Here is a 72089-nt window from a genome sequence, read left to right on the forward strand (position 1 = left end):
ATTCCTCCCCATTTCCAACATTTTCCTATACCTACAAGTTTTCTGTAAATTTATCCTTTACTTTGTATGATGAAATTTATGCACTGTATTCAATTTTTGTAATATATTTATATGTTTTTGTTGGAAATGAAAAATGAATGAATGAATGAATGAATGAATGAAAGATTTGTTTTGAACTTGAATATCGGGTATATTTTGCTTGTTTATTGTTTAAATGAAATATTAAATCCCCCTACTAATAAAAGTAAACACAAAAACAGAAGTCAATTCCGTCCATGAAATCACAATGTATAGCCTTAAAGACCTATTAAACACTGGTGTCAGGCAGAATTTAGTATTGCATTGAATCATACTTCACGAGACACTATGTAGTGCTTGATTATTATTTTCCATATCTCATGTACGTTCTCGAGAAACATTCATTATCTGACTTGTTATATCGATCTTGATGATATATGCATCGTGTCGATGTACACAGCAGTGATGGATACAAAATTTATTCTACAGCCTAAATGGGTGATACTTTTAAACATCCTGCAATTTGTGGTTTTAAATCATAGATATTGATAGCGGCACCGTCAAGTCCAGTGAGACAATGTGTAGCTGTATGATACGTGAAAGAAAAAAAAAACACTTAGATAATTATGTCATGGGTCGTCATAATATTGTAGAGTCTCTGTTCTTTTACCAGAACAAACACTTAAACAATGCCTTGGGCATGTCTGTCGAACCCGATTCTTGTTTTGTTTTTTGTTTTTTCATTTCATAACTTCATAGAAGAAAAACCTGCAATTTAGGCCTAAAGGTAATTTATACTCCAAGGATAGTTTGCAGACTAACGCAAACATAATACATGATGAAATGCTCTGAGTTCATCCATTATTGAGCATAATCAGGTATACAATCATAATATATCATATAGTTACTGTCCGTGCTTTGCAAAGATAGGCAGTGGACAGTGGATATATCTTATTCAATAGGCATCAATACTTCATCCACTCTTTTGTCCTTGGAATTCTATATTTCCCAGAATTTGAGCTAATTGTACATATTTTTATCAGGGCATGTCCATGTATGTCTAATTAACTCAGTGTCAGAGCAAACTCTATCATACGTTGTAGATAAGATGATCCATTGTATGAGTCATGATAATGTTATTTGGGGGATACAAACAAGTATAAGAGAGGGATATTCCGCCTCAGACATGAGGGAGATTTGCATTTCAGAACTGAAACCCACCAATCTTGTGCCTTTGCACTTTTCAGTGGATTAGGAATATTTTGGAAATTTTAAAACTGAAAATATATAGTATAATGACAGATTACAGGGGATATGTTGTCGTGCGTGTATACGTGCGTCGATCTTCCCTGCGAATTATAATAGTCTATAACTCTCAGCGGCATTGACAAAAATAAAAAATACACAGCAGTGGACTGCAGTGGTTACAGTATCACGATACTGGCCATGCATTTTGCTCCACACGTATATGATAACAAGAAACTTGATTAACAATAGAAAACATTAAACAAACAAACTTACAGGTAATTCTTTCGTTCTCATTTATTTATCAATTTTATTTGAAAATCCAATATCTCATGAGTCTCATTATACAGAAAAGGGGTTTGGGAATATTTCGGGGGGGGGGGGGTATAAACCCCGCTGCATATACGGCCGTGATGACAGGAGCAAAAACAAAAGATACAAATGAAGTGCAGAGGAAAGACGAAGTCGCGCACTTATCTTCAAATCCTTGCAATTAGGCAAAATACAACAGATCAGCAACATGAACTTCCTTCGAGCAGCGGAAGCTTTTCAGATTGGATAGCCATGACGGCCGGGACCCAATGACTGTCAGTACCAGACAGTCATGCATGATATGCTGTAAGAAAATAATGATTACCACAGTTACTCGACATCTTTGTTTGTCAGTCTATATGTTTATCGATATAATTACGTTATATTTCATATTTGTTTGATTGGTTTGCACTTTTGTCAAGACACAGGGGCGGATCCAGGAATTCTGTAGTAGAGGGGGCGCCTTTACAAAATTAAAGGGGGCGCACGCACCCCTCCCCCAATTTTTTCTTTTTATTTCTTTTGTTTCAACAACAACAACAAAAATAAAGGGGAGGGGGCGCGCCCGGTGCGCTCCCCCTTGATCCACCGCTGAGACAGACATCGATGGTAATACAGTATACACTCTATCACTAAATCATTATAAACAGTCAAGTCTGCGTATTACCAGCCCGGAAACACACAAAGCTAAATAATATATTCATGATGCTCTGTAGAGAAAATAGCATCATACTGACAAATTGGTGACAAATGTCATTTTACCGCAAATTATCTATATCAATAATTCAACAGACTTAACGTGTCTCTACACATATCAGTGCAGGAATGACTGCAGATTTTTATGCTATACAGGCCTATTGTCAAATATCTGAAAGTAATTAATGAGCCCCCACGACATAACTGAGGCCTTTATGCAAAAACAAAACAAAACGAAACAAAATCCAAGACAAGCAAACAAACAAACTATTAATAAACAATCAAACTATTATAAACAATGAAAAATTATGTGTTTTGAGTTTAATGATCTGTACCCTCGATTAAGAATTTGGTATAAGCTGGATGAGGTGTATACTGTGATGAAGTCTCATGGCCTGACAATTATTCTTCTAAATTTCTTGCATTATACAAAATGCTCACTATATTGTTCTTCTAGATGAATTAAAGACAGACGAAGTTATTTATTGATCCGACCCCATTGTCTTAGACATCGACCTTTCTTTCTTTTCTTACATCATGTTATTGTCTTTATACTTCCTCTCACTCTCTCTCACTCTCTCTCTCTCCTTTCTTTTCTGCATATAACAGCGATGTAATTTCCAGCATTAATATATATACTTAAAATGCTTTGCAAATTAACTTACATGATATGTTTACTGTATACACCGTATGCTCCCCCCCCCCCAAAAAAAATAAAAAAATACAACGGGACCCTCCGCAATGATATCTTTAAAAATAGTGAATCAATCCAAGTACAAATTCAGGGTATGAAACTATAACTCATTGCCCACATCTTACAGAAAACCCCATTCGATTTACTTCAGTAGTCAAAGAGAAATGAGGAATTTTGTAGAGGATGTCAAGAATCTCTTCCCTCTAAGTTCTGTCTATATTGTTTTCACACACAAAAGCATCGACAGCGCTGATCGAAGTGCTAAACTTGGAAGAATCAGACTCACCACATGCTTTATACAACATTCCACATTTCTCTGTGACCACTTAACCAAACAGAATGGGGTTTTCTGCAAAATAAAGCTATATAAGATGTTATATTTTAAAACCCTGAAGTAGCATTTAGACAGTTTAATCATATTGGGTGTTATCAATGCGAAACTTTGATTGTAATTTTTTTTTTTTTTTTTGGGGGGGGGGGGGGACACACTGTATAATGTTGATGCACATATTTTTCTGTAAAAATTCATATTTGTGTTTCTGTTAGATATGGAAAAATAAACGAATGAATGAATGAATGAATACTCTTTGCTCGACAATATCCGATAGCTTGCTAACGATGTCGTGAATAGGAATAAATAATTTCATAACAATCAATTAAACAATAAAAGCATTGTTTGCCAAGGGCATTATCTGCTTTTCAGAGTTGCAAATCCATTCTAGCATAAAAAATGTACGAACGAGCGCTGGTTCGGAAAGACAGTAATCTTTAGAATTCTATAACTTTCTTTTTTTTTTTGGGGGGGGGGGAGATGTGGGGTCCGATCTTGATCTTAATCTTCCTGCTTGGCTGAACATGTCTTATCAGAGTTAACTTGACCACGGAGTGAGTTTTCCCTTAAAAAAAACATAAGAAAAAATTGGAAACTTGGTTGAATTAACTTATCATAACTATTATAAATCTTGTTTCTTAATTGAAAATCTTTTCTTTTGCTTCTTACCACCCCTTTCACTTGCTGACCCTCTGCTGATTATAGTGCCTCTATACAGGTAGAAAGGGACTCAAGTTTCGCAGTTTCCTTATACAATTGTCAATTCCTCAGACAAGGGAAAGAATTTCGACACGTCAGTCAAGGCTCTTAATCGACTCTTTCAGCAAAAAAAAAAAGTAAAGTTCCGAAAACATACTGGTATTGCCTAAGTTGCATGGGCATTTATTATAGACCTAGTGTCTTTTTAAAAAGAATTGAAATTTATGGAAGAAGTGCAAGTGCAAACTTAAAGCATAATTGCTTCTCCAGGACTATCATTGGCGCGGAGGTGTATAAATTTTATGTAGTTCTTGTGGATACTGTGTTAGTTGTATCACTTTGAAGAAAAAATATATATAATATTGCCAGACACTGATCCAACTCTTCCCGGAATTGTAGACTACGCACATTCATTTCCGCTAGCGGGTTCAACAAACTTTTCGAACTTTCCCTTTCAATACCGTCTTGAAACAATGCTGGTTAATTATAGGCATTTTCACTCACATTTCCCTGCGTCCTTTGATGGCATTTTGTGAAGAAATGCAATAATAGTGCAATATTGTATATCCTGTATCTAAACAACGTCATGAAAAGACACACTTTGATGAACAAAACGTGAAAATGGAGAAGAAAAAAGGTCATACTAGTACCCATGAGTGAAATCATGCATATTCATCTGTTGTGGCGTAGTACGGAGTACGCCCTCTGTTTATGACGTTCTCGAAGAGCTGAGTGTGGTAGTGATGGATGGATGCGATGAGGTGATTCTCTTGCCATCAGAAGATGACTAAACATGCGTGCCAACTGCCGCGCACCCGCATCCCATACCACATGTGATAGCGTGGCCTTAGATGCGCATTGTCAATATTCACCACACACTAAAAACAGGCAAAGCGTAGTAAGCATACGCGATCGACGACGCGGTACGATGCGGCTGTGTTGGGAACGGTGAAACGAAAATAGGATCTGAACAACGAGCAGTGTCAAACGAATCACATTACTCCTATTAACTCATTTGTGAGGGACGTCTGTTTGGGCAACTGCTACAAGTAATCTACAACCAAACAACTGGGCTGTGCAAGAAATTCGAGCAAGACTGAAAGAAGAAGAGACACATTTTTACCGGTACATTTTTATTTTGCACCCGCCTTTTATTTTCACTCACCATTGCTTTTCACATGGCTAAAACTGTCGTTTTAAACCATTTCTAATCTAATCACTCGGAACGGACGAAAGTAAATATTATCTCACCATTTTCTAACGGTTTCTAATTTCATTTTCCCATTTTCAGTAAGTATGTTCTACTGTGGATAATACGTAAACAATGTGCGGCTTAACGTAAATCTCAGTGTTATAACACTTTAGATTGTTGGCTGTTTGATACAATTGACCGTGGTGGTAGGCCTGCTGATGAATCGGTGTGTGTGCATGCATGAGGGGCTTCACGACATCGTTTATGGTTGCAATGCCAATGGCCCAATGCAATGCCAATGGATAATGCAATATGCAGGTGACCCACATGTCACATATCGGGCATGTCGGTGTGTGTCGGAGGATGCTGAATGGGATTTATGCAAGACTTCTCAAGTATCATAATCTAACAGGGTTAGAATCTACATGTTGTAGTCTAGATCTGTATCTGGCAGTGCAGCATGCGGTGCAGTACGGAGCGAACCCAAGTAATTTTACCCACCACATTTTTTTTTTTCCCCACGGACCATCTTTTTGATGTCAAATGAGATCACCTGAACTTGGCTTGTGTTGTACTTGAAGTTGTAGACAGAGTTAGCCCATGGTGGCCGTAATTCATTGCCCATTTTTATCAGAACACAGCTACAAAGCTGTTGAAAATTTCTATGTTCCAACACAAGAGCACGGTCCACGGAGCAAAACTAGCTGCAAATCCTGATCATCGCTGCACAATTCAAAATAAACTGTTGGAAAGACTTCCATATGTTACCCCGGCATAATCGTGATATAGTCCCCACCGCTGCGTGTCCATACTAAATAAACCCTATCTAACCCTATACCCTAACCCTAAACGCACGGGTGCACGCGCACTGTGGTGGGGATCTAGGTGGGGACTATATCACGATAATGCCTGTTACCCCCACTGAAATTGCGTGAAAACAGCTCTAGGTTGACATTCTAAGAAAGGGCGATAATTTTGATGGGGTTTGAGTAAAAAATGGGGCATTGTATTTTTTTTTTTTTGGGGGGGGGGTTATTTCTAAAAGAAAAAAATATATTTAAAAAAAGTTTTCTCTCTCACATCCCCTTCCTTCTGTCTCTCTCTCTCTTTCCCTTTCTCCTTCTTTCTGTCTCTCCTTATGACAATCACCATCTCCAGTGGACTTCCTGCAATGTACCTGTAGAGACAAACATGACATAGAGTAACTGCGGCAGTAAGCGGCCGTGCAGCCGTTCGCGGCAGGTACAACGTACACGGTAATATACCGCTAAACACATCATTGCACTGTTACATGCACACTACACATATACTTACACACTAGCAATCAACAAAAACCAACCGATAAAATGGGCACGATCTCTGACGAAAGTGAAATTTTCTCACCTAAATGACAACATATCGCATCCAAAATAAAATTTTCGGTACTTCTTAACATAACAGTTAAGAAATAATGGTCCAAGAAACTTGATTTTTTGTCGTTTTCCCGATGCTCATGGATTTTGAAAACGTATCCTCACATAAAATAGAACTTTCGCGAGCCGATGTGGGCCGCCATTTTTGTTCGGAAAGTGGATGTTACCATCGAAAAATTCAGAAAAACACGAGAAAGACATGAACAACATCGCCAGAATTGCGATCTTCTTTGCGGCCAATGCATATGCGCCCGCTATTTTCACATGCTTTCGTTATGGGAATTGGCGCTTACGCAATGTTCGCGAGACGTGAAGGCGTTCAGCTAAAGATCGCGGAGCACGCGCGTATTGCATAGGGATTGCACATCGTGCCGCAAGCAGAAATACTACGTCGCATATCGCCCTTATCGGCGAAAATTGTGCCGGGTTTTGCCCTGGTGAATCATGAAAACTGCGTTGGTCAATGGTAAATTTCTTTGATGAAAACAATTGCGTTTATGAATAATCTTGTCTATGATATATGAAATGGTTGGAAATAATTTGCCTGATTTGTTTACAAGTTGGAAAAACCCTTAACAATGTTTAAACTGCCGCAAACGGAATATTTTACTCTAGTTGATAAAGGCAACATTTTGACAAAACATTGTCGGGTCCGGGACTCAAACTCACTGTCGTGAGTATCATGAGTATCTGAGCCCAGTGCGCTCACTATCGTGCTGCACGATGAGTTGCAAGGCAGAGGTAATTCATGAGTATTAATATACAATGCATCAATTAGTTATGCTCGCCGTAGATGGGGCTATTTACAGTGTACATACTTTCCTCCGAGTCGTCTGCCTTGTATTGTTTTGCGTAATACTGTGCAGTCTCGGCAAATGAAGTTTCACCCCAGCACAGACTGACCTCAGACGTCTTCTAGTTTTTACTGTTTTTCAGGCAATTGAAACGTTATACAATGTGCATAAAATGAAAACCATAGAAGGAGTCTAGGTCACAGGGAATCGCGTAACCCAGGGGTCCGCATCACCCTAGGACACAGGGGTCGGCGTCACCCTAGGGACAGCAGGGTCTGCGTCACCCCAAGACACTGGGTCAACGTTACCCTAACACTAACCCTGACCCTAACCCTAGGACACCGGGTCCACGTCACCCTAGGACACCAGAGTCTGCGTCACCCTAGGACACTGGGTCCCGCGTCACCCTCGGACACCGGGGTCCGCGTCACCCTAGGACACCGGGGTCCGCGTCACCCTAGGACACCGGGGTCCGCGTCACCCTAGGACACCGGGGTCCGCGTCACCCTAGGACACCGGGACCGCGTAACCCTAGGACTGCGGGATCAACGTTACCCTAGCATTAACCCTGACCCTAACCCTAATTATAAGCTGTAATGTTAACATAACCATCGAAATAGAATTTTTACATCCTGACCGTAGACCTGTACATGCATCTTGACTACTGGCATTCTTCGTGTTGATTTGCATTTTGGTCACGGCCAAGTTGTCTAATAATTTTGGTGAGTAAATAAGGGCGAGTTACAATGTACCTTCAATCAAGCGATGCACGTGCAAACGCGTACACAGAGCAAAGTACGGTGTCCATCCATCGCATCAGTCTTTGAACTGTACATTTCGCTCCCAATTATAATCTAGTAACATCAGAATTCATATTTTTTTACAACTAGATAGCAGGAGCTTAATTTGGAAGGAAATGACGTGGCACTATCGCTTAAACTTCACAACAAACGATTGGCTGTAAAGTACGCACAAAAATTAAAATTAAACACTAGGAGCGTAATGTTAGTCCCACCTACGTGAAATAGAGTCGATGAGTATTTTCACTATTATTACATTTTTATAGGTTTTAAGTAATTTCTGCCACTATTTCTACCTGTAGACATAGATGTACATTGTATTAAAATGTATTTTATGACTAAATATGTTTTCTTCTTTTTTTTTTCAATTTTAGTGGGGGGTACATATTCATGGAAGTCTAGCCAAACTGTCTTCCCGCTTTGGGTTGAACGATCAATGCAAGGTTGTGCGCATACGTGACCAAAAGTGCTCTGGAGTTGTACAGCGATCGCTTCTGCGAGTGTGCGACTGATCTATAGAGATCAAGGTCACATGCTGCTTGGTGCCTTGAGTGTACCGCAGCATGGCTAATAACAGCCTGGCCTTTTGAAATGCAGCGATAACCTTCCGGGTCATTTCAGCCTTTACTACGGCCATGCCAGGGGTAATCATTGGGAGAAAAGTGACCTACAAATTGTACAGTGAGCAGACAACGCAATAGATCTTCATTTTCGGCAGGTTGTATATATTGTGTTACTACAAGTCATTATCAATAACACCAATCTGAATGATCACAATTAGATTATAGTACACATCGGTCTGAGGTTCTTAACATAATGTGGTTAAAGGTAAAACATGGTTCTTGTTAGCCTGCAGAACTGTCAAATTTTGCTACAAAATGTACACTAAATGCCTAAGAAATGTGTAGAATAATGCTGTAATAACAAGATATACAGTGGGTAACAACGAAAATGCGTAATATTAGGCCAAGTAAAAAAAGAAACCAGTTTCTCGTCCTCGCGCGCATCGATTTTGGCCGCCGCATCGATTTTTTTACTATTTACTATTTTCAAAATGGCGCTGAAAATACAAAGAAATTCATAATTCTCATCCCAGCCCGCTCCCCGCCCGCATCGATTTTCAGTTGCCGCATCAACTTTTTTTATATTTACTATTTTTTCGGCCGCCGAAAAAAAGAAATCGACAATTCACCTACCTACCAATCGTGATGTCTCATTTCTAATTACGCCTTGCGTCCTCTACTTAGCTGTAGTACAGCTGTAGCTTAGTGCGTATGTAATAATGCATGCATTTCACACTGCGAGCTCGGCAAGAAGGAATGACCCACAAAGCAGTCGAACTGTACCAGTTGGATGGGCGCGGGCACCCGGGCGGGCCTGGGCTAGCTGTGATGTACGGTGCACTCGGTACGTCGTGAACGTGATAGCGGCAACATTTTTGCGATCAATCGCTGATATTCCACGCATATTTCGCGCATTGTTCGTATTTTTCCCCGTTTCTCATATTTCAAGCGGATGAATTGTACTGTAAAAATGCTTGTGAGGATTGTATCGAGTTTGTATACATTTTCATGTCATTGTGACTATGTGCATGTGTGTGCAGTGTTGTGCAGGGGGGGGTGGGGGTGGATCCCCCCCCTCCGTCCTTATGTATGTATGTAATATATATGTGCTTACATGTAGGGCCTACATAGTAGGGTACCCAAGGGGGGGGGGGGGGGTCACCGTGCACCCCCCCCAGGACTCCTCAAAACTTACTTGACTTTGTTTTGTTCAAGTCTCACGCAACTTTCGAGACCAAATTTTCAACATCCGCGTATACTTTTGTGAAGTCACGCCCGTTATTGTAAGGGAATGTCCCCCAAAACGGGCACAATTTTGTGATTTTGTGTACATTTCCTATGGAAAACAGGTGCTCTGTCATGAAGGTCATGAAAACCTGATTATTTTTACAATTAATCACTTTCATTGATTAGTTTTGTGCTAATTATGGTAGAAAAGTGGTCAGTGACAATTTCCATAGAAAAACAAAGAAAAAACAAAAGTTGAAAAAGTTGAAAAACAAAGAAATACATAAGAAATCATGAAAAACAATAGAATACATTAAATTTCACCTAGAACAGCCACTTTTCATTCCTGTTAACATCTTGATTATGTTTTGGTATGTCATGAGGATCCTAAAAATGTAAGTTTCGAGGAGTCCCGGGGGGGGGGGGGGGGGGGGGGATGCACGGTGACCCCCCCTTAGGTACCCAAGTAAAATGAATGCACTTTTCCAGCAAATGTAGAATTATCAAATGGGTGTACAATTGTATCTACAAAATAAATAACTTTTCCACGGATTCTGGTTTGTCTCGTATTTCTGCGGGATACTTTTCTTTACGATGTAAATTCACGGACACGGCCGTGAGTCGTATCATCTGTAGTGTGGTATACAATCATTCATCATCCAAATGATGAGTGATTATCAAATGTCTTTTTGGAACATTAAGAAACATCTTTAAATGTTTAATGCTATAATGCCATATCAGTATCATTTTGACATCCATCTGCAATTGTACAAGCCAGTTTCCAGTTGCATGTGCTACAATTGTACTGTGAAGAAATGCAGATACATACCAGCTGTGTGGACACAAAAAGTCACAAACACCAATGATGAATAAAGCAGTGTTTTGAATATCATGGAATTTATTTCAGTCGTACATTCTTTGCTGAAAGACATGTTTTATACCTGTTTCATTTAATAGCACAATACATCAGAATTGCAAGTACACTGGTATCAGAAATGCCATTACAACACTAAATACCAGTATTAAGATGGTCATTTTCCCTTGACATCTGTAGTGGAAAGAAAAAGCAAATGTATTTCTGCATGCATGAAGTTTCATTTCAAGTATGGTACATAATCTATTTGTTTGAAAATGCACAGAGTGCAGGCAAGACATACGCTTGAGACCTGGTCTCTCATAACACAGCTACCAGAGTGATATTTCATTTCATAAATTGGATATAGAAATAGTAAAGCCCTCTCTCGTTACCTTTCTCAGAATTACCGGACGAGAAACTCATATTACTTTCATTTTGACAATCCTCGAAAAAATAGTAAGATATCAAATAGTAAGGACCTCCCTCATCGCCCTGCTCAAAAAACCCGGACGAGAAACTACTATCTTTTTTTACTTGGCCTTAACCAAAAAGGTTCACCAGAGTCGCAATCTTGGCGCACTCACCCAATCGGAGTCAGGCTAACTCAGACTCAGGGACAACTCGGCCTCGCTTTGACGGCGGGGCCGATTTGTTCTTCTGAATTGTACAGTTGCACTTTGGTATGGGAGGGCTTCACGTTCTGGCTGGTCACAGCTAGGGTCTGAGTTGGTATAACGCATGCATCAAAGAGGTTAGAACTAGAATAGAACCTCTTTGATGTGCATACAAAATGCATGTGTGCCTATGTATAAAATATGGCGATTCTGAACTGCGGTAAATTGTCTGAAATAGGACTGAGTTGTTCCCGAGTCCAAGTTAGCCTGGATCCTCCATGGAATAAAAGTCGGTATACCGACTATTATCATTTTATACTTTTAATTTCAAAATACTCCAAAACTACTCATCATCCTGGGAAATCGCATCAGCCAGGTAAGTTTCTTGGTAGACCCTTACGATATATTGCAAGCAAATAAAAAATGGTGCAAGACGGGTTCTCAGGCCCTTACCAGAACTATGCTTTGCCTTTACATTGTAATTCAACATCCATGTCATCGTACTAAGTAGACTGATGTTTTGACAGCGATTGGTACACCCCGTCATGTCGCAACTTGCTGTACAGCAACAGGGCTGTGTGTACTTATACAGCATTGTATATTTAGCGAGTCTACAATTTTTTGTAAATTTTTATGAATTAGGACTTCTTAATGATTTCGTGGGTGGTTAAATTCGTGATCGTGGAGAACTGTACTGAATGGAGAAAGTGTGCATCACATTCATATCGGGATCAGAGTCATTATTTTCACGTATCTGTAATTTCGCAAATAGCACATGACTCACGAAATTTGCAAAAATAAAAACCTTGCGAAGTATTTGGCGCACACAGTAGTTACTGCAGAGTGAGTTACACATGTATTAGAATCTAGAGAATTCTGTTGTCTCCATAACTGGCATTTCGATGACATTCAATTCTTCTGAAGACTGCGAATATGAAAGATATCATACAGGGATGTCACGTGTTATGACACCTAAAAAGGCACTAGAGTGGACTCCCTCTATAATGAAGTTCTTGGGACTGGCAATTTTCTTTCGTTATGTAGAAATTTTTGCTATAAAGAAACCAAACAAACAAACAATAAAAAAAACAGAGAGAGGAAAATGTTGCTGCCTGAAATTTTATTTTGATGTGACCGATATTTCGTTGTAACTGTGTTCGTTTTAACATGAGTGCACTATACTCGATAAACGTATACCTTGGTAATGCTCATCTATAGGAAGTTTGCTCTTCAGATAAATGTATGTAGTTTTCCGTGCAGCAGAAGTGGTATGCATCTCATGTGAGTGTGCATGTAGCATCCTTATGTGTTCATGAGGGAAGGGGTGTGGTTTCTGCCAAGAATTTAATGTCATTGATGTTATGGGGGGCTGGGGGCTGAGGGGATGGGGGGATGGGGTGGGGAAATGGAGGAGTATGAAGCTGTGAAGTCATAGTGAACCTGCTCTTGGAAGAGGTACAAATGTACGTGCTAAAGACTGTGTCTTCGTCTCTGTAGGATTCCTATAGAGTGTCTAGATGACTTTCTGGCCAGTTTCCAACACATTCCACTTCATGCTTCATAGTGTAGTATTGATCATTCAGCCTCTTATACCTGTCAAAATTGATCATTCCAATTGCCAATCAATGTGCAGAATGTACTTTGCTACTGCTTAAATACATGTAATGAAGTTGCTTCCGTTTGTTTCACCTTGTGCTTCTGCAAAGGTCATTGTCTCATTACGTTGATTGACTAACCATGAATCCCTTTTGGTGATTTGCTTTCTGGTGACCTACACCATTTGTATCAACCAATGTCTACAATATCATGGCAGCATTTGAGATTAAATTTCTCTTGAAAGACACCAATAGCGTGGCTTTATAAAGAAGTGTATGCACGTTATGTATAGGTGGCTCTTTAGACATAACACAGTCTACATTGTAATTACCAGGTAAGATCATGCCAGAGCTGTCCTTACACTTTGTAGGTAGAGAAGAGTAACAACTTTTTCTTGTTCCTCAAGGATTTTTCCTGAAATATTGGTATTTTCAGAAATAAAGTTGCCTAGAGTACACACAGACATATTGTAGTAATGCCTGGGATAATGTGCAAAACTCTTCCTTCTTCCTTTGTGAAGTGTCAACATGAGAGGTATGGCTTTATGACCTTTTTTCCTACGTGCCAAAAAGCATGATTTCCCTACGAAACCGGGATTACCTTGAATCCAAATGTACTTATATGGTTTGTTTGCTTTCCAATGTCACTTTGTGAGCTTTCCCATTGATGACTTGCTGCAGGTTTCCAAGTAAACACATGAAAAGAAATGCACATGACTCTCACAATTTCTTCACCAGTGCTTACAAGTGTGTGGATATCCTACTTCCATGCATGCAGCAAGAAAAACACACCCTTGTCAGAGAATTTGTCATGCTCGTTGGTAGCACTGGCACATACATTTGTAGACTTGTCTATATGGTCCAAGGTACAAGTGCCAACTGGCAAAAATGGGTTTTTCAATTTGCAGAGGGACCATGCATCCAGACTGAGGAAGAAGTATTGCGCTTTCTACATCGTGTTTGCACATGCAGCCCACAATGTAGGCAAATTCGTCTTCAGAGAGTCTCTGTGACATTTCCATCTAGGCCATTGTCTATGACAGTACCCCCCCAAAGGTACATGTACACTGTTGCTCGGGGTGATACTACTGTACACCCACAAAGTCTCATTGTCTGCCCCTGTGCTCTCGTACTGGGCCTCATACTTGACATTGCGACCTGTCCAGATTTACGCAAACTCAAGGATGTGCATATTTGTTTTGACTGATCATTTCTTGCTTGCTGTGTACTATTCAAATTTATGAAGGACTAGTAGGGAGCACCAGCACTTACTGCCCCATCCTCTTTTTTTCTTTTCTTGCATATTTTTTTCCCTCCCAAACTGGATTTCCATTGTTTGCTGATGCAGTGTGATGCTTGTATATCACCGTCAAAGTCAAACAAAGGTCAGATGTATACTCACGACACCACACAAGGCCTGCTGAGCCTCGTCTGGAGGTGACTCTCATATGACTGTCAAAAATTCAGATGGGTATGTACCCACCCTGTGCCCTTGTGCCTAGCGGGGATAAGGGGCTCTGACTCATGAATGATGCTCAATGACATTTTGAAACCACACTGGATGTCATAGGAAACTCGCGTCCTTCCTGCCTTGTTATTGGGGGGGGGGGGGGGGGGGATGGAGGGGGTTGTGAGGGAATTCATACAAATCAACATTCAACAGCTTGACGATAGGTACATATGTAGGTCAGAAGTCAAGTTTTTCGAGAACTGAATTTTGGTGGTGTTATCAGGATAATTTTTTTTTTTTTTTTTTGGGGGGGGGGAGGGTATATAGAGTGCAGGCAACCTCTAAAAAAGTCAAGTTTGTACCGTTAGGTATTGGCTATCGTGTCAGTGGAATGAATATTGTTTGAATCTGGACTCAAGGAAAAGGTTAGGTTACTAGTTAAGTGGATGTGAGTATCTCACTTCCCGTTTGTTACAAATTCCTGAAGTTGAGCAGAGTGAATGGGTGTTATCATTTCCCATGACACTGAACAATGAATGGAAAAATGAAATATATCAAAATACAAACATGCATTATAACAGAGAGCTAATAGTCTGGTTACAAAGTATTTAAGCTGCCTAACTGGATAGAACAAGTTATTTGACTTTGTGTGAAAAGTTGTCCCCCCCCCCCCCCCCCCCCACACACACACACACAAAATTAACAGACTTTGCATACCCTTTTTTAATGCCTTTTTCTTTCCTGGCGGATTGCCAGTGAAGGGTGTTAACTCTGAACACCACTTCAAATTGAGCATAACATATGATTATCGTCACTGAGTGCTCTTTCATTGTCAAGTACTGCTACAATTGTACTTGCCCATATTCCAGATCAACCACCCAAGCTTTAATATCATGCAATTCGTATTCTGAGCTCAAGAATTTACCACAGAATTATGTAGGATGAAAAGTTACGAGCATGGAGCAGTAAAATCAAGTTAACTATCACTGCCTTCCCGGCTGGATAAGAAATTAAAAGGACCACAAAAGTACCAATGGAAGTGAGTGTGTGGGTGAAACTACCATCATTTCAACACACCTCTGAATGTGACTTTCAGTTCGGCAATTATTATTTGTGAGTAGTGGCATGTCTTTGTGCTGTACTTGCATGCACAGTGTCCTAGAAAATATAATGTAGGTCTGATCAGGGACCTTGGCTATGTTTTGGAGAATGTAGACCACACAAACAATCTGGTAATTGTGGCGTGGTTTGGTTTGATTGGGATTGTATGAAAACCTCAGGTCACTGACAGCATGATAATCGATATGACTGCATTGTGACATCCAAGGTCTCTGCACTGTTGCCAGACAGACAGACAGACACACACTCACACAAACACACTCAGAAACACAATAGTTATGTTCAGAAGGTGATCCTCAACTTCGAGCATAAGCTAAATTCGAGGATAAGCTGTACTATGGGGCGCCAAGTGTCGCATGGTCTATTTCATTACGAAATCAATCATGACTGACTTTGTAACGAAATTAACCGTGCAACACTTGGCACCCCATAGAGCTCATCCTTCCGGTTAAGGACCACTGTCCTTATGTTATTGATAATTAGATTGATTAAAAATCCAAGTGCATCTGCCACAATTACAATGTACAAGCACACATTGATCCTTCCTTGGTAATGAACTGTCTCAAGGAAACTAAATGCTTGTACCTCTTTTTATTTTACTCTGTGTACTTCCAAAATGTATTCCTGATGTTTGCCTTGTTACAATTTGAGTGCTACCCCAGCATTCCCCCTTAAAGACTCAGTAGTGTTGGGATACCATGGAGTGGGAAGGTTGGCCCGGCTTGAATATACAATGTATTTGAGAATCCCCGTAAGGAATTTTGTGTATTGTAAAATGTGATATTTTGGCGGCATGAAATTTTCATGAATTGGAGCGGACGGCCTTTTTCACGGCATGAAATTTTCGCAAAGTGCCTCTGACATTCAATGCATAAAGGTTGTAGTGTAGACAAGAGCCTTCGCGGGCATTTTAGTTTTGGCTCTCACAAAATTCTCGAAATAGAAAATGCATGTGAACATTCCTCGTTTTGGATGTAGCTTTATATCTGATCTCTGTGTAAGTAGGCCTACACACACAGCTGAAGGATCTTGACTTGAGTCAGACGTTCCTGATGAGCGTACGCTTTAATTCACATTATATTCGCTGAGTGGTGCTATTTATGGTTTTTGATTGTGCCTTGGTTGGCAGCAAATGAGGCGGGCCACCCATGAATTCTTTTGCTATTGGGTCTAAACAGGACAGAAACATGATATATACTTCCGTCAATTGGAGCCGACGGCCTTTTTTGCGGCATGAAATTTTCGCGAATGGCCACTGGCATTCAATGCATACAGTGTAGACGAGAACTTTGGCGTGCATTTTAATTTCGCGAATCTTGCCCTCGCGAAATTCACGAAATTAAAATACACGCGAACATTCCTCATTTTACAGTATACAGTTGTAGCTGCCACCCTAAGTCATATACAGTTGTAGGCTATATATGGCCCCTACTTCATGTCCTCAGTAAAATTACCTGAAGAGTTATTTAAAGTACACAAGAAAGTCAGTTTCCTTCACTGTATTCCTACGGAAGACGGTTTCTGTAAATAGTCGCACATTCCTAGTATGAGCATTGTGCCCTTGATTCTGCCAAGGTGCTCCAGAATCCTGCAAACAGTTGGTGTGATGTGTGTACAGTGAGTCACTTGGGATGGATATTTTCTGCACATCCTATGTGGGTCTCTTGCTGTCTTGCACAAGGATGTTCTCACATCAAGAGCCCCATTTGCATTGATGCCCCACACTCATGCACTGCACTGCAGCTTTTGCTTTGTGACTGTCAAGAATTTGAGTGGGGAGAACAAGCAGCTTCTGTATACTATGCCATATATTTTAATTTTTTTTTCCACCAGTCAGATGCTCTTTGCAAATATGATAGCATGAAAATATTTACTGTCATCCCGACATGAATGTGAAGTGCATAAATTGCACATTTCTCTGTTCTCTGTTCATTACTGTACTCCAGTCACAAATTCAACCACTCGGCAAATTGTCGGGAAGTCCCGATGTGCAATTTGATGTCATTTCGTCAGCTAGAGATGTGGCAATGTATGGCACCCAGTCATGCATTCCCTCAAGAGAAGTCCCTCAAGAGAAATTAGATAAGAAAATGGGAGCATACATTGTATTAAAATACCAAGGCATGGATGGAGTGGGTACATTATTATTTCAATTATGTGAGTGATCAGTTCCAATTACAGTTAAACTCTTCTTGCTGTGTTTGAAAGATTTTATGCTTTCCATGCATGCTATGCTATTATTGCGACCTAAGATATCAAAACAAATTGTATAGTGTTATGCTTGACTTGTACATGTATTAGCTCTGAAGGGAGTGATGAGTGTGTATGTTTATGAAAGCTTTTGACAACGTACATATTGTACGTACATTGTCTACGTGGCCTTCTTAACTGTACACACTTGATCGAAATACCTTTGTTCTTCTATGACCCCAACAACTTTTCGAATTGATTATATTGTTTAAAGGAGTTCATGCTTGATGAGTCCTTTGTAATGTTACAGTTCCATCTGCACTATTCATTATTGGCTCCTTTATGGTTTTCCACACAATTACAATCCAGATAGACGTATGCCTGGACATGCTAATTAGTCACACAAATTTGAGCTCTCCATCACAGTTATTTATTCGGGCCACGGGGGAAAGTAGGCTGGTGCCATTTCAAATGTAGACAATGATTGTGTGCAAGTTGCAAATACAGCATTGTTCAGCAGGCATTGTTAACGCAGTTGTTCAATATGTGCCAGTACCACCAATTGGGGGGGGGGGGGGGGGGGGGGGGTGTAAGGGATTAGATTGACCAGTTGGGTCAGATGCGCATAGCTGGTAGGTCGTACAGCTGAACATAGCACAAGGTGACTTTCAAGTTTATCTTTACTACAGCTCTCCCCCAATGGGGGACAGATTTAGGAGACCACTATGAAACAGGATATGACTGAGGTGTGGGGAAGTTTCTTGCGAAAAACTCCGGAACCACTATGACAGAGGTGATGATAGGATCGGAAGGGGGGGGGGGGAGGGGGAATTGAATGATTTAGCAACATTCCCATTTTCATTGAGAAGTGTTGATAAACAACATTAACAAATTGTGGTGTTTAAGCTGCCATTTGCAATGGGATGAAAAATCGCAGTATCGTTGCTACCACACAAGTGCACGACTGTAGCAGATTGGTTTCGCAGTCTGCGATATGCAGCCTACAACCATGGTGGCAGCAGTAACCTGGCCTGTGAGCTGCACATTTGGAGTTAGCCTGCGTTGGTATCGGAGCAGAAGTCGTGTCACAAAAACAGTGATTTCTCTGTGACGAACATACTCATTCCAAATCATCACAGCAAACTTCACGCTAAGGTAAAAAAAAATCACACCCCAGTGTGGTTTTTCTGCCAATTTTTCAGATGGCTTGTTGCAGTGTTGTTGGGCAACTTTTACGTAAAGGTCGCATTTTAAAATATTTTGATGCTGCAAATTCTAGTCAAGAGTGCGTATGGCCCTAATGCCCAGGAACTTTGCAATGCCACTTTACATCAACCTCTGACTATTTATAGTACCATAGATCAGAGCACCTGTCTAGATGCAGCACTTGGCTAGTGTTCCCATGAGGTCTTCGAGGTATAATATGTACCGGTACTGATTTTAACCCAGTGGGATTGCCATATTTGTGCTTCTAGTCCCATTCTGTTCAAAGAACGCATGCCTATTGAATGCTAGACTGCTCTCAGGTATGAAAGATTAGATTATTATTTGGCAGTTTTGATGTCGAATTGATAGATTGCGACTAATGGCTATGTCAGCGAGTAAGGAATACCGTCATACCACATTTCTTAACAAATTTCATTTGTGTAAATTTGCAAAAGGTGAATTTTCGAAGGTCTACTCGTTTGCACACTTCAAGCTGCAGTACATTGTCTGATGGATAATATGCAATTAATACTGTTAAGACCTGTGCACTCTGTACAGGTAAAAGAAAACACTGATAGGTTTATGGTGCTGCCTTCATTGATCCATCTTGTACAGAGCCAGGCAGCACTCTCTCCAGATCAACGGAATATGGCTCTTTCTCAGTGGGTTTTATTCAAACTTGATTTTGATGGAAGTGAATGGTTCCAAGTTTTATATAAGGTGATTCTGTTTCTTGTGTTCATTCAAACTTCTTCCATTTGATGGGAGTGCACCTTCCCTTGACTAAAGCTGAGTTTGTTTGTTTTTTTAATTATTTCTTACAAATCTTTCAAAAGATTATACAGTCTTGTTCAATACTTTAAGCAAATGTCTGCACTGCTCCCTACGATTGTACAATTGTAATTTATCACTTAGTAATCATAAGACTTTGCAGGCAAGGAACAATTCTGTTTGTGTGTGTATGAGGTTATCTGTTCAAAACAGTCTGGATGAAATGAAATATTTTGATGCCAAAAATTTGAAACAGTTGATTGGTTTCTTCATAACATGAATGCTTTGCCTTCAAAGATATAGACTACAACACATCAGGTACATATTGTAAGAAACATTCTTTGGATATCTTGTTGAGTGTAGGATTCTGTGTAAACAAAACATTGTGTCTTCAAAAGCTAAGCAAACATTTACTCTTAAGATAGCAGGAGAAGGGGGGGGTGGTAACAATGTTCTTCGCCTGTGAGTAACACACACTGGGAAGATGAATCAATTAAAAGGTAAAACTTTACACACTGGGAAGATGAATTAATTAAAAGGTAAAACTCAATATGCTTCAATTGGTAAAATATTGCCTTGTGTACATTATGTATTTTTGCTGATGATCAGCAAAGTTACCACAGAAAATAATTTGTTGTACTTTATGACACTTGGCAGTCGTTAGCTGAAAATGGCTCTGACGGTAATATTGAAATTTCAGCCACTCATAACCTCAATATTGCCCTTACTTACTGCTGTGCGAATAAAAGGCTATTGATCTGCCACCTCAAATCCAATCTGAGACCAAGTCTTGCTTCTGCCCTTGCTGCTGACTCTGCCAGGGCCTGCTAGCATCTTGACATGTGTGTACGGCAAGATGACCAGCTGTAGAAGGTGGCAATGACTCGCCAACAATGAGCGAGATTTTTGCATGATGCAGTGGTCATACATTTTTCTGTGTCCCCTCTTTTTGCAGTATTTGCATGTGTGTTGAACCCTCTTTCTATGCTATCTGTGCCTGTTTAAAAGAGTTGGTGTACAACATTGTATACATGTGTAGTTTTGGTTGAGGTGGGAGATTTAATTAGAAACCGCTTACAAAATATTAAAGAGCATACAATTTTTAGAGGAATTCAAAGTTTATTTGATAAAAATCTGTTTCAAAATGGCTGAGATACAATTGTGATATCCAAAAACAAAGTGAAACAAAGTACAAGTAGTCCTAATCTCTTATTAGACCTTTTTGATTTTGGATATCTCTGCCATTTCAAAAACAATTTTCATCAAACAAACTCTGAATTCCTCTTAGAATTGTATGCACCTTCATATTTCATGATAGATTTCTCCTCATCTCACAAAAAAGTTGGAAACCTGAAGACCCAACGGAACCAAAACTATACCATCCCTTAACAGCACAGTGTATCTTGGAATACCAAGCATTCCATTAAATATTGTAGCTCAGTTGTCAAACTTGACTGACTTAGCAACATGCGTATGTTTGAAATAGATGAAAAAATGTTCAAGCATAAAGAAATTTTGAAAGACGTGCCAATTCTATCAAGAAATCCATCAACAGTAGTGCTTGCTACTAACAGGGAGGTGCTACTAACCTGTTTCCAAACAGGGCTTTTCTAATTTCATTACATGCAAAGAAAGTTTAGTTCTGGTAATGTCATTCAGTCACAAATTTTCATTGCTATGAAGCGCTTGTCACTAATTTTCCGGCAGCAATTTTTCTTTTGAAAGTTTGTCATTTGTGTAGTTGAATTCAGTATCTGATACTGGTAGTAGTCCTGGTAGCAGGTAGCCACATGGTCCTGGTAGCAGGACCATGTGGCTCAGATATTTTCCTTTTTTTAAAAACTTGACACATTGTTGAACGGTGCTTCTAATAATCAACACTTCCTACGTTGAACAGGCTTGCTTCCTTCTGTTGAGATTGTCATTCTGCCCCATAGGATCACCCTGGCATTAGGCTTGATGATTTAGTTGTACTGTACATGTATGTCAACCACCTCTGTGGCCCGTTGCATAAAAGTTACTTTTGTGGTAGCTTTGCCATCCAATGGTAACTACCATGGCAACAATACTCAACAGCCAATCAAAATCAAGAATTCCATGGAAGTTACCATTGGATGGCAAAGTTACCACAATAGTAACTTTAATGCAACGGTCCACTGGTGGACCACTGCTTCAATAATCAATACTATTGACCCGTTATGCACTGTACCAATAATTGCCAGTGGTAATGACAGAAAATTTCCATGGTGTGAGTATCTGGATCAGTTGGGGGTGGGGGGGGGGGGGGGGGTGGGGGACATGTTTATAACATTAGCGAGAGGCTTTTAAAAGAGAACTTGAAGTGAAAATGGTGATTGATGAATGGTTATCTTTACCCTCTATACTTCTGTGTTCATATCAATATATTGACTTGTCTTTGCTCATGGTTACCAATCCACTTTTTAATATGGTAATTTTACACTTTCTGTTTTCCTTTTTCTTGCCACAGGTAACCTTACTACGGTTCAAGTTGTCAAATTGTCTACCGTTGAGACTCCAAGAAACAAAAAGTTGACCTGCCCGTAGAGAGAGAGAGAGAGACAGAGACATTTCACACTGCAAAATGGCAGAAAATGGCGATAGCGAGCCGCTCCACGTCTCGCTCATCATACGTGCAATCCAGGCCATAGCCTGGGTCTACGACATGGCCACGTACATCCCGTGGCAGATTGCCACCTACAGCGCGTGGCAGTACCAGAACCGACTCAAGGCACTACCAATAGACGGCGACAGGCGCAAGGCGTGGCGCATCATCGGGACCAACGGGCTCAAGATCCGGCGGCGCGAGGACTGCGCGACCCTCGCGGAGGACTTTGAGAGGAACTGCCAAGAGTACAGTGACCTGGAGGCGATAGGAACTCGTCAGATTCTCTCCGAGGAGGATGAGGTGCAGCCAAATGGCAAAGTCTTCAAAAAGGTACTTGATGTTTTATTCTTTTGAGGATGTGTAATGGTCTAGCTATCTTTTCAATTATACATCTGAACTTGATACCTGGAATATATGTTAGTAGCAGCATTGAATTACAGCAGTTGCGTGTGCATAAACCTAAGAGAATTTTCAGGGGCAATATTTGTCATTGATACTAACAGATGATGGTGACCTTTTAGATATTTTTAAGTCCTATTGTAGTCAGTGGCACATTTTGCTGCTTCTGTGTTTCACATTATTCTGGCATGTTCCTCCCTGGTGTGTGCAGTTGCTTGTTGAAAGTTGTGATCAGGGATTCTCAGAATTTGAGCTTCTATTCCTCAAATGCCACACCTGTTTAGTCTTTTTCATCACGTGTGTCTGCAATGTAGTGGCATTAAAATGTCATATTTGTATAAGGTTAGAATTGTGGCCTTTGTGCCATTGTGGCATTGAACACTGCATGTCAAGCCAGAAGGTTACGAAGCACGAATACCTGCTGGTAACAACTGCCGGTACTAAGTCGTCTCATAGAGTGTATAGTTTCGTATTATGGATATGACAATGTATGTAGGAACCAGTTTAAGCTAGGCATCATAGGGTAAAGGGTGTTTATTTATCAACACAAATATGAAACAGAAGCATGTCAGACTGTTGAGAGCAAAGTATGTTGCACAATGAAAAAAAAAACAAGAAGAAAAGAGCAGTGAAGTAACATGCCTTTCAGCATTGCATGAAGATAAAGAATTCATCTGGAGAAGTCACTATCTTTCTGAGTAGAGTGATTCTCATAACTTGAAGGCACCGGTAATGTGTATTTCTTATGATGTATACATGACGGCTTATTGTTGCCCCTCCCCCCCCCCCCCCCATAAAAAAATAATGTAGACAGTGCCACAAGGTTATGACTAACTTCATAGTGGTATGCATCGCATACTGTACACACCCCAAGAGACCGTGCAGTGGCAGCAAGAGACATGTTTTGTCCTCTGTTCATGTTCGTTATTCTCCTGTTATCAATGACAATGGACATGCAGGCCTGTTTGCAGACAAATGATGTCAGGTTATGTCTCCTACATGTATTTTCATTCTTAAAGCTCTTGAAATTGCTGCCGATAAAGGAATATTGAATATCTTTTCTTACATGTATCAAACATAGTCTAGACGTGTGATGCACATAAACATGTGAGTTTTGTTGCCAAAACAAACAACACCTTTGATCTGTAGGCTTGTTTACAAGTGAAGAGCATTGTACAATTGTGTATTATCTAGAAAAATGGAGGTTGCAAAATCCAGTACAATGAGTTTATGACATACCTAACATGATCGGTTTCGTGTTGGGGAAGGTTTTATGTGCTTGTGAGTATCAAATTGGTTTCGTGTCAGTGAAAGTTTTCTGTGATTGCTGAGTATCAGTTGTTAAGCTACATGCAAGGTGCACATGAATTGACTTTAATTAAAGATTGTTGATGTAGGTGAAACTCTGTCCCCTTGAGTCTCATTATTCTGCAGGAGACTCACTGAAAACTATGCATATTTCGTCATGTCCAGACAAAGGAATATAAAAGTCTCAATTAGTTGGGAAAGAGTATTGCATAGATGGAGATGCTTGCATCATACAAATGTTTCCCTGATTGTTCTCTGGAACCTGCCTGATATGGCATCAACCTGTTGGGATGAGTTGATTTTACTGTAATGCACATTTCCCATAGACACCTGGGTGAGTGTACAATGTACTTGAGACTAGTCTTCAAAAGGATTAATGTGGGAAGGGTTGCAGCCCTGTTTGTATCACTACCCGCAAGGTGCATATGAATTTACATCAGTTTTAAATCTTAAATATGTTTTCATTTTTTTCTCCCTCCTTCACCCTCCCACCCCCTCCCCTTTCCTGCATCGTCTCTAGTTGATCATGGGGGACTATCAATGGAGAACATACGCAGAGTTCTTCAGCGACGTGGACAACTTTGGCAAGGGCCTCATGAGCCTCGGCCTCCAGCCCAGACAAAACATTCTCATCTTCGCCGAGACGAGGGCAGAGTTCCAGATAGGTCTACAAGCCTGCTTCAGATACAACTTTCCAGGTGATACATTTGCTCCTCTGCAGTTTGATGTTTGTATTATATTACAACTGTTAGAATTAAGTGTATTTTGTTCTCCCTCCACCCCCCCCCCTTCTCTCCCCAACTGAAAGAAGCCATTAGAACTTAGGAGAAAATGGGTATCAGAGGAGCTCATGTGCAATGCAAATTTGATGATGAGCCAAGATCATTTGATAATTCTAGGTGATAATCTAGGTGATAATTCCAGCAATTTTCATTGAGCTCATGGCAAACTTGATATGTTATCTTGGCATGGCATGCTCTGTTATCAAGCACGATCCCACACATCAGACTCAAATCTCTCCCACTTAATCCATAAAGAGAGACACATTTTGCCCATAGGCATATCTTCAAATGTAACTTTGTGGATGAGACCAATTGATGAATTGTCAGATTCTTCTTGTTTTTTTCACATTTTTATTTTTGTCAAAGCACTTAAATGTGAATGTACATGCCAGCATTGTCAAACTGGGACAACAGAACAATTTGCACCTACCACCCAGCACCATGACTTTTCCATGCCATCATTTGTGTAACAGATGCCTCTGGAGAAAAACAAAACAGAATGAAACAGAATCCACATATTGGAAAGACAGATAACGATGCCAGAGGCATTGATTATCGGTTCCCGCTCACTTTGATTCCGCAAACCTTGAGAATAGATTTCTTGATATCAACACTGCGAGTTGCTTTTCTCACTTTAATGTCTTGTCACTTCGGCACCTGTCGTACATATCTTCTGCTTTTGTGCTCACATTCTTCATCACTTTTAGAAAAAGCTACCATTACTCCTAGACTCAACTAAACAAATGTCCATGGCATCACAACCTTCTTGCTACTGTTGCTCTTTGCCTTTTTCTTCTCCTTTTTCTGTTTCATCATTATTCCTTTGTCTTTCCCCTTTCCTCTGTGTATTTTCCTTTGCGTCATTCCCCTACTCCTTTATTCTTTTCTTCATTCATCTTCTCTATTTCATCCTCCTGTTGCAGGCACTTCTTTTTCTTCTTTATTTACTTCCTCTTCTCTTTCTTTCCTTCTCTTCCTCCTTTTCCTGCTCCTTCTGCGCTTGCTCCTTCTACTCTATGTCCTCTTCCCCTTCCCCCTCCTCCTCCTACTCCTCCTCTTTACTTCTTCTCCTCCTCCTCTTCCTCCTCTTCCACCTCCTCTCCTCCTCCTCTTCCTCCTCCTCCTCTTCTTCCTCCCCCTCCTCCTCCTCCCCCTCCTCCTCCCCTGCTCCTCCTCTTCCACCTCCTCCTTCTCCTCCTCCTCCTCTTCCTCCTCTTCCTCCTCCTCCTCCACCACCTCCTCCTCCCCCTCCTCCTCCACCTCCTCCTTCTCCTCCTCCTTCTCCTCCTCTTCCTCCTCCTTCTCCTCCTCCTCTTCCTCCTCCTCCTCCTCCTCCTCCCCTCCTCCTCCACCTCCTCCTCCTCCTCCTCCTCTTCCCCCTCTTCCTCCTCTTCCTCCTCCTCCCCTCCTCCTCCTCCTTCTTCTCCTCCTCCTCCTTCTTCTCCTCCTCCCCCTTCTTCTTCTCCTCCTCCTCCTCCTCTTCCTCCTCCTCCTCTTCTTCCTCATCCTCATCCACCTCCTCCTCCACCACCTCCTCCTCCTCCTCTCCTCCTCCTCCTCCTCTCCTCCTCCTCCTCCTCCTCCTCTTCCTCCCCTTCCTCGTCCTCCTCCCCTCCTCCTCCCCCCTCCTCCTCCTCCTCCTCCTCCTCCTCCTCCTCCTCCGACTCTTGCTTCATGGTGTGTAATGCTCTTCAATCTCTTACTGTACTTTCCTCCACAGTGGTTACACTCTACGCCACTCTCGGAGAAGCAGCCATCACGTACGGAATCAACCAAACAAACGTGAAATATGTCATCACGACGACGTCACTCTTACCAAAGCTGAAGGTAAGGAAGAGCAGACCATTCGACAAAAGATGGGAGGAGTCAAGCTGTCAATCACGTTGAGATGATTGCAGATGGCAGTCAAAATACCATTCATTCCACATTTGTATTTTGTTTCTTATTCTTAAATTGTTTGTTTTCTGGACATCTACTCCTACTGCTACCACACTTTATTGTCCTTGAGCTGAAGGAAGTCTCGGTGTGTGTCATTGTTAATAGCTGGGCCTCTTTGCAGATCTGCAAATAAGACCAAGTCTTTTTAAGGTCCCTGGAGCAAGTCCGCTGGCTGTAACGGTTGTGCCTCTAGGCAGGGCACTTAAACCACTTTCAGTAGTCATTTGGAGGGGACTAAAACCCAAAATAGTCCTGCGGTAGTGTACTCATAAACATGGAAGTTCATTCTCAGTGGCTATGTAACATACATAAATCTACAAGCAGCAACAGCTTGACTTTGACAACATACACGTTCATCTCTTTTTCAGCCGTAACAGGGAGGCTTCAGTGTGCCTGGCAATAGTTACTTTATGCACTGACCAAGCAATGCACCTGACTGACTGCGAAACCTGTTAAATCAACTTTTCTTCTTAATGTTAGAAGCCTTCTGTCACTGACCAGCATTAGTTACAATGTTTTTAAAACCGACGTGGTCAATATACTGTCTGTTGGGTGGATGTCATGTCAGTCCACGATGTCACATCATCTAGCCATAAGACTTTAGGACAGGGTTTGTTATTGTTTCTTTAAACCATGCCAAAAATAATGCATCTGCAGTAATCATGTTTATCTAAACTTTGGTCATTGGTCAAGTTAATGAAGAATTGTTTTCCCATTTTTACGGAGGTTTCTTTTGTTTTATCAAACAAAAAAATATTGTAACATATAACAGCTCTTCAGGCTGCCAAGTTAATTACATGCCTCAGTGATAAAAAACAAAGTTGAAGCATGATATGCAAATCAGCTTGTTGGTGAGGTAGGAAGTTAGTTAAAGCCTCTAGTGAAGAACTGTACTTACAAACCATACAACAGGATGACAGAGGACACAAGTGGTATTTACTGGGTTTAAGTAGAGGAAAATCAAACATTGATAAGTGGTGGGTCAGATTAGGAAAAAACAAGACAAACACGAATACTCAAGGAGACATATATAGACTCCGGGAAGTGTCTTTAAGGCCCGCTGCACTGAAAATAGCCTCATCAAATGCAGTTAACTTGATATACAATGTAGTGTAATTATGACCATACTTTCCTGCATCATATGTATGGACAAAGTTCGATTCTGCTTCACTTTTAATATACATGTACAGGTATCCTACCCATGTTTGTGCGATACAATTCAATACTAACAAACCAGTTGTAAGATGTTGGTGCTCTGTGTAATTCTTGCTGAACTGGCTTGAGGCAGTGTGTGAAAAAAAAAAAATGTGTGTTTACATACTGGTACTTCAAACATTTGAGCATTGCTGATTTGACAGACTTTGTTACCGTCCAAGTGGAATACTTGGACACTAGCGATGCCTTAATACCCCAATACCTGTGATTTAGTCCTGCACTTTGGCCCCGCCAGAGTAGGGGCTGAAACTGGAGTGAGCCCCACGAGGTGCTCACTCTGTGACCACATGACCTCACTCTGATCACATGACCAAAATGCCACCGGAAGGTGTCCTTGTTCACGCTGTTTGCGTAAAGTATACATGCAGTGTTTGCAAAAGTCAGCCTCTAGGTCTTCTTCAGATCCAGGGCAGCGCAGGCCTGACAGATATCGTGCGACTATTTATCTCATGGGTCATGTGTGCCTTTGACTTGTCCTGTCTGTAACAATAGTGATCCTTGGGATTCAAGTCTGTATTTGCGTTTTAGCCAAACAGTAGGGCTGTCAAAATTGTCTATGCTGAAAGGTAGATAACCCCCCCCCCCCCCCACAAGCCTAGCTCAGTCTCTAACTACAAACAGTTTTCATGGAATGCAGTGGGTTTTTTAGGATCACAGTGTGTTTGAGAAGGGAAATCGTTTACAGTACCAAATCGTGATACCAATGGCAACTCAAGAGTGAATGATCTATTATCTATATCTAAGTGACCCTGAACCAGTTTTGGAAATAGGTTGATTGATCTAATTCAAGGTGGTACTCTCAGCAGTCTGTTGATATAAGAGGAAAGTGCTCATTTACAACATCAAACTTTTTCAATACACCTTGAACAATTACCAGTTTAATCTCTAGAACACAAACGACATTGACCATATTAGGATAGTTTGTTTTAAAAGGAATACTCAGAACTACAGAATACACGTGTATATGTATTCTTGAGGTATCAAATCAAATACATTGTTCTTGAACATCTCTGTGTATACAGTATACCCTTACAGTGCCTTGGATTCAAATTTAAAGGATCTGACAACAAATTTAGAGGTGCACCACAAAGATTCATATCTGAGGATTTCGTATGTTTCAAGACTACTTAGGTGAATAGTGATTGTTTAGTTTTGTAAAAGTTGTCATTTGTCATATCGTGTTTCATCTTCCCTCTCAATGAAAGTGTACTTGTGCCTGGAGTAACTATCTTGTTGGGAGAGATAAGGATGAGACTACTTCAGCTGTCAGAGGGTACATACTCTACACCCATACTGGCGATTAAATTGGTGCTGAAGGGTAGCCTTGCTTTCGATCTTTCAATTCAATTCAATTCAATTCAATTTAGTTCAATTTAGTTCAATTTAGTTAGGTTCAATTCAATTCAATTCAATTCAATTCAATTCAATTCAATTCAATTCAATTCAATTCAATTCAATTCAATTCAATTCAATTCAATTCAATTCAATTCAATTCAATTCAATTCAACTCAATTCAATTCAATTCAATTCTGCTTTTGCAGGCTATCCAGAAAGATATTCCATCAGTGAGCCACATTATATGCATGGAGGACCCAACGTCCAAGCTGGACGAGAAGAAGCTTAGCAACGGCATCAAGGTCACCTCATTCCAGTCGGTCATCAACATTGGTGCCTCCACAAAGAGTGAGTTTTTTTGTTTGTCTGTCAGTCCATTTGCTGGGCACTCCTCTAATTTCTTACTCCTCTTACCCTTGGCAGCTAGCTTTGAATATTTGCCACTATGATTGCCAGCAGAAATAGTCCGTACGCAGCGTTTATATTTCTGCAAATTGTGCGAGTCAGCCAATATTCGGTAAATCAACGACTCCCAAAAATATTACCTCACTGTAACACAAATGCTTTGTTTATCGTATCTGAGATGGGAAAACGCTGAGTTTTTATCTTGAAAAGTGATGGTACTTCTTTCTTGTTCTATATGGCCCATTCTCAGTAAAAGCGTTCAAATACGGAATTTTGGTGTCGCCGACATTCCATGACAGTTTGCGGTTCCCTGAAACCTATTAGATACTATCTAAATGTTTATAATATATCACGAGGACTTTTATTTGTTAAAAATAAACACGATCAAATGCGGTTGTCTGCCTTTTTGTATAAAATTTTGCTGTTAAACTTCGTTAAGACCCCCAAAACGCAGTGTCGCCGGCTATTTCAGAATTATGTTTTATTGCTCCTCTCCGTCCACAAACACACTTTCCAAATATCATTTTCATGGACGATGAGCATATCATATGTGCTAATCACAATACTCAAAAAGTTCCAAAATTTTTATTGACTTCTTTTTTTATAGCCTTTTGAAACCTGTCGCCAAATTCACCGCCAGATACGTTACCAGTTTCTTTAGTGTTACAGCATTGCGAAAATAACAAGACTATACAATGACCCTGTGTATATGAAACCCTGAGGATATACTTCATACACTGCAAGTACTTAGATTTTTTTGTGCAACAGCTCTTTATTGAAAATACGGTACAATGTTTGAAATATCGGTTTTCTACACTTTTATTTGGACAGATACGTTACATACTTTTCACGCCACCCACTGCGACAGATATTGCAATGTCAGACAAATTGTATATTATACATTACTCCTCGGAATGACGCATCGATTCAACATTAGAGTTTAGTACAAGTGAGAAATATTTGGTAGATATCGCTCTCATAATAATATGATCGACCATATACGTTACCACAGATACGTTACCCCAGATACGTGACCGAATTTTGCTCATTGGTCTTGTGCTTTCTGGGGATCAAATCTGGTCAAAATTCATCCCTACACATTACATGCTTCGTTTTGTTGGACCTCAGGATTATATTCTTACACCAAAAGGACAGAGAGGTGAAAAAGAGCAACACTTCCACATGATTTTTCTTTGTGCGTCAGTGTCTCACAATTCAATGTCAAGTTTTCCGACAGATACGTTACCATATAATCAAAATGCTGAAAAGAAATTGTAAATGTTTTTACAAACAAATCGTTGTGTGCTCATAAACTCCAAAGTTCTATTCTATAAAACCCAGCCACTTTCATATTCTATGCAACAACTTTGAACGTTTATTTTACAAGACGAAGCTAAGATTCAGCATATCAGTTTTTTGCTTTTCAGATTTAGCAGATATGTTACGTATAATTCAGGGCACCCGCGGTGACAAATAATGTTATGTAAAACAAGGTGTTCATAAAACAATTCTGCATAGAATGACGCTTCCATAAAAAATTAAAGTTATGTTCAAATGAAGAATATTCAGTAGAAATTGCTCTGTAACTTCACCTACAGATTCATTTACGGTACGCCAGATACGTTACCAAACTTTGAAAGAGTAAAAAGTAGTTTATGAAACGCTTCCGAGAAAAGTTTCAGTGTTCTGTTGCATATTTATTCTAGTGTTTTTCAACATATGAAGAACTACTCAAGATTCATTGATAAGTTGAACAATTATTTATTCATTTTCATTAAAAGGGATGAGCCAAATACGTTACCATAGGTCAAACAACTGTTTAGCATATCGAGTTCATAGAGACTGTACCTACTTCTTTCTAAGTGCCTGCAAAAAATATATATTTTTAAACCTTGTTTGCATTATCCATCAAAACTTAATGAATATTTATAGTCAGATGGATAAATACATTCAGACGTAAGATGAGAATATTCTGTGAATGAAGAACTCAGCTTTCACATTTAGGGCTCTTTTCCACTACATTTCATAGTTTAAATATTACGTACAATGTTTAAAATTGTTAATTTGGGCTTACATCATTCATTTTTACATCAATTCATGAGGTCAATAATTAAACAGGTGATATTTATTAATTCATACACAACTAAAATTATTACTCATATTTTTACCAGATACGTTACCAAAGGTGATTCGATGTTTTTCAATAGTTATTTCCCCAGGAAAGCAATTCATATTTGTTTCCAGTGGAAATTCCAGATCGGATCGTTCCCTTTGCATGATTTGTGGGATTCGAAACTTTATTTGTAAGCGAAATTTGCTAAAAATACAAAGTGAATCTTAAGGTTACATTTCCTTTCAGCAAAAAGCATATTTCAAACTACCACACAGAAATAATTTCTACCAATTAGCAAGGGATGACAACATCTTTACCTCTTGAAAGACCGCAATATCTTTAGGGGGGACAGATGTCTTTTCCTGAACAGAAATTGGATCAAAACAATAAATTTACTTCAGAGTTAGGAGTCCATTACAACATGTAAATTTGTGGTAACGTATCTGATTGGTGATCAAAAATAAAAAATGATGCTCTATTTCCATTCATTTTTACTCAGTGAATGGCCATCATTTAGAATGTTCCACTTTTTGTTTCGTATTTGACCGGTTTTGAAGTTTCCGAAAACACGTCTTTGAATGTATTACTTTGTGGTTGATTTTTCGGTTTTACTCACATGGAATTGCACACTTAATCTGAGAATGGCCCATATATCACTAATTCAACTTCTTCTGAAATTGTCTTACAAGTCTCAGTTTACAAATTGTATGGTGTTTGTACTGTATGTAGAGATGTAAACACTTCATGAATCTATTAATGCTATGGGCATCATTTTCCACCATGAATTGGCTTACTTCTTTAATCCGTTGAGGACGGATTGATTTTGTTTCAACACGCATTTCCCATAGACACTTGCCCGAGTATACTCGGGACTTGTCCTAAACGGGTTAAATGCCAAAAATCTCACTGTTACTGTGTGAAATTAGTCTTGCTGAGGAAAAACAACTCTCAAACAAATAAGCAGAACATGAAATATGGAAAAACTTTTAATAGAGTATTACTTCTCTAATACCTCAATTCAGGGACACAAGTATAGTCTCAACCACTAACAGTGGTAGAGTACAAAGATTTTCACAGTACGTTGCACTCGGTATCGGTATGCAGGACTTGTGCCATTTGAAGATAAACTGTACTGATTCTGAGATAACTCTGTGTGCTGAGGTCTTTGCTTTTTGTTTTGGGATTACGCAAGCATCATTCATACTATTTGTTGTTTGATAATGTTGTCTCTTGGCTCTTCAGCAAATGTGACCAGATTTCTTGATCAGTGGTGATCATTTTCAATTCAGGCTGCCTATTTCAACTGTGCAGTAGAAGTATTGTTGCTATTGCTTATTTGGGGCTGCTGTTATGCATGTGTTGAGGGCTACTATAAAAAACAAAACAAAAAATTGAAGCATTGCAAGTCAAAGTAATCCCATCCCCCATTCCCATTAAAATGTTCTTCTCAATTTCTGCATGCATTTTGGTTTTTGTTTCAGATGTGAAACGGTCAGAGCCGAGTGCCAATGATCTTGCCATCATTATGTACACAAGTGGATCTACAGGAAAGCCAAAGGGTGTGATGATTTCACACAAGAACGTTCTGGCCGCAGTTTGTGGTGCAGTCGACCGCATCAACGATGTTGGGTGAGGGTCTTTGTCAAATCACTTTCATTGACTCTGAAAGATATAACTTCACAAACTTATTTCATATCTTCCCTCAGTGACAGAGACACTTGGTGTCAATATAAATGATAGATATTGTACAGTGTATTTCAAGTTCAGATGCTAATGTCCTCTCTAGAACAACTTTATAACAAAACTTGAATATCTGTGAACTTCAGTTTTGATTTTTCTCTTTCATTTGGTGACGTCGTCATTCTAATTGCTTATCTTTGTGTATACATGAGTAGGGAAAGGTTAGTCATGAGGTAAGTTAAATCATGATTACAGTGTATCTTTAAGTCATTGTTTCTCCTTAAAGTGAATTGTATATAAAAACAAGCACTTTGATCACTTGTAAACTCGACAGGTGTTTTAATATAATCTTAAAATATAATTTCCTTTTCTTTTTTTAACCTGCTGTCGTCATGAGTGATCTGTTTTCATTCATAAAAGTGTACAAAGCCTTTTCATTTGGGAGGGGGCATTGTGGATAAAGTCAAGCAGAATCTTGTAATTATAGCTGCAATCTCGTCTACCGACAGGGTTGGTGAGACGGCGTCGGTGTACCTCCCGCTAGCCCACATCCTAGAGGTGGTGGTAGAGCTGTCCCTCATCACCCTGGGTTGCCGGCTGGGCTACTCCACGCCCCAGACCCTGACGGACACGGGCACCAGGCTGAAGAAGGGATGCCCTGGGGACATCCGCATCCTCAAGCCCAACCTCATGGTGTTCGTGCCGGTGAGCAGTTGATGTTTGATTTTGAATTTAGATATGGAGTCCAAGTCTGATACTAACTTTCACTGTACATTTGATTTTGATTGCGAATGTGATTTTGATTTTGATTGCGAATGTGATTGTGATTTTGATGTTTTATTGTCTTTATGATGAAAATGAGTACAATTGCCAAAAAGCTGATACTGGCAGGCTGCGCATGAAGCAATTTCAAACAGTGTTACATGAATGGGAACATTTCAAATTGTGAAAAGAAACTGAAGCAAAACAAAATAAACTAAATGCCTTGCAAGAGAATTCCTGACTGATTTTCACAAAATGTGCAACATGCCAAAATTAGATACTGCGCTCAGTATTACGAGCGCAATATGCTGTAATTGCCATGATGGGAAATTTGCTCAGTTTTCATTTTGAAAAGGGATGATGCCGGTTTCTCATTCCATTTCTGTGGCTCTTGGTCACATTTTTACCATAAGTGGCATTGCCTCTCAAGCCCCGATATGCGAAATATTATGCTCACGCACTACAAGTGTATATGGCGTACTATACATGCCGAATATTTTTGAGGTTTTTATGCCTCCGCCACGAAGTGGTGCCGGAGGCATTATGTTTTCGGTTTGTCCGTCCGTCCGTCCGTCCGTCCTTCCGTCCTTCCGTCCGTCCGTCCTTCCGTCCGTCCGTCCTTCCGTCCGTCCGTCCGTCCTTGCGTCCGTCCGTCCGTCTTTCCGTCCGTCCGTAATGAATTTTGTGGACAAGGTAACTATCAAAATCTGTTGAGGTATCCTAATGAAACTTGGCATGTATGTGTATTAGGGGGTGAAGTTGTGCCTGTCAACTTTTGGGTGCGCGTGCTCAAGGTCAAAGGTCAAAAGGTCAAGGTCAAATACATAAAATTTCACTATTTCCACCATATCTATGCAATGCCAGAAGATGTTTTCTTGAAACTTAGTGTATACATGTATTACCCAATTTAGATTCTCTGGTGAAAGTTTGGGTCATGAGGTCAAAGGTCAAAGGTCAAAAGGTAGAGTAAAAGTATTAAAACTTCTTTTTTTTCTCTGTAAATTGGAAAATTGTTCAAGGTATCTTCATGGAACATAGTATATACATGTACTGACTGGCAGTGATTATCTAGAGAATGTAGGGTTCATGGGGTCAAAGGTCAGGGGTCAAAGGTCAAGTGCAACTCTTCAAAATTTTACTATTTCCCTCATGTTCATGCAATGCCAGCAGGATTATTATTTTTTTTTTACACTTGGTGTATGCATGTGTAACCTAATTGAAATTCTCTGGAGAGTTTTTTTTTTTTTTTTTTTTTTGCCTCAAAGGTCAAAAGGTCAAAGATCAAGTGAAAGTGCTGAACTAACTTTTCCTCCATATCTCAGAAGTGGCTCAATTTATCGTGAAATTTACTGCATATTTATGCATGTTCTACCTGAAAGTGATTACTAGTATCTTATGAATTTTAGGGTCAAAGGCCAGATGAACATGGTAACAATTTACTATTCAGTACAGAAATTGCACTCTTTCTCCATACCGGTACCATGAAAATTACTCAATGCATAAATGTATGAATGGGTCAAAGTCAAGTTAAAGTCCTTAAATCCCCAAATACATGCTCTCCTTTTCATCCAATTAAACCAAGGTCAAGGGAGGTGAACATTCAACACATTTGTGACAAACTTGTCATTTCAATATTTTGCCAGTTTTGTGAAAATGTAATCACACATTGTCCACATGTACTATCTAGACCTATTAGGAAAATCATGCATTATGGCGGAGGCATACCAGTCGCCATAGCGACATTTCTAGTTATTTTCATGAATTTTGTGAGTGGGGTGCTATTCGTGAATTTGAATGCATGCAAAAATGTCAACTCGTCCCGAAATGAATGTGAAGTGCATGCATGCATTTTTCCATTCAGTACTGTACTCCACGATCGCAAGTTCAACCACTTGTCAGGAAATTGTCAGGAAGTCCCGATTCGCAAAAAAAAATAGACTTACAAAGTATATGGCATATACAGTATGGGGAGGATCAGGTGGTTTATTCACAATTGTATGAGTTTGTCACAATATCAATGATAAGCAACAGGTATGATTTGCCAATGAAAAAAATCCTACGTTTTTTTTTTTTTTGTTTTCTTTCCTCCACTGCTGTCTCCATGTGCCAGATGGTCCTGGAGAGAATTTACAAGGGAGTGTCGGAGAAAGTAAAGGAGGGCAGTGCCCTCCAGAGGGCGATCTTCAACTTTGCCGTGCAATACAAGAGCAAGCATCTAGAGCGGGGATTCAACACACCCATCCTCAATAGGTGAGACTCTGTGGCAGTTCGATAGCTGCTGGCAAAAGTCGGCATGACTGTGCTCAACCCCAAGGACCGGGACCCCATTTCATATAAAGTTGATATGATAGCAGCTCTTGCTGGAATGGCAATTGTCATAGTAACGGCAAGAATCCAGCTTCCTGATTGGCTGTTGCTATTGGAAGTTGCTATTCCAGCAAGAGTTGCCATCCTAACATCTTTTATGAAATGGGGCCCAGATCTGCAGTCTTTATGATCAAGTGACCACATTTTGGCAGGAAGAGGTTCATTGCTAGTACAATCCATGTGCCTGTTCCTAGTGGCAATGTTAAGTGCTATCCTTGATCAAATATTTGGTCCATTTAAAGGACAAGTTCACCTTCATAAACATAAGGATTGAGAGAATGCAACAATATTAGTAGAACACATCAGTGAAAGTTTGAGGAAAATTGGACAATCGATGCAAAAGTTATGAATTTTTAAAATTTTTGTGTTGGAACCGCTGGATGAGGAGACTACTACAGCTTGTGAGTCATATGCGTACAACAGTATAAAGAAAATGTAAAGAACATTCAACATATTTTCACTTTTTTCGCATACCATGTAATAAAAGAGCACTTGACTTGCCTCTTTCTAAAGGCAGGGGGAATAATATTACCCATAACATTTGTCGATAACGAGTCGGGGGAATGTGTACTTTTTTCAAAAGATGAAATTTTGTGAAATTCTCGTTATATTTTCCGTATATTGTTGTACGCATGTGACATCTAAGTTATTCACACATTGCAGTAGTCTTCTCATTCAGCGGTTACTGCACAAAAACTTCAAAAATGCATAACTTTTGAACGGATTGTCCGATTTTCCTCAAACTTTCAATGATGTGTTCTACTAATATTGCTACATTCTCTCAATCCTTATGTTTATGAAGGTGAACTTGTCCTTTAAAGGAGAATGAAACCGAAATGTTTATGTTAATTGAGTGAATGCAGCAACATTAGTAGAACACATCAGTGAACGCTTCAGGAAAAATCGGACAATCTGTTCAAAAGTTATGAGTTCTGTTCAAGAGTTGCCCCTTCATGCTTGTTTTGATGATGATTGGATTGAACCAAAAGTAATTTAAAAACTTGTTGCCTCTGTTTGGGGAACAAATGCTTTTCTGTGTGTGAATGTTCATTTTTATTTCATCTTTTTAGCTATAAACAATGTGAAAATCTAGAAGGGAATGAAGGTATCGCAATGCTTTTAAAATGGTGGAATAACAATACTGTGTGTGATTAAAGTCAATCACAGCAAGCTCATTCTAAATCATAACAATTTGTCGCCAACTCAAACAGGTTAATCTTCTCCAAGCTGACTCGTCAGCTCGGGGGCCACGTGCGCTTCATGATCTGTGGGGGCGCCCCTCTCGCCAGCAACCTGCAACGCTTCATCCAGTCCTGCTTCAACTGCTCACTCATCCAGGGCTACGGCCTCACTGAGACCTGCGGGGTGGCATGCGTGTCAGAATGTAAGTTGAACCATATCACTGTGTGCCGTGAATCAATAACCGTTAGCCAAGGATATCATTAGTATTGGAGCATTTACAGCTTGCGTTTGCAGTTTACGTGGTTTATGTTTATTCAGATTGTCAAACATATGATAATAGGGAGCTCTAGATTTGCAACGTGGACGTTTAGATGACAATTTTGCTGGTTGTTCTCCTCTCATCCTGCGTCGTGTTGAAAAGTAGCTTTAGATTATGCGGAGACGCAACCTATAAAAAGTAAAATGGCGCCCCCGTATGATCAGTGCATCAAGTAGCTCTCTAGTGTCATGAATTGAGCGGATGCAAAAATGGCCCAGAACCGACCGTCAAAACTCTGATGACGCAAGATCAATTTTGATAAGCAATTTTGCAGTTTTTTTTTTTCCTCTGATCGTTGGCATCGCGAAAATCTAAGCTCCCTATTGAGATTAATATTGTTTATTTATGTTAGTCAGTTTAAATGTATGTATTATAAAAGAAAGAATCGATGCAGTGATATTGATGAGCAAAGCAATACCACCCTTGGGTGTCCCATTACAGAATCAAGCTAGTGCTTACAGAGGGACATATTGTCCCCTGCCATGCAGAAGGGTTTTAAAGCTTGTACACTTGAAAAATCACAAAAATTGGATGTATTGACTGTTTGACAATGACTCATTATCCTTTTAGCTCTCAGCAGAAAACTTGATATGCATTGTCAATTGCTGTATTGTAGTACTGTGCATAATTCACTTGACAGAATAAAAAATATGAGTTCAGAAGTACATGTATATCTTCTTTCATGTCGATATTCCAACAGCACAAGATCTGAGAATCGGCCACGTCGGACCGCCCCTGACCACTACCCAGGTCAAGCTGATAGACTGGCCAGAAGGTGAGGCATAGCAAATGTCGTCTACAGTGAGCATGACATGATATATTCTGATACATTCTGTGCAATGACTTACCTCATGCATTACTAAAAAACCTGCAATTTTTCCTCTCAGTGTATCGTGTGTATCCATCTGCGTCCTGTGTTCTTCTGAGTAACAAGTTGACAGTGAAATTCAAAATAAGCGAAATTAATGTAACTCCGCCAGAGTTGAAAATTCAATCCATCAAAAATTTGAATCCTTAATTCTAACCTTTGTAGTAGTCTGGAGTATGCCACACTTTCCCCAAAGTACTAACATACTCTATACGCCATATATTTCGCGAGTGGTTAAATTCGCGATCTTGGAGTCCTATACTGAACAGAGAAATGTACACGCGTACGTAACATTCACGTCGGGGATCAGAGTCAATATTTTCGCGTGTCTTTAATTTCGCGAATAGCACCCGACTCGCGAAATTCGCGAAAATACAAACCTCACGATATATTTGGCGTATACAGTAGTCATTTCATAAGTGCTGCAGTGTTCACCTCCACATGTCGGGATGGGGGGAACAAATGAAATGTGGGCTCCATTCCAAGCATTGTAAGTGTACATCTGGCTTTGTGATAATATTTATAGTTGCCTCTTCTTTTTTTTTCACATTTCTTGTGAGCAAAAATTAATGTATCAATTTCCCTACGAACCCAAATGTCATATTTGCCATTTCGTGTGCGCATTCCCAAGGTGGCTACACCAATCAGGACAAGCCCAACCCACGCGGAGAGGTCATTGTCGGGGGCAGCAACATCGCCATGGGCTACTTCAAGATGGACGAGCTGACCAAGGAGGCCTTCGTCCAGGAGAACGGCACCCGCTACTTCTGCACTGGGGACATCGGAGAGTTCCTGCCAGATGGCAGCCTGAGAATCATCGGTACGTCTCGCAACTGATTAACAAATTGCCCTACATCGATGTAAAAATGCACTGAATTGACCAGTGTTTTTAGTAGTAGCCACGACAAAAGAAATCATGGGCATATGTACTTGGGCAGGATTTGAACCTATGATGTCTTGATCTCCAGACAGGCGTCTTATCCAAAGATTAGGAACCAGCACTGGCAGTCAGCCTGATGCTGGGTAGTCTAGTGGATAAGACACCTGTCCGGAGATCTAGAGGTCATAGTTTGATTCCTGCCTGAGTATGTATGCCCATGATTTATATGATAATAATGATGATAAAAACTACTTGACGGAAGAATTTCATGAGTTATGTTGTAGTGTGCGTGAACCATGAAAGATGTGGGTTTTTAAAAAAAACACACACACAAAAAAAAAACACATGGATATCTACTTGCAGGACATTGAAGTTAAAAGTGTGTGAATATCACATAAATTTTTTCAGATGTATTCAATTGAAGAAACTAATAAATGTATATTTCTTGTGAAATTTCCTCCTCATTTTTATTTCACTCTCAAAGTAGAGTTTGTCAAATAAAAGTCTGTAGGAACTGTGGCAGGGTATAGAAGTAAGCTCATACGATGTGGTAATTGGATGTCTTACTCAATCAATGCAAAGTAGTGTGTTGATCCTGGTCAGAAATTTTATCTGTGGGGTCAACTTCAAATTATTGTTGGAAATGGCCTTTACTTTTGCTGCCATCGCTATGTCCAGATCAATTTCATCAGCTGCTTCAGTTTTACAGGCGAGGTTTATATATGTGAGATTTGATATAATTGATTATTTGTATACTTTGAAAATTGTATAGTTCTCAATCCTGATACTGTGTTCTTGTTTATTTCTTTGTATTGCAGTTGCACAGTGAATGATAATTTTGTTTACCGTTCATACATCGTTTTTACACATTTTTCATTCACATTCTTTGATGTATTAGCAAATCGCATCCAATTATTTCAATCTCATTCTTCCCCCACCCCGCTCCGCTCTAAATATGCACACTTTCTCTCCCTCTCCCTCTGTCTAGACCGCAAGAAAGACCTCGTCAAGCTGCAGACCGGAGAATACATCTCCCTGGCAACCATCGAGAACTTCCTCAAGAAGAGCCCCTTTGTGGAGAACATCTGCGTCTACGCCGATCCTCTCTACGACTACTGCATCGCCCTCGTGGTGCCTTACCACAAAGCACTCCAGGTGAGCAACTGCAGAGCTTGGCCAGTCACTGCACTCGCCACTACCTCTGGTATTGGTTGATGAGTCAATACCCTTAACTTGAGATAGATGGCAATGCTCTTGTTATCTCGTAGTGTGTGACTATTATATGCCTTGGAGATGATGAAGATTATGGTGGTAGTGGTGGTGGTGGTGGTGATGGCGACGCTGTTGGTGGTGATAGGGTGGTGGTGGTGATGGTGGTAGTCCTGATGGTGGTGATGATGGTAGTGGGATGGTGGTGATGGTGGTAATGGGGTGATGGTGATGGTGGTGGTGGTGATAGGGTGGTGATATGATAGTGATGGTGATGGTGATGGTGATAGTGATGGTGATGGTGATGGTGATGGTGATGGTGATGGTGATGGTGATGGTGATGGTGCTGTGGTGGTGGGGATGGAGGTAATTGTGGTGCTGGTGGTGGTGGTGATGATGGTAGTCCTGATGGTGGTGATGGTGGTAATGGGGTGATGGTGATGGTGGTGGTGGTGATAGGGTGGTGATATGATAGTGATGGTGATGGTGATGGTGATAGTGATGGTGATGGTGATGGTGATGGTGATGGTGATGGTGATGGTGATGGTGATGGTGCTGTGGTGGTGGGGATGGAGGTAATTGTGGTGCTGGTGGTGGTGGTGATGGGTATGATGGTGGCGATAGTGATGGTGGTGATGGTGGTAAGGATGTTGGTGATAATGGTAATGGTTCCGATGACAAACTGCATTTGCTGATGGTTGATGGTTGATGGTTGATTGTTGATGATTGATGGTGATGGTGAAGGTGGTGATGGTGATGTGGTGGTGGGGATGGAGGTAATTGTGGTGGTGGTGGTGGTGGTGATGGGTATGATGGTGGCGATAGTGATGGTGGTGATGGTGGTAAGGATGTTGGTGATAATGGTAATGGTTCTGATGACAAACTGCACTTGCTGATGGTTGATGGTTGATGGTTGATGATTGATGGTGATGGTGAAGGTGGTGATGGTGATGTGGTGGTGGGGATGGAGATAATTGTGGTGGTGGTGGTGGTGATGGGTATGATGGTAGCGATAGTGATGGTGGTGATGGTGGTAAGGATGTTGGTGATAATGGTAATGGTTCCGATGACAAACTGCACTTGCTGATGGTTGATGGTTGATGGTTGATGGTTGATTGTTGATGGTTGATGATTGATGGTGATGGTGAAGGTGGTGATGGTGATGTGGTAGTGGGGATGGAGATAATTGTGGTGGTGGTGGTGGTGGTGGTGGTGATGGGTATGATGGTGGCGATAGTGATGGTGGTGATGGTGGTAAGGATGTTGGTGATAATGGTAAGGGTTCCGATGACAAATTACACTTGCTGACTTTATATGCAAATCAATGCAGTATGACATAGGACATGAGTGTAATAGGTCTTTCTAGAGGGACCATACCCAAGTTGAATCGAGAGTTGTATAGATTATTCAGAGGAGATTTTATATTTCATCTTCCACCTCCCAAGTAGGTGATGAAACTTTAGGTCATTCCCCACCATGTTGCTGTCCCTCATCTGTCAAGGCTTGAAATTGTTCACATGTTCTTTCGATTTTTTTTTAATTTTTGTTTTTTTGTTTTTTTTTTTGTTTTTCAGGAGGCAGCAAATAATGTTGGATTATCAGGGAAGTCTTTTGAGGAGTTGTGTAAGAGCTCTACTCTCAACCAGGAAGTGCATTCATCGTTGGTTGCTGCAGCAAAGGAGGGTAAGGAAGACAAAAACACCCCCTTCTTTTGAAAGTTTTGTTGCCACCATTGGTGGATGAAAAAACTACAAACTTTTTTTGGAGTTACACATAGACAACAATATAAAGAGAGTGAAAAGAGAATTCAATATACATTCACTAATTTAGCATAAAGACAGGGCACTTTACTTACACCTTCCAGAAAACGGGGAATTACCTTTCTCTTACCATTGGTCAGTAACAAGCCAAGGGAATGTGCATGTATACTTTTTGTAGGAAATTACATTTCTGTGGAATTCTCTTAATATTTTGTGTATATCGTTGCTCTTACTTGGTGTTACGCACTGTTGTAGTCTTCTCATTCAGCGATAGCGGCACCAAACACAACTTTGAATTCATAACTTTTGAATGTATTGTCCAAGTATTTTCATTCTTCACTGATGTGTTCACTAATATTGCTTCATTCAATCAATCCATATATACATTTGGGCTTCATTCCCCTTTGATGAAAAACGTTAAGTTGCTGTCTATTGAGTAGTTTGATCTTTACGAGATTAACTTTGAACCTCTGATTTGTTGACATGCTTCAGGTCAGTGTTTATACTGTACAAGCTGAAATCTTCGCGTACAGATATTTTCGCGAATTGCTACTTGGAGGACATATTCGTGTGTTGTTAATTTTTCGGTTGCGAGGGTCTAACTGAACTTAGTTATTCACGCGTTGTTATTTTAGCGTGTTGTTATTTTCGCGGTTCAAAGGCAATTCGCGAAATTCACGAAAATTTCAGCTCGTACAGTAAGTGCCACAACAGAGAATGGGGGGGGGGGGGGGGGGGGGCAACAAGGGCAGAGAAGAAAATATTACATTAGTGTCTCCACCGCAATTCAACAACAAAGCATGCTGTGTCCAAGTACAGCTAGTTTGAATTTACTGTCAGAAGTTTCAGTTAACAATTTTCTTGTCTAGACTACAGTTTCTCAAGTCAGTTTTTTACATTGACAACATTCGTTTTTTCATTCTCAAGCAGTCCTAGTCAAAAGAATAGCATTCTGGCTATTAGTATTAACTAAATTGCTCAGCTGCGCTGTGGTACTTTGTTATTGTTCACATGGATTACTGTAAAAGTTTTTTTTTTTGCATGACTAATTTTTCGCGCTTGGCCGGGTCGGAAGAGTTTCGCGTGTTTTTAATCCCGCGGAATCAAGACATCACGCACAGGCACATATGGCAAGCAAAAATATTTGCGTGCTTTTATTTTCGCGCTAGTTTCTGGTTGCGCGAAATGCGCGAAAATTGAAACACCGCAAAAATTTCCACTTTTACAGTACTGAAAAAGCAGTTACTTTCATGATGGTTTCATTTTCGCGAATTCTATGAATCACTGTTGGGCCGTGAATTCAACAACATACGCAGATATTGCCACCTGGGCCCCATTTCATTAACTTGTTATCAATAACAAGTTATGATAGTTGTTGTAAGCTACTGAAATCCTTGCATCTGAGTGGCTGAGAGCAAATTTGTCTCGGAAATGTAGCAGTTGTTACTAATAACAAGTTTTATGAAACAGGACCTTGATCTTGATTGCATTAAATTTATGGAGTGAATGGACAGGCAATAGTGCTCTACGATAACCCTGGTGTCCAACCGCAAAAACAACATCTTGCGAAAAATGCCTGTGACCCTCCTCATTCTCGAAAATAATGACTTTTATCGTATTTCAACCTGATTTTAATTTGTCTGCCTCCTGCACCTTTGCAGCAAAACTTCAAAAGTGGGAGATACCTCGGAAGGTGCACCTGAGCGCGGAGGCGTGGACCCCTGACAACGGACTGGTGACTGACGCCTTCAAGCTCAAACGCAAGCCTCTTGCTCAGCACTTTGCCCCTGCTATCAAGAAGATGCTTGGACAACATTGATACCCAGAGAATGGGTCACAGCACCCCTCCCCCCTTCATACACAGTGCATATAGCTTGTACATTATAATGTTAAATTTGGTGTTCAAAAGTATTGTGTAGTACGTGTTTCATAACTCCATGTCGCTGAATACAATTACCAAGACACTGCAGGAAGAAATAACGTGAAAAACATTTGATGTGGAAATACATTTCATATGGAAATCTTTTGTTGTGTGTGTGTGTTATAGTTTTTTTTTTCTTTTTTTTAAATTAACAAATATGGGTAATATAATTGTAAATATATACGTGCGGTGTCTTGTTTGCGTTAATTTTAATATATTCGTGTTGACCTTGTAAACATTCATTGGCAGGTTTACCAAATCAGTGCGACCTCATAAAGAATGATGTACTTGCTCATGTAGAGGACTTACATGAAATCACTGTATCTGTGGAATGCATATGATGCCTGCTTTCTCTGTCAAACAAGTATAGTGAAACCGTCTGCCACGAGAAAGTATCTTACCATAAAGGAGATTACGTTACAGTGCATATCTCTCTCTTTAAGTTTGTATACTCTCACCTCTTCAGTGTTCAGTACAGTGTAGGCTGCATTTTGTGATTTATGAGAAAAATGTTTATGCTAAATATATAACATGGAACACCAGCGCTTGTTTGAGACGTGTTATGTATTATTATTTCCTCTGTCGCATGGGATCTCGGTTCAGTGACAAGCATTGCGCAACAAAGTTGATCCTTCCAAAGACTTCCCACACTAAGTATCGAAAGAGTCCCTCACATTGAAATAAAAGAGAAAATACTTGTTCTATCTATAGTGTACATGACCACATCATATTTTGCACCCACATACTCAGTGTACTCTTTTATCGTTCATTATTAACTCGATGGAAAGAAATAGAAGTGACTTTATACACATAGGTCTGTGCTCTTAAGATATTGCAGGCTGTTCTGAAAGAGAGGGAGAAAGTAATCTCTTTTGCAGTTATGAGAATCATTTCATTTTGCTATAACCAATTTCACAAATGTTCACATGTACAATATCAAAACGACTGAAGATATTTTACTCGCATCGTCTACATTTTCAGGAAGTATGTTTTCAAAGAATTGCACAGTGATCAGAGTTATATTCAGGACTTTAACTAGAATGATGCAAACTTTGTAGTTTGCCTGAATAACCGTATCAGGTAGCTTCGTTAATTTAGTAACCTAAATTCTGTCTCCTCTTGTCAGTGATCCACGCAGCTGTAATATCAAGAGTCTCTCTAATGGTTATGTGTCTACTTTTATGTTCATTAGATTGTACAAGGTGTTAGGTGCGTCCGTCGCCATTTCCGTTCATTCGTGAGAAATCGGAGCAAAGCAAAGTGTGTGTCCACCAACATGCTTCTGTCTGTCACACCACCAAATGTGACCACGTGCTGATACTATCTTATTGAGCAATTGATTGAGGGCATTGCATATGTATTCAAATTTTCATGCTCGACGTACGAACAATACTTATATCTGCTTGCCCTGCCCAGCGACGACTAATGAATGCAAATTGGATAAGCTTGCTGGTTTCAATGTCAGAATTACGAAAGACGCAAGCGGCAGGTGTCAGATTTGAATAACTTGCATCACTTGATTTTTTTACGAAAGTCCTTCGTTGCTTGCGTACAGTCACCAGATGCATTGGACAGCATAGAAAGTTGACTGTCATTTGCTACCTGTATCTATTTCTTTGGATTTTTTTCTTATTTTTTTAGCTTTTTGTGGATGTTGTATATTTGACTGCCTTCTTCCGTGTTGGCCAGCTGTAGATTTCCTCACAGTTGGTGCTTTGCCTTCCTACGTAGATGCATGTTTCTGTCTCTGGGAAATATGCACTTCCCCCAAGCTACACGCTTTGTGGATGTTTTTCTAGACGCGACGGGCTGTGAATCATAGACTAGCGTCTCTCTGACTCCATGTGGGATGCTCCAGAGAGACCTCTTGTTGCACGCGCTTTGAAAGTAAGCTGCGAGAAAACGGAAGTAGTTGTGGAAGGACTTATCTTGCCTAGAAATTTGGGCGCTCAAGCAATTTTTTTTTTCTTGTCAAAGTAACTCCCCCTCAGATGGGGACTCTGAAATTATTGAAATTCATACCAACAGGTTCTGTTCTCTTAACTCCCCCGTGAAAAAAACAAAAACAAAACAGAATAAGATGAAAATTGACATCAGTTTTCTGAGGCCTCTCTCCTTGTTTTTGTGGGAATCTATTTACAGCTATTAGGCATAAGCAACATTACGCATTAGTGTTCAGACAGTAGCACATACCAAAGTCATGTAGAAAACAAACTGCTTCCCATGTTATAGAGACACATGAAGTATTCTTAAAGTAGGTCTTTGAAGTGCGATATTATTTATTAGCTGAAAGCGTGTACAAAATTAATGTAAAAACAACAACAAAAACACTCCTTCTAAACTTGCATCACATATTCTCGGTTCAGAAGTAGAAGGGAGTTAATTTTGTACATTGTTAATACCCCAGTTTTTCTTTCTCAGCTAATGAAATGTTATATTCAGGAGTCAAGACTTGGCATTTGAAGTTAAACGTGTTTAGACTTATGTTGATTGGAGAACTGCACCATGAGATTTGTAGCTTTTGGATTTGGCTCACTGCTACATCTTTGGGGGTTTTTTTTCGTCATTAGTTATTAAATCCTTCGAGAAGGAGAAAAGATAAAAAAAATGCTCTAGTTTGTGAAGATGTGCCTGTATGTTTTACAAAATTCATATCCTACATGTATGTTGTAATTGTAAAGCCGGCTGCCATCATTTTGTACAGTAAAGCTTAGAGAAGCTTTTAATCGAGTCCTGAATCAAAATCTTGCGAAATCTTGCTCTTGGCGTCTCAGGGTGGATATGTGCAGTTGTAAAGTGTGCACTGATTTGAAAATGTGCACTGATTTGAAAGTAATAAGAATTCTGATGTCTCTTTAAATAACCGTGATGTCCCAAGAATTTACCGTCACACCAAAAAGAATTCCATGTGGGAAATGTTGACGTGGAATTGCTCCTGAGAGGGGCCCACTTTGTCTCTGGAAGTGAATCAGAGGTTACCGTGATGTTCGTGGTTACATGTACTGTATACGCCCTATATTTAGCGAGCCTAAATTTTTCGCGAATCGGGACTTCCCGACAATATTGCGAGTAGTTCAATTCACAATCGGGATGTAACAGTGATGAACGGAAAACTGTATGCCTGCACGTCGCATTCATGTTGGGATCAAGAATTGATAATTTTGCGTGTTTTTAATTTTCGCGAATGGCAGCGACTTGCAAAATTCACGAAAGAAAAAAAAAAATCACTTGTGAAATACATGGCATATACAGTATATGAATAAACCGTGGTGTGCAATGCCGAGAGTCACTGTAAATTTAACAGTTTGTGCGTGCGTGGGTGTGTGGAATGCACAGGGAGTGTCCCAGCTCGGATGGATGAAATAGAGACAATCCGTCGGCTCCCCCGAGTCTTTTAGCTTGCCTCTGTTCCAGAAATAAATTGTTCAATGAATGAACCTGGAAAATGTGTTTCTATCCATGTCTTCTTTTATTTTGACACTGTTAGAAATTACAGTCAACTTCGCCTATTAAGATTAACCTCGCACAAGTCCAAGAATTTGGTAAGTCCCTAGAGGGATATAATGATAATACAATTGTAGCGTCCGTCTGAAAGAGATGGCATATTTTTGGTTGAGATGGGGATTCAGGTTTCAACTCATAGGGGACTGTCAGACTGGCAAAAGATCGATCAGTTTAAGATCTGTATTAGTCTTAATGCGATCTTTTGTTGTTCGGTCACACTGGCAAAAGATCGAAAAGTTTGGCAGGGGTGGCAAAGGGGAAACTATCCCCGGTTGGAGTGGAAAGTTTTGTGAGAAGCTTCTTGGGAAGTTTGCGATCACTGGCAAAACTTGGAGATCTTAAAGGTCGCAATCTGAAACTTCTCTATCTTTTGCCAGTCAGACCACACCTTTTGTCAGATAATTGAACCCCTTGTATGAAATATTAACCCGTTGAGGACTGAATGATTATGCTACAATATGTATTTCTCATAGACACCTGCCCGAGTATACTCGGGACTCGTCCTCAACGGGTTGAAGAGCATACAATTCTGAAAGGAATTCAAAGCTTACTAGGTGGAAATCAGTTTTGAAATGGCTGAGATATCAAAACAAAAACAAACAAACACACAAAGTGGTCCCAATAAAAGGTTAGTCCCACCTTTTATTAGGATGAATTTCTGAATACTTGAATGAACTGTTCTGAGTACTGTTTCACGAACAGTTAGCGAAACTGTACAATTTCATAACTTCCTTAACTATCCAATTTTGAACAAATTTTCACCATTTATGCCGAGAGAATTTTACTCTTTCCTTTCAGACTAACTTTTGATTGATGATGAGATCAGCTGTGCGCTGTATACCTGTATACAATGTAGTATTCACCATGGCACTGTGCTCCATTGTAAAATGCAAGATAAGTACATTTTGTTCCTTCAATTTCTTGAGACTGGCTCTTATCGATGAAGAATTCCTTCAAACCAAGAATCAGTGGACTTGTCCCTGCAGTGTATCCGGCACATTATCAAGATGATAGCAATTTTAACAAAAGGAAAAAAAAAAGTTGCCAGGTTCATACAGTATGTTTGTGTGTGTGTGTGTGTGTTTGTGTGTGTGTTGTTGTATCAATTTGGTTCTGCTGTATGTTTTTTAAATGCAATTTTGAGCAAGTTGCCCAAGATGTTTTGTGGGAGAAGAGATAGAGTGGTCATAAAATTTATATGTAACAGGGCTACAAGCCACTGTATGTAAACACCCCCCCCCCCCCCCAAAAAAAAAAAAAACAAAAAAAAAAAAAAAAAACGAAAAAATTAAAAAATTGAAAAAATCTGATGCATAGTAAGATATTGTATATCAGCTATCACATTTGGGTAAAAATGGAAAAAGTTCACATTCATTTTTTTTTTCCTTTTTCCCCCTTGGGGTATTTATGCAGTCAGGTTAGTTACATCATTAGTTAGTTTAGTTGTAGGCCTATGCATACATAAGAAGTAATATAGTAACAGAAAATCCACACTGACAAGCTGGAAACATGTTGCATTCTTTCAGATTCATAGCTGTTTTATTCGATATGGACAATCTGACATACATACATGTATACAGTGTACAAAATATTTCAATTTCACACCAGCTCTGTGCTACATGTTATTAGAGTGACTTCATTTTCTAATCACGTTGGCCAACCTGCCAATCAACTTCGTTTGTCAATTGAGGAAAAATAACAGTATTGGCAACAGACAAACACATTTCAATCAAATTGAAAATTCCTGGGACTGCCCAGTACTCAGTATTTCATATTTTCAAACTTTATAATTTCAAACTGTGAATGGAAACAGGAATTTCATCCTATTTTTGCTGTGTTGCTTTTTTTTTCTCCTGTTACAAAACAGAGTATATACGCACATTTTGTGTCTTACATGATACACTGTGCTACTAAAATTTTCAGCACGTCTTGGTACCATATCCTATAAGTACTTACAGCCAAGAGCCTTTCATTATTAGGGCCAATGTATGAATGTTGAAAGATTAAGTTTGGCATTAGTAGCAAATTTGTAAGCACTCATTAACTATCCTAACAGTGAGCATGCTGGGGGGGGGGGGGGGGGAATGGGGGAGGGGAGTATATAGGGTGTTCACATGTTCACTATCAACTCTGGTAGGCATGAATAGATTTATGCCATGTAATGAAATAAGAAGTGGCACAATGACATTTGGCACATGTCAAAGATTCTGTTCTGACATCTCATGGTGGGGGGGGGGGGGGTAAGAGCTATACAATGTGCAGAAGACTCCCAACGGTACAAGAGTAATCCCATTCTGGGCAGTCATTGGTGTTAAAGAGGTTTTACAGTGAGACATAGAACCAATCAGTTAGTACACTATACTGTAAATCTCCCATGGTGTTAATACAGTCAAACCTGTGTTGTTGCTGGGGGGGGGGGGGGGGGGGGGGGGCAAAACACCATACAGTGGTATTGGGTAGACAGGTGGTCCTCACAGACAAGGAAGACAGCCTAATTTCATGACATAATATCCATCTCAGATGTCATATTATGCATGCTTTTACTTTAATGTATGAATGCCAGGGAACATGTGACACTAGTAATATTGTCTCATTGGAAAAATAATGGGTTTAAAAGTGTTTATCTTTGGTTCCTTTCACTCCCAGTTAATGACTTGGATCCCCGCCCCCTCAGAAAAACAAACAAACAGAGCCCTGACTTTTGAGGCTACCGTGAAATGTTGATAGTGGGAAACAAATACAAAGGGGTCCCTGACCTCACCCCCCCCCCCCCCCCCCCCCCCCCCAAGGATAGGCGGCAGAATTCATTTCTCGGGGAGTATGCAGTGGCTACACACAGCAGGTGGTCACTACACACAGGAGACGACTATAGCAGGTTTGACTGTACTTTGAAAAACAAAACAACAAAAATGAACATTAATTTATGGCTGTGATTACAGAATATTGTACTACAAAAATACACACGCACAAGGAGAACGGCAAACATTTTATCAACAGTCCGTTGCTACTATTGCAATTTCATGGCATCATTTCTTTGTTTTACTTTTTTTACGGAAATACTATGACCTATACAAGCTCAGGTCCACTTGCTTTACTGCAGTCAATGCTATGTGCATACTATCTAGTCCAGGTATTCATCAATGAAGGATAAGGATTCAGGAAAATGGGATGCTAATTACAAAACCAGCAACACATGTATATCATTACTACGATTTATTGGAGCATGACTCATTTTTTCTTCATGTTGCAAATGTGCGAGTGAAAAAAAGCAGCATGTTAAATTAGCGTACATTGTGAAGGCTATCATTACAAAGTGTCAAATGTCAAACAATGCAGTTACCTTTAAACATGCATTTCGATACTGCAATCTACACACCACTTCTACAGACAATCTCAGAGCTGTACATCCCACTTGCGCTCCTTCGCTTGCTACAAATTTGGCAACTGCTAACTTACCGTGATTAATTTGGGTAAATTTTTGTAGATAATTGTGCGAACATTTAATTCAAAATTAAGTATTTCACAGTAATCTATAGATCTGGATAACCCTGGTAAGAGAAGCTTAGAATAAATATTTCATCCTCTTCAAAAAGGATGACCACTGATCATCCAGGTGACAGTATACCAAACATGACCTCATTCTGGTCGGCTCCTTACACATAAGTCTTCTTCTTTACAGCACAAGCACACCTGGCTCCTCTTTCCTAAAGTCACTTTAAAATTTCAACTGTGCACAATTTCAACAAAGAGATGTCAACAACCAATAATCTTGTGGTCCAAGACCATTAGAAAAGCAGTGCAGCATGGCCTGGACATAAAATCATCATTATTATTGTAATCCTTCTTAATCAAAATCTTTCTCATGATTGGATTGAGGGAGAGAGAGAAGAAAGGTATTACAATTTTGCGGGGGCAGAGAACTAATAAGAATTTGTCAAGTTGATCCCAGAAATAATGATGCATAGAGCATTAAACAAAACAGTAATAGAAAAACTCAGTCGTTTTCATGTTTCTAAAACAAAACATTCAACTTCTTTGCAAAGACAAATAAAAAAGAAGAAAAAATCCCAACACCCTGGCACAGTAGACACAATTACTACTAGACACTACTGCATTACTGCAGACATTGACAATGTTCAGAGTAGACATAAACGTTAAGTTAAATTGCATGAACACAAGGTAGTGTCTGCCACTCAATTGGGCGAATCAGGCAGATGCAAACAAATAATGTTCCCATGCAAGACTTTTATCCATCCCTTTAAACCTCATTGACTACAATCTCTTGTATCAAAATTAACTTTAAAACATTCTCTACATCTTAGATCTTTCTTCTTTTTTTGTTATTTGATGGTAACTCAATGTGTGCAGAAATATAAGGTCAGAGAGAATAAGTAATAAACTTATATATAGAGATAGATGGATATACAGATAGACAGATAGATAGATAGAGAGAGAGAGAGAGAGAGAGAGAGATAGAGAGAGAGAGACAGACAGACAGACATATAGAGAAACAGATAGAGATTACTTTTATACATAATATGCAAAACCAGTACATACATGACTGTAGAGTCCTTAATGAATCAACTTCTGAGTATCATTAATCAAAATATACAGTGTAGATGAAAGACCTATTACAAAAATCTCTTAATTTCTTGAAACATTTTTTTTTTCCAATAAAGCAAAAAAAAATCTCTCACTTCTTGAGGGTGAGGATGACACAGGTTCTTGAATCTCACCTTAACAGCTCTTGCCAAAGAATGACCTTGCTAAAGGGCACATCTCACAGGAGACTTCACCGTGACTACTGCGACTGATCAGTCGCTTTGGCATGTGCGACTCGAAAGAGAAAAAAATCGTTTGCACCCTCACTGAGAAGGCGACTCCACGGTGACTTCGGAGACCGTCTCCAATAAGGTGATAATTTTTTTTTTTTTCCATAAGATGCTGAGACGTCGCGAAATGTCGTCATAGATGCGTACACGTCTCCACGAGGTCTCTGGTATGTCTCCACAAAGTCGCAGAGACATCTCGGAGATCTCGTGAATAAAGTTAATCTCTGCTGCAACTTGGCCGCGACTAAGGAGACATCACAGAGATGTCCCCACAACCAGCTGGAGACTCGAGTCTCTGATAAAAATAAGACATGTTTGACTCTTTTGCGACTAACCAGAGACTTGGCCACATTCTAGGAGACGTTGCGGAGACATCTCCACAACTAGGGAGAGTTTGAAGTGACATCATCAAATTGGTCAAAACAATCAGATTTCTGTTTCTGGCATGATGTTGTAGTCTGATGTTTTTTCTATCATCTGCCGAAATTTCGAAGCTAAATGATCAAAGGAAAGGCAAGAGATCAGCATTTTTCTGGGCCTTGATTTTTCAACTTTCAGCGTCACAGAAACATGTCCAAAGATTTGTATTTAGCGCTGCAGCTATACTCCACCCCTAGCAACGAGGAAGTGATCTTGTTGGTGAGTGAGTGGCATCCTGATTACTGATTGGTCGTGCGTAGACCGCTGCCGCCAAGCTTGAATGAACATCGCGGAGGTCGCTAGGAGCATACCTTCTATTGTCAAGCGGGGAAAACTGTCTCGCCTCCCCTTGATCATGACAGCATCCGAAGGAAAACTTTGAAGGCGTTTTTTCCCGGAACTCTTGATTTCCTCGAACACTTGACATGCGCTAATAAAATCACTGATATCTCCGCAACCGAGTACTTTTAGGAGTTGTGTAATATATGAAAATAAAGCAGAAGAGTAAGGGAATTATGTCATGCCATTTTCAGAAAATTGTCCTCCCCCGACTTTCGGATCCTTTTGTTGTAGCAGGTCACATATAGTCTCCAGCCCAATGAGATACCCACTTTACTCCGTACCCCAATACGTGTTCCCATCCAGTCATAATCAGCAATGCCAACCCTCCGTGGGCAAACTTTCCAAGCACATATAAAACTGTGACCTCTTCTGATATGCTATGTGCATCATTTGTGCTCGTGTCATTTTATTGTAATGCTATTAAAAAAAAAAAAAAGAAGGGTACAGTTTATTTCATATATATCACAAAAAAGGTACAGGCATTTCTTTTTCTTTGCAAAAAAAAAACAACAGCAACATTTCATCACAAAGCGCATTTGAGTTGCTAACAGAACAATGTCAAGACCATAATCAAAATACTGATACATTTGCTGGTAATGAATATGCAACAACGGTCCTTTACATCCATTCTAACAGGGCAAGAATTTTAACCAAAATCTAAACTGTTTATCGTATGGAGCAATTACACACTTACTCACTCATCAACTCTCCTGCAATTACACACTTACTCACTCATCAACTCTCCTGCAACCATGTCGAAGAGAGCAATATCGTGCTTCTGTAGTTCTTACCACTGACATGTAAGCTTCAGACGCTAATGCTGACCGCTCACTACACAACTCTGCCCTGATTCACCGGCCGTATGACCTAGCACCCAGAGGTGTGACATCATCAGCCTTGCTAGTTTCCAGTAGTCGTGAAGATTTGACATGTGGAATTTCCACAACCCGTAGTGGAACTACCAGCCAATCACACTCCAGTATATGTACTGACGCCAGTGCAGTCATAAGCCTGGTTGCGGCCTGATCACATAGCATGCAAGTGGAGTCACGCCAATGGTCGTGCTACCTGGCTTACCTCCAGAGTCATGCGGCCAGTAGGATCATGTAGCGTGTGGTGGGCATAAGCGTATATTACTTCACTATCAACAAGCATATCGAGGCAAGGCTAAAAAGAATGTAGATCATTCATGCACTTCTACTAAAGGCATCAGAAAGTGGCTACCAGCTCTCCATACAGCTCTGATTACCACAGTGAGACACACAGTCATTTTTAAAACTAAATAGACTCTTTTCTTTGGCAAAACACAGTGCCACCTCCACTGCAAAGCTGATCATTGTGCCAAGACAGAACTTCAAGATTTACTGTAAAACACAATATTTTTGCGGCATGAAATGTTCGCCAATTGGAGCCAACAGCCATTTTTCGCGGCATGAAATTTTCGCGAGTTGCCTCTAACATTCAATGTGTATAGTGTAGACAAGAACTTTCATGTACATTTTAATTTCGCTAATCTTGGCTCTCGCGAAATTCGCAAAGTTAAAACGCAAGCGAACATTCCTCGTGTTACAGTATCTGGTCAACGGTATCCTAACAAAGGCAATTTTCATCCATAAGTACCATAAAAACCTGCACATGGTTCCACGATCAGATCTGCACATGGCAAACACGTGTAGCAGCAAAGCAGCAATTTAAAACAGAATACCGGAAGATCACACTGACTCCCTGTTCAGTGACGAGAAATGCAAATGGCACTCTGTAAATTGTCAGTGCCATTTTTGGACAGCTTCAGTTTCTTCTGCCATGAGTTTGCACTTCAAAAAAAAAATGAATCAAATTTACGCGAGGCTCATCACACACATTTGAACTTCAAACTTCTGAGCACATTTGCATTGCAAACAAGTCTTAGACCCTGCATGTGAGTTAGACTACATGTTGTTAGGCCTGGAGTATACATATATACCAAACATCATACTTTGGTCAGTTAGTGCTACAGGTGCAGAACTCGGAAGTTGGGACTTTCCCTACAACTCTTGCTACTGACCTATTCACCCATTGGCTTAAAAAAACTCCTACAACTTATGTACATACATTCTTTTTCTATGCATTCTACTTGCAGGACATGTGATAAACCACTTCACTTCTATAGTTAGTCGCATCAGAATACATCACCTAAAAAAAAAAAAAGAGAGAGAAAAAAAAGGAGAGTCTGCTTCCGTCGAGATATAGTTCACTCCACTAATGATCCATGTGCACCTGTGTACCTTTATCAGTTGCTACAACCGTCATGAAGCCAGGGACGTATGGAAGTCGTTTGCAACAGGTGTGCCGAAATCACGTTATATCATAATTATTTACATCAGAAAAAAATAATAACGATATCTATATATATATATTTCCACATTACTTGAGTGACAAGCACAGAATCTATGAAGAGATACAGTGTATGCACGGAGAATGCAAAGTCCTTGTGTTAATTGTAACCACATCCCTTGTATGATCATTGCAGATGCCATAGCAGTGGCGGGGTGCTCGAAGCGTTGACAGAGTTTCACCCATTCTCGCCATTTCCGCCCAATCCTTCAGGATATGATCGATGAGATATCCCAGAGCTATCGCGAGACATAACAAAGATACAAAAAGAGAATAAATACGGTCAAAGGCTGGAGGAAAAGTGCACTGCATGCTTACTTAAAGGAGACCTCCGGATGATTTTCAGATTTTTACATTTGAACAACTATAAATTAGTTTTATTGACGACAGAGTTTCAGAATTTGTGATAATTGGGATGAATAATAAGAATATTTTCAAAATTTAGAACAAATTGCAATGAACAAGGATGATGACATGGCAGAGTCACCATAAGAATGCATGAGTTGGGGCTCAAGGAAGCAGAACAAAAGAAGAAGGCATGCATAGATTATACACAGGTGAACTCGCAAGCAAGCGGTATTGTAATGAAATTACACTGCTACATTTCTGAAATATGTGAACCTCCTATGTCATCATCCTTGTTCAGAGTAATTTGTTTAAGATTTTTCAAAGTATTGTTTCTCTGCTCAAGAACCACAATTCCACAAACCTATACATATAGTTTTCGATTTATGAACTACATGATGTGAAATTATGAAAATCGTCTGGAATGTCTCTTTAAAGGACAAGTTCACCTTCATAAACATAAGGATTGAGAGAATGTAGCAATATTAGTAGAACAAATCAGTGAAAGTTTGAGGAAAATCAGACAATCCGTTCAAAAGTTATGAATTTTTGAAGTTTTTGTGCAGTACCCGCTGGATGAGAAGACTACTGCAGTGTATGTATAACTTAGATGTCACATGCGTACAACAATACAGTATTCATCGCATAATCGGGACAGGTTGGGAGTAGCAAACACGGCCCCTTTAAGCGAGTGCCCGATTTCGCGATGAGCATTCACCATACACTAACGGCATACGACATGTACATGTAGTGCACACACACATACACACACACACGTGTGCATGAATACACTACCACGCTACCCCTCGGCGCAACCCTCTAGCTCATTCACAACTGAGGAAGATTGTGACGTACGCACAGATCACAGTGTATTGAAAGTTGAAACACTCAGAGACGAGGAATTTGGACTTTGCCCTCAAAGTGTATGACTGAGATTAAACAACGTACACAGCCTGAGTTGTGTGAGCGAGGCATGTTTTTTAAATACATGTATCAACAAAATCAAAGATCTCTTGAAGAAAAATTGGCCCGTTTATCAGAGGTCCCCGCCCGATTATCCAGTGAAAATAACGTGCATTGGAAATGTTTCTGGGAAGCGTATGTCATTTAAGCGAGGTTCCCGATTATCAGATGCCCGATTATGCGATGAATACTGTATAAGGAAAATATAAAGAGAATTTCACTAAATTCCATCTTTTGACAAAAGTACACATTCCCCTGACTCGTTATCGACAAATGTTATGGGTAATATTATTCCTCCCGCCTTTAGAAAGAGGCAAGTCAAGTGCTCTTTTATTATGCGAAAAAAGTGAAAATATGTTGAATTTTCTTTTATATTTTCTTTATACTGTTGTACGCATATGACTCACAAGCTGTAGTAGTCTCCTCATCCAGCGGTTCCAACATAAAAATTTTAAAAATTCATAACTTTTGCATCGATTGTCCAATTTTCCTCAAACTTTCACTGATGTGTTCTACTATTATTGTTGCATTCTCTCAATCCTTATGTTTATGAAGGTGAACTTGTCCTTTAAGCTGCATTTACACTGTATTCCCGGCGGCCACGGAAGCCCAATTTGCCTGAAACGTAGTGCGCCACAGGCAGATGAGACATTCTCATGTTTTTCCCCCTTCGCATTCTAGTCTTGTTTGTTCCAGTCTCGCCCAGGTAAACATAATATAGCTATCAGACACTGTTCTCACTGCGTCTGCTCAGGCTAGACTATCAATGTTTTCCGTAGCGTCCTGCTACAGACCGCTTCAAAGTTTTTGTTATGGCCTATTATATGCCGTCATGTTTCATTGCGTGCACCCCATTTTATCACGGCATATAAGATTCCTCATTAGCACCGGGACTGCCGTGGCAAATTTTTTGACAGTTTAAAATCTGACATGGCATCCACGGCAATCACGGTCTGTCACTTACAGTTGAACCTCTCGTATCCGGACAAGTCGGGACCGGGGCTCATCCGGATAAGGGATTTGGCCGGATACGGGAGACTCAATGCTTTGTAAATACACATACATGTACTGATGTAGCCCATTGCAGTACCACATGTAGTAATGTGTATACTGCAACATTTTCATTGTTACATTTGGGGATGTTTGGGGACGTTAAAATGTCTGAAGGTAACCAATTTGGAAGGAAATTCATGTAATGTATGTTAATCATGTTGGAAGTAAAATGTAATTCATGTGTGTTTGTGTAGGAGTTCTCAAGGAGTTGGGAATCCCCCTTTCCTCCTGTAATTATTTAAAAAAAAAATCACGGCGAGATTGCGTCCGTATAATAGAGAGTTCTGGATAAAGGGAGGCCGGATAAGAGAGGTTCAACTGTATGCTTATCTTGTTGCACCGCGTTGTTTCACGTCCATCCCGTTTTGTCTACAGAGGCCTGAAATGTGGCTGTCGTAGTTGCCGGGAACATGATGTAAATGCAGCATTGCCCCGAGACTTGGTATCCCTCAAGTTAACAAAGTTGCCATCATCAGATCCACACTGCCCCCTCCCCCCTTCAGTATAAAAAAAGTTTCTTCTCTACATTCATGCTATTGTGACGATGGGATAACTTACACTGCGGTTCCATGACATTTGCTCCTGCAACAATTGCACCCATGAAATATCTGCACACTATCAAAGCCAAACATAAATTCTACCCACAAGCACAACCCTTACCCTAATCCCAATCCTCACATCAAAATAAACCTTAAACCCTATCACAACCTTTACCGAGACCCTATGTCCTAGAGAAAATGAGATAACAGAAGTTGTCGCAGGAGCAAATGCTCTGTCACCTTGACATGTACCTCCATGCCAAACATTGTATGCTGCACCCTAGACAACTGGTGTCCAACTTTGCAATCGATTGTTGATATAAAATGCCTCCTTTTTCTCTTCTTAAATATGACATATTAAGACTCTATAATTATTGTTCCTTATCTGCACATTATATCTTAAAACCCTAACTAGGCCGGGGGGGGGGGGGGGGGGGGGGGGGGGGCCTCGGAGGCCCCCCCTCGACGTTCCGTGCGATGTATCACAATCGCAAAAAGCTATCGCCGCGACGTTTCATGACTTTTTTCTTTCGAGTCTCCCGCATCTTTTGACACCAAATTTGCAATGCCCGGGCACGCGGTTCGGAAGTTACGCATAAATATGTACATGCATGTCAGACCAAAAATTGCTCAAAAACGTTGATTCGTGTACAATTTCACTGCAAACTGTGCTTACAGGCAAATTTCATAAAAGCATGATTATTTTGGTGTTTTATTGATTAAAATCAATGAATAACATATTTTCTTGTTCGGAGCGATGTCGCGGACAAATTTCACAGAAAAAACAATGAAAAACATAAAGTCGAAAAACAGGGAAATACATATGAAATTCCAAAAAACAATAAAATACTTAAGAATTTTTTAATGATATCACAATTTTTTTCATTACATTTGCTAAGGTCACTAAAAAGAATATTTACACAAAAAATGTGCCTGTTTTGAGCTTTATTTTGTGATTTATACCAAATAGTCTGATTTTATGCATCATCATGCATAAATTAGCATAATTTAGCATAAATGATGATTTAAAAAAAAAAAACTTCATGGTATTTTAGATTACATCATCGGCAATGTGTGTGCCAATTTTCGTTGCGATCGCGCGGTCGATGGCTCTATCAACTACCTAAATAGCCCGGCCTAGTTAGGGTTAACCCTAATCAGGCTGGGCTTTTTTTGGCTATGCTATATCTTCAGATCTCGCCTATGGAACGCATGATCGCACCGAAAATCGGCACACGTGACGCCCGTGACGTATACTATCAAAATGTATGGTTGCTTTCTCCGAAAAATTTTTCTTATATTTTATATTAATTAATTATTGCAATTTATGCATGAAATCAATATTGGGCTCTAAATCACTTATTAATGCTCTAATTAAGCTAATTTCTTTTAAAAAATGTTTCTTGTATCATTCTCCTGAGACATAGGATAAAAAAAAATCTGTATCGAAATTAATTTCTTATGTATTTGATTGTTTTTTGAATTTCTTATGTATTTCCTTGTTTTTCGACCTTTTGTTTTCGTTTTTTGACCTTTTGTTTTTGTTTTTTTTTTTTGGCCAAAATTTATCACAGACATTTTTCGAAGCTTTATTATGCTAAAATAAATTAATTTCGTCCATTCTAAGTCAAGATATGGATTTTTATGTGAATTAATTGAAAAAACACAATTTGCATTGAATTTGTACACAAAATCACGTTTTGGAGCAATTTTGGGTTTGACAAATTTTTTTCGAACGGGCGTCGCGTCAAAACGGTACAAGCGGGCGCAACTATTTTGGTCTCAAAAGTTGCGCGATACTTGAAAGAAAAAAGTCATGAAACATCACGGCGGGAGCTTATCGCGCTGCGAAGATATTGGGCGAAACGTCGAGGGGGGGCGGATTCTGCCCCCCCCCAGCCTGATTAGGGTTAAATCATGCTACTGTAAATGTAACAATTTCATCATAAATTGATTTCTCTTTTTTTCTGCGAGACATTTTTCAGTAATCTTTGCATAAAGGTATGTAATAGTTTGGATAAGAGTATTTCTGCACATATTCTATAATGCTCCCAAAGCGTTCAATCTTCTTACAATAATGTACCCGTGCTAATTTAGCCAAGTTCGGAATTCATGAAGATTTTCACACCAGGAAATATTCAACATTCACAGTATATGGCTTTCTCTGTTTCCTTTCACATATGCCCCGAAGTGAGCTTTCTGATGTCTATGTATCATTTGTCATTTCAAATGTCTCTTTTCTCACGCCCACATACCATATTCTTCAATACTGTAAAAGTGGAATTTTTTGCGGTGTTGAAATTTTCACGCATCTTGCGCAACCAGAAACTAGCGCGAAAATAAAAGCATGCGAACATATTTGCTTGCCATACGTTCCAGTAATTGATGTCTTGATTCCACGGAATTAAAAACCCGCAAAACTCTTCTCACCTGGCCGAGAGCGAAAAATTAGTCGCGCGAAAATATCCACTTTTACAGTACTTCATTTCTCTGGTGTATCTTGCATTTGCAATTCAGGCACATACAGTAAAATGCCATGTGATGGCCTTAATGAATCATTCAAATCTTGCCAATAAATGAGTAATCTGAACTGAAGAAAGATAATAAATTACCTTGATGATTTTGTCAGCGCCCGTCGTCACCAGCTGCGCTTTGACTTCGTCGATGTGCATTGAGATGATGTTGTGCTTGGCCTCATGAAACGACGCCATCGGGGCTCGACTGTCAAATCAAAGCAGGAGAGGATACGTTTCTCTTCCAGACCAATTCCAAACATACATTTTATTCCCAAGCAAGTTCCCACACCACACCCGCACCAACACTGCAATCGTATTGCATTACCATTACCCACAACAATTTCACAAACATAATGTACTGAATGCACGACATCAATTTCTCATTCTGAACCCATAACAACACAATGACTAGAGCAAAATACACACAAACTTCATTACAGCTGGAGATTCTAGACACGGTGACTTTGATCAACGTACTCTTTGTCTTAAGCTGTTTTTGTTTTTGTTTTTCCTTTGTATATTTGTCCCAGAAAAATGGTTCATCACAATGGTAATCGCATGCTATACGAACATCAGAATTTCCCAAATGACAGCGTATATATGACACTGATAGCAAAATATACAGAGTGCACTCATATTCACTTTCACTGATGTTCAAGATACAAACAACCTTATAAAAATACTCAAAACACTGGTCTTTAATTTCTTTATAGCATGCTGCCTAAATCAACAATTTAGAAGAAAAAATATGGAATCTGAAGTTTCGCTACTTTAACATAGATCAAAGTCCACTCAAATCCCCTAATTTACACTTTTTTCAATACAATTGACTTTAAAAAAGATGGAATCTGCAGTTTCAATACATCAAAGTCAACTAAAAAATTCACCAAATTTACACTTTTTTCAATGCATGTGACTTGACAGGAACATTGTCGTAACAGGTCACACACAATGAGATACTTGAACATCAAATGCCAAACTTCACATTAAAGGCAAAACATAGATCTGGTCCGCCAGTAAAATTGTCAAATTTCCCTCCAAAATGTACACATATGCCTAAGAAATGTGAGGAATAATGCTGTAATAACAAGATATTCGTAGGGTAATGACGAAAATGCGCAATTTTAAGCAAAAAGGCTTGCATCTGAGAACTTACCTGATTGGGGTCAGGCCAACTCAGACTCGGGACAACTCGGCCTCGCTTTGACAGCGGGGCTGAGTTGTCCCTCTGGATTGTATAGTGTTGTACTTTGGGAGCGCTTCGCGTTCTGGCTGGTCGCAGTTATGGGCGGAGTTGATCCAACGCGCGCATCAAAGAACCTCTATGGCGCGCATACAAAGTGAGCGTGCACCTAAGTATAGAATATGGCAATCACGAACTGCATGTTGTAAATTCAATTGTCTGAAATAGGGCCAAGTTGTCCCTGAGACCGAATTAACCTGGATCCTCTTTCAATATATTGCAAGCAGATATGAAATGGTACAAGATGGGTTCTCGCAACCTCACCAGAACTTTGTTTCCACTTTAAATAGTGAGATACACAACACTGCGGTAAAATTTTCAACAATGTTGATAATTCAACATTTTTCTAGGCTAATTTTTCTTCAATCCCCTTCCTCCCCCACCTCCCCCCCCCCAAAAAAAAACAACAAACACACACACACACACACACACACACACACAGAGACATGGTTGACAGGGCCAACTCACTCTTCGTCTGTGATTTCCGACAGGCATTCCTCACACACTCTGACCTCGAACTCGAAGCCCAGTGCTGGCAATGTGGACCGGCCCATGCTGCAGTCATTGCACAGAGCTCTGCCACACTTCCTGCAGTGGTGCTGTCAGATATAGAGAGGAGAGGAAATTCACACGTTGGTAGCTGAATAGGGCACGTGTTTACTGCTTTCAGCTGGTAAGCTACACCATAGATTACACCATTATACCTACATTTGTACACTGTACTGCGCTTACTGTAAAAACCAGAAATTTTCACATGCATGAAACTCTTGTGAATTTTGCAAGGAGCCACGATTCACAAAATAAGTAAAATGCAGGCTAAAGTTTTTGTCTACACAATCCAGTATATGTAGTATACTCTTAATTCTTTCATGCTCAGTTATTTGCAAAACATGCTGCGAAAAAGGCCCTCGAATTTAATTTATCAAAGTTTAATGCTGCCAATGTTTCTATTTTTACAGTATTCCCTTCAAAGTGAAATGCCTTCTGTGCTACAAAGAGAAAATAGAGCTTTTCCTATTCGTACCCAGTCACTAACTACAAGGTCATACTCAGTGTGTGATATCACTTTTTACTCTGGTTAGAACAAACACTATTGCAGTTTACTCACTAGACAAGGGCTTCACAATTTCCTGGAGAATCAAACTTTATCTAGCTTCATAGAGGTCTCCCTAATATCCTATGACAAAGACTCACATGCTTCACAATAAAAACCTCAACACAATAAAAAAAAAAATGGAACGGAACATCCATTATTCTAAGGCACTACAAAACCTTCAATCCATTGAATAAAAAGAACAATGCTAATTGTACAGTAACTCTTCACACAAAACTGCAACCTGTCATTGCCATTGTTTTGGTCTTTCTTTTTTTTTGACATTGCCACTGTGACATGGTAATGTCCAAAGTCCATTGCACATGAAACCTCAAGACTTGGACGGAAATATGACAAATCTTTGATAGGAATGAATGAATGAATGAATGAATGAATGAATGAATGGATGGATGGATGGATGGATGGATGGATAGATGAATGGATGGATGGATGGACGGATGAACGAACGAATGAATGAATGAAAAAATGAATGAATGAATGAAAGAATGAATTAGTGGGTGAGTGAATGAATGAATGAGTGAATGAATGAATGAATGAGTGAATGAGTGAATGAGTGAATGAATGAATAGATGAATAAATGGATGAATAAATGGATGAATGAATGAATGCACAAATGAATAAATAAATGAGTCGATAGATGGTTGGATGGATGGATGAGTGAATAAAGAGTGAAAGAAGAGTTTTCTCTTTTACCTGTCTGACCCCAATTGTCTTCTTTTCCCACATCTCCTTGAAGTTCCAGAAGAAGGGATCACCGCACTTTTCACACACATCACTCTCGTGCCAGTCGGGAGTCTGTATCATTTGACAAAAATTGATGTCATGCAACTAGGACACTGCAAAAGCATATATTATACGCAGAGTGGAATTTCTTGCACATTTGGTGTGACCAGCAACTAGCATGAAAATAAAGACATGTAAATATTTTTGCTTGTCACAAGTACCACATTTACGATCTACTGTTTTGATTTCAAGAAATGAAAAAACACATAAAATTTATCTTACCCTGCCAAGCATGAAAAATTACTTGTGCGAAAATTTCCACTTTGACATTACAAAAAGCAGATCTCTTTCTCTCTCCTAATATACTGGTGGTCTTTACAAACAGGTGGTCACTAAAGCAGGTTTGACTGTACCACAAACCAAGTCAAACTGGCAACAAGCATCTTTAATCATGGCATTACATGTGCTTGAAAATAAAACTCGATATGCTGGACATTTTTGCTTTGTGAGGATTTCTTGTTTTTAGCTCAGTCGTAGTATAACTGCCCTCTAAAACTTGCTGCACAAGATTTTAATAGCAAAACATGCATACACTGTACATCTGGCAATGAGTATTTCTTGTGTGGAATAAGCATGAAATCATACCCCAACAGGTCATGCTAAATCACAATTAGATAACCAAATTTTGGAGACTCAGCCATTGATTCACAAAGAAGTAAAATTCAGGTTTTTAAATACCGGTAGACAAGGCACATTAGTACATCCTTTCCACAAAAAAAAAAGAAAGAAAAAGAAACCGGCTGGGTGAGAAAAAAAAAAGGAAAAAAGGAAACAGGAGTTGCTTGTGTTTCTATCTGGTTCTTTTCTTTTCTTTGTTTTGTTTTGTTTTGTTTTGTTTTGCTTTTTGTTTTTTGTTTTTTACTGAAAGGGAAACAACTGCACTGCGTTGTACAAAGTGTCTGTATTCCACAGACGAAAGGGGATCCTACCTCTTTCCTTCTCTCATCCATGTCCCAGACTACAATCCTGGCATCATCGCCTCCAGATATCAGGTGCCTGCTACGCCCGCAGTAGCAGATCGCATCCACTTTACCTCTGTACAAAAAACAAACAAACAAACAAAACAGAAAGTACAGTGGTACATTCTTCCAATCGCGTATAAATGTAAAAATTTTGTCCCTACTGGTCGGGTCTGTACACTGTATGTGCAAATGAATGCAGTGATCTTACGCACCCACGTGCAACAAGTGGAGGTCTAGCTGGGCCATACTTTCTGTGTTCATTTGTGCACTTCCCGTAATGTTCAATTACTGTGCGTCAGGCATGGGCAGAGCATATGATATGCCGTAACTCCACCTAATTTTTCTCTTTTTATCATGACTATAACTTCACGAGAGAAATGCTTTTTCAAATATCATAACTAGATATTTCTATCTGTATACACATGTAACAATTGCTGAGAAAATCTACAATGTAGTTTGGAGAAAGAGAACAAGTCGTCGTAAAGGGTGTTTTAAAAGTTGGCACTAAAGCCATAGTGTTTAAGGCACTTTTAGAGGGATGGTACAGCATTGGTGGAGATGAGAATTGGGCTTTCAACTTTTTCGAGATAGCAAGAAAACACTTATGATGTAGTACAGAGCATTCCATTTTAAGAGGAATTCAAAGTTTATTTCATGAAAATCGGGTATGGAATTACTGAAACATCCAAAAAGAAAGTAAAACAAAGCGATCGTAATAAAGTGTGGGTCCCACACTTTTTTAGAATCACTCTTTTTTGGATATCTCAGCCATTTCAAAACCAATTTTCATCAAATAAACATTGAATTCCTCATAGAGTTACATGCTCTTTCATATTTCATAAAAGGTTTCTCATTATCTCACCAAAAAATGCTAGAAACCTGAAATTAGGTCTCAACCAAAACTGTACGATCCCTTTAAGGTCCTTATTATCATTCTTACCAGATAAAGTGTCCCATGTTCTTTGTGTATAATCAGAAAGAGCTCACACAGTGTTGTTGGCACATTGTTACAGAAATGAGATAGCACTGCCACCTTTTTAGTGTTGACAGTTATATGTGATGGGGAGAGTTGCAATTCTATAGTACAAATGTAGCATTGTCTCTTTGAAATACACAGCTATGATACTAAAATGATGAAAGGGGAGCTAGAACAGTCACATTCACCTGATCATCACACAGTAAAGCTTTCATTTCAAAATTATTCCATGGGTGGAAGCAGCCATTACTGGCAATATTTCACTGGACTACAAAAGCAGCTTTTATAGTTACATGCATGATAGATTAAATTGCATAATGTTTTATGTATGACAGAACAATTACAAATGTTAAGTGGTATAGATTCCTTATATGCATGCTGAGCACATTGGTGACTCGTTCATGTAATTACTCCTTTGATTTGGCCTTCTGGGCTGCAATTTATCAAAACTGCAGAACAAAACCACAAAACTGATGCACTGTTTTAACCCGTTGAGGACGGACTGATTTTGTTACAACACGCATTTCCCATAGACCACTGCACAAGTATACTCGGGACTCGTCCTCAACGGGTTAAGGCTTGCAAAATGGTGGCTTGCAGAGACGGCTGAAATATCAAAGGACAAGTTTGTTCAAATACAGGTATGTTTGGATTTAGTAAATGTAGCAATGTTAGTAGAAGGCATGAGTGAAGATTGAGGAAAATCAGAAAATCCTTTCAAAGATTATGAATTTGTTTAAGTTTAAGTGCCGCCATGACTGGCTGACAAGACTACCCATACATCACTTTGGGATATCACTGCAGGGCAATGATACAATGAAAATATAACAATACAATTCACAAAATTTCACTTTTTATGATAAATGTAACTGACACATATTGTAGGGTAATATTGTTCCACCTGCTTTCTGAAAGAGGCAAGTATAGTGTTCTTTCCTTGAATTACTAAAAAAAAAAAGATTAATTCCATTGTATGAGTATGAAAATATGTTGAATTCTGCACTAATATTGGTGCATTCACTCAATCCACATAATATTTGGGTGGGTTTGTCCTTTAAAAGCCGTATTGCTTGAAAACAGCAGATTCAATAGGAGGGCACATGTTAAAAAGTATTCATACACACAAACTAAAAAAAAAAAAAAAAAATCACAGGAAACCTGACTAGACATCAATTTTGTCTTCGTGGTAACATAAACAATCACACAAGGACCAAACAAAGAGTCTTCTTGAAACATTCCTACACGTCAGCGAGATTATCACATGTAGCGACGAATGAGTCAGCAACTACGTCGCATGACTGGGACAGCAAGCTATAAAGCTTACTCAGGTGCTGTTAACTAAGATAAGAGAAGTTAAGGTGAAAGGCCAAGGTTTACATTTCTGTTGGTGGTGGTAGTGGAGGGAGAGGGGGTTCCAATCATTGTTGAAGAAGAGTTCATTTCACTTTTTTATTCAGATACAGGTAAATGAATAAGTCTCATATAACATACACAATGGGTAAAAAGAAAACTATGTGAAGAACGCACACTACTATACAAACAACACTGCATACACACAATGACACAAGTTATAGGATACTGACGGAAAAGAACAATTATAAAACGCTCATTTCCAAAGAGCAGTTTCAGGATTTGAATATGATTAAAACATGAAATGGCAAGCAGTATGTCTTCTCACGCAGCGTAAATCAACTCAACAACCCGACTTCAACTCTCATGTACATGTACACATCACTTGCCATTAGAATTTCATTCCATGCTACAGATTCAGAGCTATCTTGGGAAATGTACAGTCACATCTGCCTTGATAAATACCTCCAAGTGATATGCCACACAAACCCATAAAAAGCTTGAACAGTGCCTTTAAAAAAAGCATAAGGAAAGAAAAGCAACATCTCTGAATTGATGTCTTCAACACACTGACAACACTTCTTATACAAAAAAAAAAGAGTCTACAAAGCATTCAAGCCACTGCTGAACAGCACAGCAAAAGATTAAAAAACAAACAAACAAACAAACAAACATTCAGTCACTTACAGATGTCCCTGCAGCTCATACGCTGTCCCTTTCCGTCCGCCAATGTCCCAGGCTATTATTGACTGGTCAAAGCTGCCGGAAAAGAGGAGCTTCTTTTCTCTGTCCCATGTTAGGCATCTGATGCTGCCTGCAGATGATAAGCGAGACCGAAACACATTGTACTTCAACGCAACAAATGAAGAAATACGTTGCACACACACTTATGCATGTAAATTGCCTTGTTATTTTTCATGGCGTAGTAGCTTTCTCAACAACAAAAACAAAAGTTTGTGTTAGAACAACACTGCAGGGCAAATCCCTGATCACCAAGGATAATCAAAGCTTAGTTATTTAGGAATGATGAATGACTAGTGCTAAGGAAGACAGCCATCTCCGAATCAAATTGACAAATCTGCAATTCACAAAGCCAAAAATCCATCACTTTTGAAAGAAGAGGAGGGGAGAATTACAGGTAGCTGTAATTTCAAGGGGAAGTCCACCCTGGAAATTTGTTTGTATGAATATAAGCAGGAAAACTAGAGGAACAGGCAGTGAAAGTTTAACCAAATTCTGATGAAAACTGGGTAGTTAAGATTGCCTTGAAGTTGTGATCAATCAAAAACAAATTGGCAATTCTGTGTTGCCATACATGAGCTCATCCCCCATCTGCTCTGCACTATAAGATTATACATTTTTCATATATTGTTTATATTCCATCATCAATAAGGAAAAAAGAGATTTTAGGGAATTATATGCACAGAACAGACAGAAAGTGAGCTCATCACATGCCGCATCACAGAGTTGCCAATTTAGGCTTGACTGATCAAGACTTAAAAAAAAAAAATCGTACCTAGTTTCCATAAGAGTTTGCTCAAATTTTCACTGTTGTATTCTTCTGATTCTTTTCTGCTTCTATTCACACAAGCTGATTTTCAGGGGGAATTTCCCCCTTTAAAGGGACTGTACAGTACTGGTTCAGGTGAGGATTCAGGTTTACAACATTTTTCAGTGAGATAATGAGAAACTTCTTATGAAATATGAAAGAGCATGTAATTTCAAGACGGATTCCACATTTATTTGATGAAAATTGGCCTTGAAATGGCTGAGATATAAAAAAAAGCAACCGTAGTAAAATTGACAGGCCACGATTTTTATACGATCTCTTTGTTTTTCCTTGTTTTTAGATATATCTCAGTCATTTCAAAACCAATTTTCATCAAATAAACTTTTAATTCCCCTTATAATTGTGCACTCTTTCACATTTCATGGAGTGGTTTCTAAATATCTCGCAAAATGTTACAAGCTGAATCCTCACCTCAACCAGGACTGTACATTCCCTTTAAGTTACGCCTCTCGGAACAGACAGTAAAAGCCTTCTGTACCTGAATGCCCTTGTAGAGTGGTGATGACCTGGTGGTCGTTGTCTCCAACTCTCAGTACGGTGATCTGGCCAGAGTAGTCGGCCACAAACGCATGCCGGGAGTCTTCATCAAACCTTTATTTCAGATATCGCCAAGTTAAGGAAGGCTGACCCTTCAGAGGCCCACACACATAAGGCTAAATGCTGTCAAGCCTTTTTTTGACCATTCCGTTAATTCTGTCCAAAACTTGACCGTTATGTCAGGCAGACATACTGCATAAATTTGGACAAGGGCATTCTAATTGCCATTCTGAGGAACTGAAAATCACACCATCCCTATTCATCAAATGGTAACTTCAAGATGTGTGCTCCAAGATCAATAGACAAATCAAGACAACCTACTGTATGTGCAAATTCAGGAACATGGCACAATACATGAAAAGAATACTGGTAAGAGAGAATTACAGTGTAAGTATCAAAGTGAGGGAATTCATAGTAAAATGGCAGATCTCAAACTAAAAATGTCGCTGGTATGACTCCACCATCTCGCATCTATTCCCAAAATAGGTCTATCATAGTACATCTTGGCGATTTGTCTGGAATGAAGAGAGGAAAACATTAAAGTACTTCCTACACTGACCCTATACACTAGTCCAGTTGATTGCATTATATGCTTTTACTGAACAACTGCTGCCAAAACACTACAATTATGGGATCTGTCTTGAACAAATCCACACAAAACGCATTGTGTGCTCTGTTTCTTTCTTTTTTTTCCCCTTTGAATACCTGGATAGAATATCAAGACCTAAATGTTGTTCTCGAAGACCGTAAACTTTTAAACTCACTTCAGAGTTGTCTTTGGGTCACCTCAGTACTCAAGTTACAGATCTTTACCAATCTGAATTTAAAGGGTAAATCAACAAATAAGCCTCTAAGGTGTGAACCAGAAAACAATGTCACACTTTCAGGAAATTAAGTCATCACAAAGCACAACCTCAAGTGAAGGTGATCTTGGCTTGCAAATATATCGGTTGTCAGATATGAGTCAAAGCCATCATACAGGTATCAACCGTAGCTACAAATTGATAATAAGACCACAGTATCATATGTCATGACATGGTAGACCAAGAGACGGTCACTGTTTGACCATGCAATATTGGAGTCCTTGGATCTCAGAGGATACTGAATTGCCGTGCCCCAGGCCTCCAGTCGGAAGCCGCCGAGTCGCCGCCCCGTCTCGCTGCAGTGCCACTGGAAGAACTTGTCACGCCCCACACTCAGCACGAACTCGGCAATCAGCGAGAACACAATGCCTGTGACCATGTTGGAATGTGCTGCCACACACAAGAAAAGAATTGTCATATATGTTTTATAAACATGAAAGGTTAACGTACTCTGAGTAAAATTTTTTTTTTTTTTTTTTTGGGGGGGGGGTCATTCTATTTTTAGGTCACCCATATTTTAACCACATGTGACGATCAGAGACACTCTTCATCTGGTTTTGTTTCACTTATTTATTATCCTTTATCAAGTCTTGTCAAAAGATGGTATTCAGTACTAAACAGGCAAGTGTCCAAGCTCAAATTACCTTTAAATTCAGAAGTATTTCCATGTTCTGTATCTAAAGGCTTGCCATACGAGTGAGAAACAGGTCTATTTGATCTAAAAGAATATACATGTAGCTCTGATTCACACAAACAATGAACCAGTGGTCCTTCATACAGTATGCACAGTAAATACCCAATACCCTGAACACATGATATCTTTTGATAACTGTATTCATTACCTACTGATACTATGAAATGTGAGTTTCTCCTGTTAACAGATGGTCATTTATAACATCTACTAGGCAACTCAATGCACTTCATTCATCACTTGATTATACAATTCAAGAC

At 39.7% G+C, this 72089-nt stretch overlaps 2 protein-coding genes across 2 annotated transcripts in view; one reads left to right on the forward strand and one right to left on the reverse strand.

Annotated features, from left to right (window-relative positions):
- The first annotated feature begins 4816 nt into the window (after window positions 1-4816).
- Window positions 4817-45273, forward strand: LOC139732046 (long-chain-fatty-acid--CoA ligase 4-like). Its single transcript, XM_071642925.1, has 14 exons — window positions 4817-5120; window positions 22273-22740; window positions 24638-24815; window positions 26620-26726; window positions 29594-29735; window positions 33387-33534; window positions 34095-34290; window positions 36458-36597; window positions 37926-38098; window positions 38916-38990; window positions 39715-39903; window positions 40952-41118; window positions 42747-42855; window positions 44594-45273. Exons 2-14 carry the CDS (start codon window positions 22387-22389, stop codon window positions 44749-44751), a joined length of 2136 nt encoding a protein of 711 aa, XP_071499026.1. The 5' UTR covers window positions 4817-5120; window positions 22273-22386; the 3' UTR covers window positions 44752-45273.
- Window positions 45274-56237: 10964 nt separating this feature from the next.
- LOC139732025 (WD repeat and FYVE domain-containing protein 2-like) overlaps window positions 56238-72089 on the reverse strand; it is a 26860-nt gene continuing 11008 nt past the window's right edge. Inside the window, exons 4-11 of the mRNA XM_071642901.1 lie at window positions 71378-71528; window positions 70217-70329; window positions 68856-68982; window positions 65810-65915; window positions 64791-64892; window positions 63452-63582; window positions 61837-61945; window positions 56238-56563 (exon numbers count right to left, since the gene is read on the reverse strand). Of these exons, the coding sequence (XP_071499002.1) occupies window positions 56534-56563; window positions 61837-61945; window positions 63452-63582; window positions 64791-64892; window positions 65810-65915; window positions 68856-68982; window positions 70217-70329; window positions 71378-71528 (869 nt within the window). The 3' untranslated portion in view covers window positions 56238-56533. The remainder of the gene's footprint in view (window positions 56564-61836; window positions 61946-63451; window positions 63583-64790; window positions 64893-65809; window positions 65916-68855; window positions 68983-70216; window positions 70330-71377; window positions 71529-72089) is intronic.

Source organism: Diadema antillarum, unplaced genomic scaffold, assembly GCF_040938485.1.
Source record: "Diadema antillarum isolate AM-2024a unplaced genomic scaffold, OU_Dant_1.0 seq00000398_RagTag, whole genome shotgun sequence".
Taxonomy (NCBI): Eukaryota; Metazoa; Echinodermata; class Echinoidea; order Diadematoida; family Diadematidae; genus Diadema; species Diadema antillarum.

Bases quoted from the DNA above. Each gene is read 5' to 3' on its own strand.
- LOC139732046 (XM_071642925.1), top strand. From the start codon at position 22,387: ATGGCAGAAAATGGCGATAGCGAGCCGCTCCACGTCTCGCTCATCATA. The intron at 38,991-39,714 runs GTGAGGCATAGC...CGCATTCCCAAG, and splicing joins GCTGATAGACTGGCCAGAAG to GTGGCTACACCAATCAGGAC. The intron at 41,119-42,746 runs GTGAGCAACTGC...TTTGTTTTTCAG, and splicing joins CTTACCACAAAGCACTCCAG to GAGGCAGCAAATAATGTTGG.